This window comes from Ovis aries, chromosome 14, assembly GCF_016772045.2.
Source record: "Ovis aries strain OAR_USU_Benz2616 breed Rambouillet chromosome 14, ARS-UI_Ramb_v3.0, whole genome shotgun sequence".
NCBI classification, from domain to species: domain Eukaryota; kingdom Metazoa; phylum Chordata; class Mammalia; order Artiodactyla; family Bovidae; genus Ovis; species Ovis aries.
Genome location: NC_056067.1, coordinates 30,894,008 through 30,966,096, shown reverse-complemented (window position 1 = coordinate 30,966,096; position 72,089 = coordinate 30,894,008).

Here is a 72,089-nt window from a genome sequence, read left to right as displayed (position 1 = left end):
AGACCACTGAAGGAGCCACAATATAAGACATTAATTTATATTTTTTAAGTTCCTAGTGGAAGAAGCACTAATGCCTGTTTATCAGGAATATCTGCTCTGAGAATATTAAAAAGCTATAATAATTATAGTTATTTTGTTTTTCCAAAAAACAGTACATGACTGTTTAACTTGAAGTGCGTTGCTGATGCATATTAACTTGCACAGGAGACCCTTAATGCAGAGGTACTCAGCCACAACACAAGACTACCCATCAAATGTTTCTTTTTATTCTGTCCAGTTAAATAGAAACTCATTGGATACATTAGCCTCTGTCCTATGTAGTGCCTCACCTCCTCCAGTGTCACTGTCCCTTGACTTCTCAAAATTATCCCTGCCCAGTCAATTTCTTCTACAGACCCAACCAGGATAATGTTGGGAACACTTCACCCAGTCTCCAGTGAGGATTATAAATGATTTTGAGGTCTTATCTCAAATCCTGGTTGAAACCATAGGTACTTTTGAGCTTTGGTCACAGATGTCCTCTTAGTTATCTATAATTAGCCTTACTATAGCACTCCTATGACTAATAGGCATCTATTTTTGGATATACTAAAGATTCTGCCAATTCTATGTCCCCGACACTTGAACTCAAGATCCTTTCCCCAAAACAGCTTTATGTCCTGTAGCCCTCATCTCAGTGAACAGAAACCTCAGGCATAAAACCATCAAAGTTGTTATAACACAAATGCTTTGATATGTGAGCTTGAAGTACAGGATAAAAAATGTATTTGTTTATTTAATGAAATTACAGTGATTTTATGTTCTTACCAACATATATTTTCAAAGAGCCAAGTCTGATCTTAGGGATCTGCTCACCAAATATTTTTCAAAAGTCTGTGGAATAAGACAATTGTTATTATTATAATATTTTTTTAGGTTTAGGTTCAGGAAAAAAAAATAATAATCATCTGCTTCCAGTCACAGCAGTGTAACTGTTTCAAGCCTTTCCCTCACAACATATATGAAAGTGAAAGTGAGTCGCTCAGTCTGTCCAACTCTTTGGGACCCCATGGACTGTAGCCTATCAGGCTCCTCCGTCCATGGGATTTTCCAAGCAAGAGTGCTGGAGTGGATTGCCATTTCCTTCTCCAGGGGACCTTCCCGACCCAGGAATCAAACCCGGGTCTCCCGCATTGCAGGCAGACGCTTTACCGTCTGAGCCACCAGGGAAGCCCCAATATATATGTATGTATGTATACAGTGTATCCTACTCTTTACAGCCCTATGTACTGCAACCTGCCAGGCTCTTCTGTCTATGGGATTCTCCAGGCAAGAATGCTGGAGTGTATTTCCATGCCCTCCTCCAGGGGATCTTCCCAACCCAGGGATTGAACCTGTGTCTCCAACATCACCTGCATTGCAGGATTCTTTACCCACTGAGCCTCAATGCAGGAGATGAGGGTCAAAAAAGTTGGAAATGATTAAGTGACTAACACACCTCAAATCAGTTCAGTTCAGTTCAGTCGCTCAGTCGTGTCTGACTCTTTGCGACCCCATCAATCGCAGCTCACCAGGCCTCCTTGTCCATCACCAACTCCTAGAGTTCACTCAGATTCACATCCATCGAGTCAGTGATGACATCCAGCCATCTCATCCTCGGTCGTCCCCTTCTCCTCCTGTGTCCTGTCCCTCCTTGCATCGAAGTCTTTTCCAATGAGTCAACTCTTTGCATGAGGTGGCTAAAGTACTGGAGTTTCAGCTTTAGCATCATTCCTTCCAAAGAAATCCCAAGGCTGATCTTCAGAATGGCCTGGTTGGATCTCCTTGCAGTCCAAGGGACTCTCAAGAGTCTTCTCCAACACCACACTTCAAAAGCATCAGTTCTTCAGTGAACAGCCTTCTTCACAGTCCAACTCTCACATCCATACATGACCACAGGAAAAACCATAGCCTTGACTAGATGGACCTTAGTGGGCAAAGTAATGTCTCTGCTTTTGAATATGCTATCTAGGTTGGTCATAACTTTTCTTCCAAGGAGTAAGCGTCTTTTAATTTCATGGCTGCAGTCACCATCTGCAATGATCTTGGAGCCCCCAAAAATAAAGTCTGACACTTTTTCCACCGTCTCCCCATCTATTTACCACGAAATAATGGGACCAGATGCCATGATCTTTGTTTTCTGAATGTTGAGCTTTAAGCCAACTTTTTCACTCTCCTCTTTCACTTTCATCAAGAGGCTCTTTAGCTCTTCTTCACTTTCTGCCATAAGGGTGGTGTCATCTGCATATCTGAGGTTATTGATATTTCTCCCGGCAATCTTGATTCCAACTTGTGCTTCATCTAGCCCAGAGTTTCTCCTGATGTACTCTGCATATAAGTTAAATAAGCAGGGTGACAATTTACAGCCTTGATGTACTCTTTTTCCTATTTGCAACCAGTCTGTTGTTCCATGTCCAGTTCCAACTGTTGCTTCCTGACCTGCATACAGATTTCTCAAGAGGCAGGTCAGGTGGTCTGTATTCCCATCTCTTTCAGAATTTTCCACAGTTTATTGTGATCCACACAGTCAAAGGCTCTAACATAGTCAATAAAGCAGAAGTAGATGTTTTTCTGGAACTGTCTTGCTTTTTCCATGATCCAGCAGATGTTGGCAATTTGATCTCTGGTTCCTCTGCCTTTTCTAAAACCAACTTGAACATCAGGAAGTTCATGGTTCACGTATTGCTGAAGCCTGGCGTGGAGAATTTTGAGCATTACTTTACTAGCATGTGAGATGAGTGCAATTGTGTGGTAGTTTGAGCATTCTTTGGCATTGTCTTTCTTTGGGATTGGAATGAAAACTGACCTTTTCCAGTCCTGTGGCCCCTGCTGAGTTTTCCAAATTTGCTGGTATAATGAGTGCAGCACTTTCACAGCATCATCTTTCAGGATTTGAAATAGCTCAACTGGAATTCCATCACCTCCACTAGCTTTGTTCCTAGTGATGCTTTCTAAGGCCCACTTGACTTCACATTCCAGGATGTCTGGCTCTAGATGAGTGATCACACCATCGTTATTATCTGAGTCATGAAAATCTTTTTTGTACAGTTCTTCTGTATATTCTTGCCACCTCTTCTTAATATCTTCTGCTTCTGTTAGGTCCAGACCATTTCTGTCCTTGATTGAGCCCATCTCTGCATGAAATGTTCCCTTGGTATCTCTAATTTTCTTGAAGAGATCTCTAGTCTTTCCCATTCTGTTCTTTTCCTCTATTTCTTTGCATTGATCGCTGAAGAAGACTTTCTTATCTCTTCCCTGCTATTCTTTGGAACTCTGCATTCAGATGCTTATATCTTTCCTTTTCTCCTTTGCTTTTTGCTTCTCTTCTTTTCACAGCTATTTGTAAGGCCTCCCCAGATAGCCATTTTTCTTTTTTTGCATTTCTTTTCCATGGTGATGGTCTTGATCCCTGTCTCCTGTACAATATCACAAACCTCATTCCATAGTTAATCTTGATACATAGCTAATTGAAATATTTTAGTAGCAACAGCTTTATTTATATGGAATTCACACACCATGAAGTTAACTCAAAGTGTACAATTCAGTCATTTTTAATAACTTTGCAATATTGTTCAATAATCACAATAATTTTAGAATTAAAAAAAAATTATTTTTACTTTATTTTGCTTTACAATACTGTATTGGTTTTGCCATACATTGACATTAATCAACCACGGGTGTACATGATTTCCCAATCCTGAACCCCCCTCCCACCTCCCACCCCATATCATCTCTCTGGTCATCCCCATGCACCAGCCCCAAGCATCCTGTATCCTGTATTGGACATAGAGTGGCGATTCGTTTCTTACCTGAGAGTATACATGTTTCAATGCCTTTCTCCCAAATCATCCCACCCTCTTCCTCTCCCACAGAGTCTAAAAGTCCATTCTATACATCTGTGTCTCTTTTGCTGTCTCTCATAGAGGGTTATCATTACCATCTTTCTAAATTCCATATATATGTGTTAGTATACTGTATTGGTGTTTTTCTTTCTGGCTTACTTCACTCTATAATAGGCTCCAGTTTCATCCACCTCATTAGAACGGCTTCAAATGTATTCTTTTTAATGGCTGAGTAATACTCCATTGTGTATATATACCACAGCTTTCTTATCCATTCATCTGCTGATGGACATCTAGGTTGTTTCCATGTCCTGGCTATTATAAACAGTGCTGGGATGAACATTGGGGTACATGTGTCTCTTTCAATTCTGGTTTCCTCAGTGTGTATGCCCACCAGTGGGATTGCTGGATCATAAGGCAGTTCTATTTGCAAATTTTTAAGGAATCTCCACACTGTTCTCCATAGTGGCTGTACTAATTTGCATTACCACCAACAGTGTAAGATGGTTCCCTTTTCTCCACACCCTCTCTGATAACATACTTTTTGCCCATTAACTGTCACTTCCCATCCCTTCTCACCTTACCTCCCCATCCCGAAGTCCTAAGTAATCAATGATCTTTTTTCTTTATAAGTTTGCCTAATTTGAACATTTTACACAAAACAGAATGGAAAAAAAAAAGTACTGCATCATAATTTCAATTATGATCTATCTAATCTATCCTTATAGATAAGCATATACATATATATCTCCATTGTGAAAGAGGTAAACCTAAATATTAAAGTTGATTGTCTTCCATTTTTTAAATGTATCATTATTTTCCAATTTTCTACACTAATAATGTGTTAGTGCTTTATCAAAGTTTTTTTTTAATTTTTACAATATGTAGGTCATATGAATGACACTATGAAATGACTATAAAGGTTATATATGATCTATTTTTATGAAGCAGTGAAATACTAGAGTTTCATCTTAATGATGAACATTTCTTTTTCAAGTTTAGCAGCCTTGATTTTTAGTCTGTATTTTTCCAATCCTTAATTATAAATTTTATTTCAGCTTATATATGATACAGTTTCTAAGAGACTTAAAATACTTCCTGTAATGAGTCACAATACAAATATATAGGTAAATAATATAAAATATTGATGAATATAATATAGACATTTTAGCTGGAGATAGATGGAAGAAGAAAATAATTAGATATTGAAACCTATAGTTAAATACATCGGCTTGCCTTTTCATATTTTCTAACAAGGAGAAATGTTGACTGATTTGGATTCTCAGCTTTCTTTTCTTGTTCCCTTGAGGAGTTCCTTAGATGTAAGAAAATATGTTATATTTGGGAACTAGATAAACTATATCAGAATTATGCATGGTGTTTATTAAAAATGTGAGACTTACTGAATCAAAAGCTGTGGAGGCAGCATCATGGAATTTAACTACTCTTCCAGGTGCTTCTAGTGTAAATAGAAATTCAGAATCTCGGGATGAAAGCAGAGGTGAGAGACTGGGGCTGTTATAGACAGACAGGCACATGGCCCCTCACTGAGCAGCTCTCTCACAGGACCCTCCTTTTCTGGAAAAGGGATTAATATTCCAAAATATTTTTTAAAAGAACTAGAAATAAGTAGCAAGAAAACAAACTTAATTTAAAAATGAGCAAAAGACTCCAACAGACATTTCTCCAAAGAAGATAGACAAATAGCTAATAAGGACATAAAAAGGTGCTGAGTATCACTAAACATTAGGGAAATAAAGATCAAAATCAACATGAGACCACTTAATAATCATTACGATGGCTATTATAAAAAAAACCAAGCACAGAAAATAAATGGAGAGGTGAGGATGGCGAGAATTCAGTATCCTCCTACATAGCTGGTGGGTATGTAATGGTACAATTGCTTTAGAAAATAATCTGTTAGTTCCTCAAAAAGGTAAGCATGGAGTTATTTGACCCAGAACCTATACCAAACAGAAAAAAAGTGAATGTGCACACAAAGCCTGTACACAGGTGTTCATGTCAGCATTATTCATAATAGCAAAGGTGGATACAACCCAAATGTATACTAACAAATGAGTAAATCATATATGCCACAACTGTACAATGGAATATTAGTCAACCATACACTGTAGTGAGGTATTTATGTATTTTACAAAATAGATAAACTTTGAAAACATTATGCTAAGTGAATAACAGTCACAAAAGACCCCATGCTCAGAATATACATATGAAATAGATTAGGGGTTGCTCTGACTTGGCTAGGGAAGGGAGATTAGGGAGTGGCAGCTAAAAATGTCATCTTTAAGGGATGATGAAAATACACTAAAATCACATTTCAGTAAACCTGCCACCAAAAACAAAACATAATGTGAAGCAATTGCTATGATGAATCTATTTAAGGACAGGTTAAGAATAAACAGGCTTCCCTGGTGGCTCAGACAGTAAGGAATCTGCTATGATGCAGGAAACCTGGGTTTGATCCCTGAGTGGGGAAGATCCCCTGGACAAGGTAATGGCCACCCACTCCAGTATTCTTGCCTGGATAATTTCATGGACAGAGGAGCCTTGTGGGCCAGTTCATGGGGTTGCAAAGATTGGACAGGACTGAGTGACTAACACTTTCACTTTCACTTTCACTTTAGAATCAGCACCTCCATTATTTATCCCTGTTGTATCAGACTGAGTGATAGGTAGCTGAACCACTGAGGGAAACCTGATTTTGTGAGGCCCTTGTTTCATTGAGGGAAATCTTACTCCATTGCCCTTTATCTCCCTCTGTTAGTTAGCCAATTCTGATTTTGGATGATTAACAAAAAAACATGCATTTGGCCTCAATTGTCCTTTAAGAAGAAGGAACTGTAAGTCAAGTCAAAAAACAAACAGAAATCAATCTTATACCAAAGTCAAAAGGAGATCTCCTAAATGCTAGTTCTTTTGACTTTAATAATAGAAATTTTCTAGGTTTTTTTTTTTTTTCCCTAAATTTCAACCAGCCTCTGGCATACATTTCTCACTCTACAAGACAATATTACATTTCTGATTTCTGAGTTAGCAATGTTTACTGTTATGTTCAGCAGTTTCATTGGTGTGTTTTACAGTACAATAAATCAATAAGTCACTCCCTAGATTTAAGGTATCATGATCAGATATATTTTAAAATCATATGTCTGGGTAATCTTAACATAGATTCCTATATTAAAATTTCTGCAAATTTGTGAAATTCAAATTAACTTAGAGTCATGGTCTCCCGAATAGAAAATGACCAGGAAACCCACTATCTCTTTTTTTGGTTTGTTTTTACCAATTAACATTTGAAGGGATTCATATTCTACAAGACACAGATTAGGAAATGCTGTTTGAGTGCTTATGTCGTATAGTTTTTTATGTAGCCAGGTTGAAAATAAGCTTATTGACAGGCGATTTAACTGTAAATGGGCAAGACAGTATATGAGCTTATGAAGTCAAATATTCTGTTTCAGTGTTCAGATGGGCCTGCTGAATTAATTTGAAAAAGACTGTGGTTTTCCTATGGTGAGAATTCAGTCCAATGTGCTACAGTATTCTAGACGGTAGTCTGTGTGTTGGCATTTCTAACCTCCTGTTGGCTCTATGTGCAAAGGTGTGGTATTAGCTATGCAGGTAGTCTTTGCCTGCCTCAGGCTGTCTCATGCAGATTGAACAAATTCCCTACACTTTCTCAAAAAAAATGTTGATAGACCTTTTCAAGTGAGGCATTATTGACCTATGCATGTTTATTTTGTGGCTGACAAGAATATTTAGCTAAATCATTTATTCTGCATTAATAATCTCACTCCAGATAACAAAGGATATAAGTAAAATATTAAATAGGCCATATTCATGTGGTTTTAAGTCAAGTGAGAGGTGAACGTTTCTACACCACCTAAACATGGAGAGTTACATGGGAAAAAATTCCTGTAATGTGTTGCTTCGAGGCTGCCAATTAATATTTTGTTAAAATGTCTACAACCATCTGGCAATTACAGGATGCTTGAGATAAAGTTGCCATTAAATTTAACCATATGAGGGCCAAAGAGAATTTTTCTATTTTTTGATAATTCAGATGCATTATCATTCAGATATCCATTTATTTACTTAACCAATAATCATCAATATACTAGTTGCAAATCACTGATTTTAGCTATGAAAAGAAGAGTGCTCAGTAGAGATTATATGATTTCTGACATCAAGAAAAGATGCTCTTAAGAGAAAAAGATGTGTATGAGAAATAATTATAAAGTTAAGAATGTCATAAATGTCATAACTGGGGAAATGGAATAAATATTTATTGTCACCTATTTATGGGCATTAGGCTATGCTCTTTATATTTAAAGGAAGTATATTGATTTGCTAGGATTGACTGCCATAAAAAAATACCACAGACTGGGTAGCTTAAACAATAGAATTTTCTTTTGCCACAGTTCTCTAGGGTAGGAGTCCAAGATGAAGGGTTGGCAGGTGTAGCTCCATCTGAAGACTCTCTTTGGCTTAGCAGATGGTTGCCTTCTCACTATGTCCTCACATAATTGGCCCTTGATTTGTGTTTGTCTGTTTCCGAATTAACTCTTCTAGTAAGAATACCAGTCATATTGGAAATAGCCCTCCCTAAAGACCTTGCTTTAACTTAATTACCTCTTTAGAGATTTTTATTTCCAAATGTGGTTACGTTCTGAGGTAATGGGGATTTAGGATTTCAATGCATGAATTTAGGGGGGAAATGCGATTTGGCTAATAACACGTAGGTTTTTTTCCTTAATTAAAATATGAGAACTCTGAAACTCAAAGGGGATAACCAGATTACCATTGGAGACTCATCTGTCTTATGTTTCAAAACTCTTTGTATCAATAATAATAGAAGTGCTTTCAGTAAGTTGCTGTGTTTGTGTTGAGAATTTTGCATATACTAATTTATTTGGTACTCACAATAGTGCTACGAGGTAGGCAGTGACAATTGTACCATTTTAGAAACAAAAAAGATGAGATTTAGAAAGATTACACTTCCAACTCATTGTCATATATAACTTTTTTTTTTCTTAACTCTAAACTTATCCCTTCTTTTCTGGAACTTGCTAGTTTCAAATCTTCTGACTCATGAAAAACACAGCAGCATGTGTTATTATATTTGATTTTATACTTATGACCCAATGGTGGTAACATCAGTATGTTTGGGAATTTGGAAACAAAAGAATATTATCTTATTGAGTACACTGGCATCCAAGCAGAGACCCAGAATTAAACCAAGAGAAACAGAGGAAAAGACTGTAAGTATGTAAACAGACTGTCTGAACTTGAAAATCAGTAGACCTACATTTAAAATATGCCATGCTATTTTTCCATTGCAATTAAAAAAATCTTTATTTATTTATTTATGGGTCTTAATTGCACCATGCAGTATCTTTTATTGAGGCACACAGACCCTCTGATTGTGGCAGGCAGGTGTAGTTGCTCCAAGGCATGTGGGATCTTAGTTCTCTGACCCATGATGGAACCAAAGTCCCCTGCATTGGAGGGCAGATTTTTAACCACTATACCACCAGGGAAGTCTCGAAAATGTTTTTGAGTAATCAACATATTATAGTAATTCTGCTCTCATTTGATTAACTTTTCATTAATAAAGCAAATTCCTTATATCCTTCAACAAATCCAAAATATATCTCTGGATGCAAATTTAGTGCATTGTGATTTGGAGACAAAAGAAAACAGAAAGAGACTATCTGTCTAATGGACAAAGATGTAAATGATCAGTGTAAATAAAAGGAAAAACTAAGCACCTTATTTTGAACATTGTCAGGTTGAATAAAAACAAGACAGTCCATCTGACTGAGAGGGTAGAATTGTGCGACCTCTAGAAGAGGTGGAGAAGGATCCTTTAAAGATGAGAAATGAAAATGTCACCAAAATTTTGAGAAAATACTGCTTCCCAGGAGCAGATTAATGAAGCAGAAGCAAAGCTCCAACTGTCAGCAACTGAATTATTAAAGGAAGAGAAGTAGAATCTGTGGACAGGTGCAGGCTTGTCCAGAAATTGAAAAATCTTAAGCCAAATCTCTGAGTGAATCACAAGGAGCTTCATTTAACTTTTATCCGCACACTTTAATGGTTCATTTGTTTTATATTTTAACATTTTTAAGAGTTCATTTTTTTTTCATACATCTATACCCATTCTCTTCCAAAGAGGAATAATCGCATATCCGTGTCAAGAATCACAGATGGGAAAACACAAAAAGTAAGCAGACTGGCATCACACCAGTGCACTCATCATATGTGTTTTTCAGTTAGACATCCCACTGCAAGCATGCCTTGGGAGAACTTTTCTCTGGGGTGAGACAGAAGAGCAGTGGACTAAAATCTGCACTTCGGGTCAGTAGAACTAGGTTTAAGTCCTGTCTCTGAGGATATATTTCATGTGTGACCATGAATAAGTAAGTCTGTTTAAAATCATTAACTCAGATTTTTCATCTAGAAATACCTCTTGATTAGGATATATCGTGAAGATTAAAAGATATAAAATATATAGAACACAGCTGTTTTCCTTTTGTTTTCTGTATCATCTCTGCTCTTTGTCCTTACTCTGTTCTGGTTTTGCTTCCCAGAACTTATCTTAAAGGAGCAGCCTGACTTCTTTATGTCATTTCCTTTGGCTGCAGAAGAAACCATTAGAGATCCACAGTTAGTGAGGAATCAAATACAGTTACGACAGTTTGCAACCCTAAATATAACAATGAACAGAACTGCTCACAGAGGCGTTATTTACTTTTTCTTTAATACTAACAAGTAGGTAGAGCCTACAATATTATTAGTCATCCAAATGCAGGGATTCAGACAGTGTGCCTATAATTGATAGCAATCAAATGCCTTAGTTCAAAGATCTAAAACAAATTCAGGGTATAAACACATTGATTTCTGTCATTGAACAATTCATGAACTTTTCAGTGAACCTTTCCTGTCTAGGAACAACACAGATTTAGATAGAAATGTACATACATATTTTGTGTATGTAAGTATGTCTATTAAATAATTTAAAAGGTGTTACTACGGTGACTATCTAATCAGCTATTCTGTAATCTCATTTGTTATTTATAACAAAACACATGCATATAATAGAATATAAGTATATATGCATATGTGTGCATAATTTATACTACTTTGCTTATAAATTAAACAACAGATTCATAATTACTATGGTGGATGCTGTAATGCACTACACAGTCCCTCTTTGGGAATGTAAGACTTTTTCTTCCACCTGATGGGAATGATGACAAGATAATCCTTGACCCTTAGTTGTCAATCCTCCTTGTGGACTGTCTCAGTGGAAGGAAACAATAGTGTCCAGAATTGTTTCTGGACACTTCTTTTCTGTGGCACCCTTCATGTGGCTATAGATCCGCCACAAAGGAACAAAGGCCCAGCCCCCGAATTTGCATATACACCTATCTCTCCATCAGACTGACAGCTTCCTTTCTCAGATGTCATTCTAAAAATGCCCCCACTCCTCTGAAAAACATACATTATTCCATCTTAGAATCTCCATTCCAAGGAAAAAATACCTAAAACAAATGCTCAGAAGGATGAGTTGGTTGAAATGGGGAGAGATAGACCATTAACAACAATGAAAAGAAAAACAAAATATGATGGTTGCTTTTTGGAGGGTGATAAATGAAAGAGGCGATGATAAAAGAGTGATGATATCTTCCCTGATGGGAAGGATGGTGTTGACTCTACTTAGAGGACAGTCAATTGTGCTCACCCTAGAGGCCACTTAGGCTAAAATGTTGTCTCTACCTCTATTTAGCTTATATGTCTGTGGGTAAGAACCTTCAACTTTATAATACATAATAGAGTACATGCCTGGCAGACAGCATTGTGTCTGGTACATATTAAACACAAAATAAGTATGTGAACAAATAAATTGTAAAAGATTTCAATTGTTAACAGCTAAATTACCCCCAGAGCTGAGGTTCCAGAGGCATTTTTTCAAATAAGCTCTTTTTCCATTTTACCTTATAACAGTTCTGCCCATATTTAAAAAGTAAAGAATACATAGAGTGATTATTTGTTGACAAAACAATAATCACGTCTCCCAAAGAATTTATTGTAGAAGCCTTTTAAGGATGAAGCTGCTTTCATTTGACAACCATATGCCCTCTAGACTCTTTTCTCCCTAATCTGTCCTGGAAAACTGGTCTGTATGAGTATCCCGTTTGCTCTCTGCCTGCCATATGCTTTATGCTTGGTCAATGGGAGACACAGCAGTGAGGTCATAGGGTGGGAGGAGATTCAATCAGGCTACCAGGTCCCGCGGTCCACCCAGTTCTCGTCTCTGTGTTCCAGTAACCAGTAGCTTCTCACTTCTTCAGTCCCGATATTTGTCATATCATTTGGCTCTTGGTACATGTAGGGCATATCAGTATCCCTTGGTTTCTTCCTTATCCTCTCACCATATCTTGGTAAATAGTGACTTTACTGGATTTCTTACAAATTAACCAGATCGAAAGCCAATGCTCCATCTCCCTCCTCCTCCTGCTAGAAATCTAAGTAAGTCTACCTAAGGATTAAAATAATGTGTTTTTATTTGAAAAAACTGTATTTTCATTCATATTCTTTTCAAAATCATTTTTTCCATCATGTGGAACATTAAAGTAAGTGATGTGAGCTGCATTCAACATGAAATTTCTATGACTTTACTTATAAGTAATCTTGTATACTCAGTTCTATTGAAATGTGTCAAATGAGAAAATCAGTTAATAAATGTTGTTTAAAATTGAAAGATTTCAACCAAAAGGTTCATTTACAGTGACAAATGCTATTTCTTTAGATTTTTTTTTTATACTGATTACATCTAAGAGACAAAAATAGATTTCCTTGGTTTTGGCTAACTTTAAAAAAATTAATGTTAAGAAAAAGAAATTAAAGCCCCCAAAGAAAACAAACAAAAAGATCTGTATTCTAACATATGTTCACTACCATTAGCTCAATGCTGAAAATTGCCTACAAATCAAAATTATTTAAAATCATAATATGAAGCATGATATACCCAAGCCTTGGAAAATTATGTAGGCACTAAGAATATTTTTATGAAAAAAAGTATAGTTCAGTACATCAGAGGAAGATTTTGTCTTCATGTTAGTTGAGAAAAAAATCAGGATATTCATTTTTAATGTCAAATTTGTTAGAAGAAAACACATAACAACTATTGATATGATTTCATCCAAGTCATAGAGCACAGATAGTAATATCTGCTACTTAAAAGTTTTCTGAAATCCCGTATTGTCAATAATAAGAATAGAATTAATTGTCAGAAAAAGTACCAATGTTTTTTAAATTTAAACTAGTGAAAAATAGATTATTTCTTCATGTTTTTAATGTATTCAAGGGAATTCATTTGTATTAATAATATATCTAAACTAGTCTGGCTCTGGGATTTAAAAGAATGAAGTGAACAGAGCCAAAATTACTATATATGCATATATATATTTTAGTAAAGATCTTATTTTAGTCATAGAACCTTGGTTAACATGAATATAATAGGTATCATCCTAATTCCCTCTAAATTACACTTAATTAATGCATAGATCTTAGTATTATCTTTTAGAACTGAATCACTTTCATAAGAAACCACATCAGTTCAATATAAATTTTCAAAGACATAGATGTACTAATATAACAGTGCAGGAGATTTTGGAACAAAATCACCTTAATTCCCTGGGATTTAACTCATATGTAATCCCTTTAGTCTGTGACATATTTTTATTTCAATATTACCAGAGAATTCATAGGAATTGGTTTGATGTTAATGATAGTCTAGGAGTACAAAAAATAGCTCTTAAAATATTTTTTTGGAGGGAGCAGATATTATTCAGCTTGTACAAATCCCCAAATTTTATCACAAGTGATATCAACAAACAGTAAAACACATAAGAACTTCTGTGATAATAACACAGAAGGATGGTATATCCCAATTTAGAAATTTTGGTGTTTTTAGTATTCCTGGTCTGGTTCTTCCTACTTTCCTTTATTTTAGGAGGGCCTGTTACTCTTTGATGGAGAAGGAAATGGCACCCCACTCCAGTACTCTTGCCTGGAAAATCCCATGAATGGAGGAGCCTGGTAGGCTGCAGTCCATGGGGTCTCCGGGAGTTGGACACGACTGCGCAACTTCACTTCCTTCACTTCACTCACTTCATACTTTATCACTGGAGAAGGGAATGGCAACCCAGTCCAGCATTCTTGCCTGGAGAATCCCATGGACAGAGGAGCCTGGCGGGCCATGGTCATGGGATCTCAGAGAGTCGGACATGATTGAAGTGACTAAGCATGCACGTAAGCACAATACCCCCTGAAGCACTAGCTTTCATTACACACTTCTGTCATACATGTTCTTTGTCATGAATGCACAACCACCCTTGAAGTAGAGGTGATAAAGTTTACTTGATATTCTTCTCTTTGGTTAATTTAGGTAATTTCTATTGTCCATAATTATAAATAGCAGCATAATAAATAGTGACCCATGCTGACATTTTTATAATGTAAACCTGTATCAAGCCAGTTGTAAACAGGAAAATTAATTACAAAAGAATTTGATGTTTTCAATTCAGCAGTATCAAGTTATTTGTGGCTAGCATTCCTTTAGTTTCATTTTTCTTGAATTACTATACTAAAAATATTTTCAACATCTTGAAATACCAACTCCTCCTTCCAAATATCTTACAAATTCCTCCAGTTTCCCACCTACTCTTTCTTGGGCCTAAATTGCCCTTAACTTTATTGTCCAACCACTGAAAATTCTTCTCATTGTCTTGAAACAAAAACTCAGTATTGCTCCTTGTTTGAAGCTTTTCCTAAATATCTGATTTAGGATTAAACTCTTTTTCTTCCTTTTTCACACAGAATTTTACATGCTGACATATTAGCATTTACTATATCACACTGTTGTTTCATGCCAATGAGTAACAGTTAAAATCAGGCTTAGTCTCTGCAGGCTTGGCTGGGAGTGACCCGGACCTTGGTATTCCTCACCTCCCAGTAACATTTCCTTGAAAACTCTAGAGTTAAGATAAATGTAGACCATTGCTTTAGCCTCATTTGCTTTCTGGGAACACAACTGCTTTTGTTAAGCTGAATGGTCAGGCAGATGTGCGACCTATGTGAACTCAAATGGTATAAAAGATTGGTGGAAAACTGAGGAAACTACCTCTCTATATCAAAGTGATGCACAGACACCCCAGTCTTATTCATGGAAGCCATATAGTGCTCGTGTTAAGTGAGGAAGCAATAGACACTGTATGCTTACCCCAGAACCAATATGTTTCTCAACAAAATGAAGATACTATATCTGTTGTGCTTGTTGCTTGTATACTTTTGAAAGCTAAGAAGCTGTAGCATTAGATTAAAGCTTAATTTTGTTTCATGAGTCTAATTATTAACTAGAACCCATACCAGAGTTTTGGTGCTGGAATTATATCTATATATCTATATCTATATATGTGTATAATTTTCTTATATTAATTGCATACATAATTTGTTTCTATTTCTGGTTTGTTTTTTTTTTTTTTAAGTAAACTATGTGCTCTGATGCTTCTTTCAGACAATTCCCTTTTAATATCTAATTTCAGGAAGATTCCTTATATGGTTAGTTTGAAATGTAATTTATTTTTAAAGACTGTTTAAAAAATAAAACAAGAACAATAAAAAAGTGTGTTAAGAAGTTATGATCATGTTTTTTCCCTAACATTTTTGTTTTCTAAATACAGTTGTAGTATCTTTTATAAACTACGTACAACCTCTTCATCTACCTTGACTCAAGCTGACACTGTAGAAAACTTAATTACCCAGAATGACACTCTCCAGGTAATTTGCTATGACTTCTTATATGAACTTTGTTGCTCACATTATCTGGACCACTCAAGAGTCTTCCAGAATGCCAAGAGTCAATCTTGTCTCTTTCCCTAATGATATGTACACTGAAATATATGGCTAGATTTTGACATAGACTATTATGAAGTTTGAGGACATAATTAGACAACAAAATTTGAAGACATGTCTTGATTGTGTACTTTGCATTCAAATAGGACTCAGCCAGAAAAAAATATATTGTATATAAAGAAGTTTGTGTAAGTTTCTCTGGCTATGTTGTTCACATATTGAAAGATGAACAGGAAGATCATTTGGCCATGGGTATTACACTCCCTCTTATTTGAAGAGCTGGGCAATCCTGGCTGAATATTAAATGGTTGACCATGATGTGGGCTGTATTTTATAGACTTGAGGCTGAGGAATACAGGAAATCTTAGGCATTAGATAGGTCAAACATAAGTTATACACTAGAAAAGATACCAATAATCACCAATCACATAGAACATGAAGTTTGGGGACCATACAAACAACATAGTACTTATGAAGTCAAAATTAAGGCAGGTTAGGAACAAGTCTGGATAGAGAAGTTTCCTAATTTGTATGGAGAAAGGCACATATAGGTGTATTCTACTGTTGTAAAGTGTGTGCTAGTCACTCAGTCATGTCAGACTCTTTGCGACCCCATGGACTGTAGCCCGCAAGGCTCCTCTGTCCGTGGAATTCTCCAGGCAAGAATACTGGAGTGGGTTTCCATTCCCTTCTCCAGGGTATATTCCCAACCCAGGGATCGAACCTGGGTCTCCTACATTGCAGGCAGATTCTCTATAGTCTGAGCCACCAGGGAAGATACTGTTGTAAATGACCAATGATATACTAGAAACTGGAAAATGAGTATTAGTCATTAACTCAACCTGTAAGGGAGAAGGCGATAGCAACGCACTCTAGTACTCTTGCCTGGAAAATCCCATGGATGGAGGAGCCTGGTAGGCTGCAGTCCATGTGGTTGCTAGGAGTCGGACTCGACTGAGCGACTTCACTTTCACTTTTCACTTTTATGCACTGGAGTAGGAAATGGCAACCCACTCCAGTGTTCTTGCCTGGAGAATCCCAGGGATGGGAGAGCCTGGTGGGCTACCGTCTATGGGGTTGCACAGAGTTGGACACGACTGAAGTGACTTAGCAGCAGCAACCTGTAAGAGTAAAGAGTCCTGATTCTGACAGCAAAATTTTAATTTGTATTATTTTGGTTTGGTGGCTCAGTCAGTAAAGGCTCTGCTTGCAATGTGAAAGAGCCAGGTTCTATCCATGGGTTGGGAAGATCCCCTGGAGAAGGAAATGGCAACCCACTCCAGTATTCTTGCCTGTAGAATCCCATGGACAGAGGAACCTTGCTAACTACAGTTCATAGGGTCACAAAAAGTCAAACACAACTGAGCAACAAGTACACACACACACACACACACATTTTGGTTTTTATGCATTTTCCTGAGGGGAAGCCATGGTTTATATATCTTTTGCAGTAGAGATGGGTCCCAACATCAGTTGCTAGGATTCTCCTGGCTTTAAAAATCCAATGGGATAATGGAAAGATAGATAGTTTATTGTTTTCTGTGAAGGTTAGGGCATATTATTCTGGGAAAAAAAAAAAAACAAACAAAAACAAAAACACAACAGCCCAGTCCTAAAAGGAATAGAGTCATAGTACCAGAGATCATATACAAATGATATAATAAAACCAGATTCATTTCATGTCAAGATTTTTTTTAAAGTTCTTTATTGAAGATAAGTCAAATTTAGAGTGGAATCAGTAGGAGTACACAAGGAAAACTGTCATGATCCTTGGAACTCCCCTAAATTCAAAGAAGAAAAAAATGAGAAGATGAATTTGAAATAGATCAAAACTTTAGAAGCATTATGCAGTAGCTACTCTTTGATCATCAAGGCACAGAAATGGTTAATTGGGAAGACAGAAATCTCTATTAACAAAGATAATTATTGTTGGAGTGTCTGTATTTCTCGTTTCTTGCCTTTGAGTCATATTTATGTTGTGACTCTTTATAGCAGAAGACTGTGAATCATTCTTAGGATGATACCAAAGACCCTGGGACATTTTATTTCTCATTTATTGTAATAACTATATTTTGAGAAGAGTTTAATAATTCTTCCAATTGTCTGTCTGAGGCATCAACCTTTGTGTTTGTGTGTAGATGGTGACTGCAGCCATGAAATTAAGATGCTTACTCCTTGGAAGAAAAGTTATGACCAACCTAGATAGTATATTCAAAAGCAGAGACATTACTTTGCCAACAAAGGTCCGTCTAGTCAAGGCTATGGTTTTCCAGTGGTCATGTATGGATGTGAGAGTTGGACTGTGAAGAAGGCTGAGCACCAAAGAATTGATGCTTTTGAACTGTGGTGTTGGAGAAGACTCAAGAGTCCCTTGGACTACAAGGAGATCCAACTAGTCCATTCTGAAGGAGATCAGCCCTGGGATTTCTTTGGAAGGAATGATGCTAAAGCTGAAGCTCCAGTACTTTGGCCACCTCGTGTGAAGAGTTGACTCATTGGAAAAGACTCTGATGCTGGGAGGGATTGGGGGCAGCAGGAGAAGGGGACGACCGAGGATGAGATGGCTGGATGGCATCACTGACTTAATGGACGAGAGTCTGAGTGAACTCCGGGAGATGGTGATGGACAGGGAGGCCTGGCGTGCTGCGATCCATGGGGTCACAAAGAGTCAGACACGACTGAGCGACTGAACTGTGTTAGTCACTCAGTCATGTCCTATTCTTTGTGATCCCATAGACTATAGCCTGCCAGACTCCTCTGCCCATGGGAGTCTCCAGGCAAGATTACTGGAGTGAGTTGTCATTTTCTCCTGCAGGGATCAAACCTGGTTCTCAGCATTGTGGGCAGATTCTTCACCATCTGAGCCACCAGGGAAGCCCAGGTCGATCTGTGATGATTCTAATTGAATCCAGCATCCTTCTGGTTTATAATATCATAGGACATACATAACCAAATCTAACTCAAGCATGTCTACTCATCATTTCATCTTCAGAGAATTCATACAAAAAAGTGCAGCATATTAAAAGAACTATGTTTATCTTTCTTTTTATTACTGACTACCATCATTTCCATCAATGAGAAGAACGTTGATACCATAGCACATGTATTCATGTAGCAAATGTTTATCGTAAGTCTTCTGATTTGGTGGTCCCCACATTTCCACTCTTATGAGATTACCTTTGAAATTTTGATAAAATGTATATATATAACCTCTGATATTATGTCGGGTTTGTGTGAATTATGGTCCTACATTTTATTTAAAAACCCTGGTGACTCTGATATATGCAGCCCATAGACTGCACTTAGAGAAACATTGTTAAACGTTAGACATTATTTAGCCACTGTAAAAATGAGATTTTTATGCATATACTCTGTTCTCAAGGAACATACCAGGGAAGAAAGGAGAAAGCCAGGGGAAAAGAGAAGCACAGGAGGAACTATGAGATGAAAGTATGTGGCAGGAGAGGGAGAGGTAAAAAATGTTGAATACTTTTATCTTCCATGCTCTCTGTGGGGCATTTTATGTACATTATAAAATTTAAGGAGAAAATCTCCAATTTGCATATAAGGAAACAAGTTGAATTAACTTAATAAATCAGTCAAAGGACCCATAACGAGTAGCAGAATAAAAATCTTATTCCATGTCAGTCTTTAAAAAAAAAATTAATGGTTTTACATTGATAGTGTAGCAGATTGAAAAATGTGTGCATATGTAATTATAATGCAAAAAAAGCGAAAACACTTAATAATATAACCACAATATTCTTCACAGATTGGAAAATACCACAGTGACAAGCCTAGGGTAGGCATTTAGTCAGTCACTTCCTATTTTGTTTGGAGAGGATAATTAAGGGGCCATTCAAGGAGATCAGCCATATAGAGTATTTGAATTGCAGTTATTATTTTCATATTGACACATGAAAGTAACAACTAGATCCTTTTTTAAAAAGTTAAATTCCTAAAAGTCTTAGATGTTGCCAGCTTTTTTTTTTTAATGATCAAATGAGGCCCTGAAAGGCTGAAAGGGTTAAAAACTTGTTAAAATTCACAGTAGACTAGTTTTGCTAGCAAGACTTTTCATGATAAGGTATTTTTTAATATCCCCCCTTTGTGCTGTTACTTCCCAAAACATACCTTAACATCCTTCCGTGCCAAATATAACAGTGGACGTTGTGTTGTGCTGGCCTTTCAGATTTTCCCTTTTTTACCAATGCTCTTCCTCAGCGGCAGCTGGGACTGTAGGCAGCGAAGACTCTCACCTGGTCTCTCTAGGACTCTTTTGTTGTTTAGTTGCTACCTTGCGTCCAACTCGTCCAACTCGTTTGCGACCTCATAGGCTGTAGCCGGAGAGGCTTCTTTGTCCATGGGATTTCCCAGGCAAGAATACTGGAGTGGGCTGCCATTCCCTTCTCCTGGGGATTTTCCCGACCCAGGAATTGAACATGCGTCTCCTGCATTGGCAGACAGAGTCTTTACCAGCCAGCAGGGAAGCCCTCTTGAGGAATTGTTTTTAGCCAAAGAGAATGTCCACCTATGCAGCCTGCATCCTCTGACTAGTTAAGTGTCAAGGCCTCACTTCTTACTTTAAGACAGGACAATTCTGAAGGGCCGGCCAGAATTCCCAGAACTCCCCAAGTGACTCAAGAATTCCCAGAATTCCCCAAGAATTCTCAGAGCTCCCAAATCACCAGAGCTCTCCAAGTGACTGTCTAAGCCTTATTTGCAACTCAATCACAATTCAATTCCTCCCTCTAAGCCACACTTCTGCTATCATTCCCTTATAGGTATTATCCTGAGGACACTCCTAACATGTAAATCTGCATCCATTATCCTAGAAACCTGACTTAAGACATCAGCTTATTAGCTCTTCCCTTCAGGTGCTCTAATTTTCTGCATACTTATGACTGACATAATTTATGCTACCTTTTAGGGTATTATTCTTCTGTGGACAACCCAATGATATTTTCAGCTTGAATTGCACATTCATTAGGACACCAGTGGGAAATTGATGATATCTTTAAGTTATTATCATTTCAGGAGGGATTGTTAAAAAGAAGACTATAGAATATATAGAAAGAAGACTGAAAGAAGACTATAGAATATATAGAAAACACCAGGGATATTCCTGCCTGCACTGTGGGACTGACTGATATCCCTCTTCACTCCAATGAGATGAGGGAAATGAAAGAATGTAGGAGAGATGATATTATAGAGAGAAGGGCTGGGTCTAATAGCTAAAGGAAACAGTTGGTTCTAATGTACCTTTAGGGAAGGTTTTGGAAAATAAATACACCAAGTTTGAGAGTAAGGGGATAAGTAAATCTGGATGAGAAAATGAAGACCATAATGTCCCAGTACAATAGGTATCTTGCTTCAGGTCCCAAAGTAGTGCTGCCACAATAGAGCCACCCACAAGAATGCTTGTGCCATCATTTGACTTAGTAAATAAGTATATTCCATTTTATTATCATGTTATATTCGTGTGTTTATATCTGAGGAAGATTTTGAGCTTCCTAAGATGCAGGGTTAAATATTACTCTTTCCAGAATTTCAAACACCTAACACAATTGCTGAGTGTAAAGCAACTTCCTTATTCCTTGCTTATACTTTGCTTAAAGTCCTCTTCATTGTTTTTTATTCTCCTTTGTTAAAAATTGTTAAGCTGCCTCACTCTAAAAATTATTCATTATATTTTCCTGGAGATGTATATGGAGGTGTTAAAGAGAATGGGACATCAGTTCAGAATGTTACGACAGCTGACAAACCTTGGAGATGAATGGGGTGATGGCTGTCGTAGCCATAATACCATAAAAGTCAATGAAATGTATTAAGTGACTGAGTGAGTGAAGGAAGTTAATGACACGACTAGGATAAAGTATGAGTTTCTTCATTTTTAGCTCCACTATTTCTTGCCAACACATGATAAGGCCTCTTTAAAGGGATGATGAATGTATCAATGGACAACTGATATCCTCAAGAGCAGACAGATATATTACAGGATCACATATTAGAATCCTGTTAAAAGAAGAAACACAGATATTCTGTATCTCTTTGGAAATAGGGAGATTACCAAAATATATCATTAGAGAGAATTCAGCTTTAATGAAAGACATTGGAAAGAATAAGTCACTGATCTTAATTAACCACTATTGATTCTATGGCATGGGGCTGAAAAGAATGGAGCAAAAGAGAAATGGCAGTCATGAAGGTCTTCTCCTTTTAAGCTACAAAGAGAAAGGGAAATTTAGGCCTATGAGGGAAGAGGCTCTGCCAGGTTTCAGAGGCCAAAGAAACAGGCCCCAGATGGAGTCCTATGGATTTCTGCCATCTCCTTGGCTGGGCTGAATTCCTGCCATTTGCCAGCATCTGTCAGTGCAAAAGGCAAAATTTCTCCCTTCCCACCCACCTACTTCTACCTCCACCACCCACCCAGCCTTTTCAAAATACATTTTATTTTATCACCTCATTATTTATTGGAGACAATCTCTGGAACTCCTCTCCACCAAAAGCAGCCTACTTCCTGCTGTACGGGAACTGACTTTTCTGCCTGGAGCAGGTGTTATTGTTTAAAAATACCAAACAAAACTCCTTTAGCTACTATAAAAAGCAGAGCTCTAGAAGCTTTATATAATTTTCAGAGCAAATGGCATTAAGAAATTTGCTCTTGCACCTGCCTACTCTTCAGATTTGCATAAATGTTCATTGCTGTACAAATGTAGCACGGCATTTGGTTCTATTTAATGCAAAAAACAGAGGCTCTGTCCATCTGTAAAGCATCTTCCAAAAGAGTCACAGATATTCACTTTGCTTCAGCATACGAAAGAATGAGGGAAAGTTTCAAAATTTTCCTACCAAAAGAAATTTTTTAAAACACAAAATATTAGAAAATGACAGGCCAAGACTATGCATGTATTTTTGTCTGTAAGATTTAAATGTCTGCTTAAATATATTACATTCTGAACATTAGGCAGTGGTTTGTGGGAGACTTTCCCTAATAACATGAGCATAATAAGCCTACTTTGGAGTCAGTAATGTGAACAAATGGTCTCAAATTCTTGTAGCATTGGTGGTGATATGGTCCAACAAATTGGCAAGGATCTAGATTTTTCAAAATATAAAATATTTTTTAAGAGTAAGGGGAAAATAACCTATAGGGGAATTCAAACTGAATTAAACTACCGCTCTAAATGCATAATTTTCTTTACATCTTGATTCAAATGTAAATCTTTTTATACATATTTCATTGATCAAAGTAGCAATTCTCTCAAAACTGCTTTATCCACTAAATGCTGTTGTGTATACTTTTAATGATCTGATATACTCTATCTTGTTCCATCTCTATAGTCTTACTTCATATTCCCATAATTACTTGCCCAAATTACTACAATAACTACTGCAATACTCTAATTATTGGTATCACAGCATTTAATTTCAGTGCCAACAGATTTATCTTCCATAGTTCAGTTTGTAGAGTTATCTTGGATAATAAATAAAAAATGTAATTATCCTTTTAAAACTATATCACTTCCTCCCATTACCCATAATAAGATATCCAAGCTGTATATGTGATATTTTACTTCACTTCCAACCTCTTTTTCTATTGGTCCTTTATCTGTTTTTTAAAAACCACTGTTAACATCTGAAAGCTTCCTTTGTAGGCCGGTCAGTAAAGAATCCACCTGCAGCTGCAATGCAGGAGACCTAAGTTCAGGTCCTGAGTCGGGAAGATTCCCCTGGAGAAAGAAATGACAAGCTGCTCCATTACTCTTGCCTGGGAATCTCAGGGACAGAGGAGCCTGGCAGACGACAGTCCATGGGGTCACAGGAGTCAGACATGACTGAATGACTAAACCGCCACTATTGATGGTTGGACCAAGTAATCTTTTCTAATTTTAGGTTTGTTTTTTTTTTTAAGGTAACATGTGTTTCAGGTATACTACCTTCTACTTCTGCTTCTGTATAGCCACAGCATGTCCACCACCAAAAGTTTAGTTTCCGTCCCTTACCATACATTTGATCCCTTTTATCCATTTTGGCACTCTTCTGCTACCCCCACTCTGCCCCTTCCCCTTTGCTAACCATTACTCTGCTCTCTGTATCAGCATGTTTAGTTTGATTTGTTCATTTATTTTTGTTGTTGTTGTTGTTTTTTGTTTGCTTTTTTCATTTTTTATTCCACATATGTGTGAAATCATATGGTATTTGTCTTATTTCACTTAGCGTAATACTCTCAAGTTCATCAATATTGTTGCAGATTGGGCTGAGTATTTTTTTTGATATTTGATGTGGACCTTTGCTTTCACATTGTAAAGGGTTTAGCAGCATACCTAGCTTCTGCCCACTAGATTCTCATAGCATCCCCTTACAAGTCATGGCAATTAAAAATGGCTCCAGGCACTGCCAAATGTTCCATGGTCACAAAATTTTCCCTCATTAAAAACCACTGATCTTAACACTGGTTTCATGAAACCCATGTATATCCTCACATCCAAATCCGTTTACACATGAATTTTAGCATCCACTTAACATATTCCTACTCATCCATCGTGATCTGACTCAAGTGCCATTGCCCATCTGAAATTTTCCGTGATGCTTCTGAAAATTAATTCTTTGTGCCATCTTAGATATAACCCTATTTTATCACATATTACCCTGTATTTAAACACATTTTATGCCTTCTCCATAAAACTCTGAATTTATCAAATGTAGAACCTGCTTTTTTTATACAGATCTTTGACTATGCTATTGCCTAGTAAAAAGACTGCCACATGAAAGAGAGGAACTCATTTAATGTTTGAAAGAGTGATTTAGTGATCAAACAAGTTGTTTCAAGATCAAACAAGATGTTGAATAGATGTTTGTCTATGTGCCACACACTTGCATATAGTAGATACTCAATATATGTTTAAAGAAAGGATGAGTGAAGTAGTCAATGTAATGGTACTCAAAATGGTGGGAGCCTATATAAAGCCATGACCCTTCAACAACAAATCTCAAAACCTTCGTGGATATTCATTTCAAATTATGAAAACTCTCAGAATATTATCCTTTAAGAGCAAGCCAAGTTGTTCATGTAAAAAAATTATCCTTATTTCATTTCGGATGTGCTAAATTAAACAGACTCCTGTTCCATCTTATCTATGCTGTAACCTTTACTAGATTGGAAGATGAATCTTAAATGATCCTGGAGAGTCTGTGATCCATGCAAAATAACTGCAATCCATTTACTTTTCTCTCTCATTTTTACCCTTTCCTCATAGGGCCACTCTCTTATCCTCCAATTCTTTGTGTGGTTTAGCATGAACTACTGACTGCACATTTAAGGCCGATAAGAGTTTATAATCTGAGTTATAGCAGGAATGGATTTTGACATGAATTTGCATTGTGCACATTGTTATAAAAAATAAGAGAAAGGGAACAAGGTAAAGGGCTGTATGGGAACTCTTTTCACTTCTCTGACATCATTTGTATCAGAAGAAGACAGGTCAAAATACAAGGTAGAATAGATCAGAAGATAATGGATCAGGAAGTGAGGATGAATGAAAGTACACCTCAGGTTAAAATCTGTGTATAAATGTGTGTGTGTGTATGTGTGTGTAAATATAGCTACAGCCCTATATATATCTATATCTGTCTATCTGGAGACAGATTTATTATAAGAAATAACTCACGTGACATGGAGGCTAAATCCTACAGTCTGCTATCTTCAAGCAAGAGAAACAGGAAGGCCCAGTTGGTGGTATAATTCAGAACAAGCCCAGAAACATGAGACTTGGGAAATCAGTGGTTATATCTTGATCTGAGTCCTAGAGTCCAGGAACCAAGAGCACTGATGTCTGAGGGCAGGAGAAGATGGATGTCTTAGGTCAAACAGTGGGAGCGAATTTGTCCTAACTCTGCCTTTCTGTTCTACTCAGGCTTTTGGTGGATGGACATTGCCCACATGTACTAGTGAATGCCATCCTCTTTACCAACCTGCTGAATCAATGCTAGTTTCTTCCAGACACTCTCAGACACACCTTGAAAAAATGTTTTACCAGCTCTCTGGGCACCTCTTAACACAGCCAAGATGACACATAAAATTAATGATCACACATGTGTTCAAAAATTAGAGAATTTAAAAATTGCAGTGCAATGGAGAAAAAAAATTTAGACTCTCATTTCCACCTCGGTGTGTATGTTTACCAATAAATGGAATACAAAAATGTAAAAGTTGCTCATTATGTCTGACTCTTTGCGACCCCACGGACTGTAGTCTGCCAGGCTCCTCTGTCCAAGGGATTCTCCAGGCAAGAATACTGAAGTGGGTTGTCATTTCCTCCTCCAGGGAATCTTGCCACTCATAAATAAGAATTGGTTATTGTCTTAAAGATCTTATTAGAAAGCATTAACACATAATTAGCAAATATGCTGTGGTGTAGTTAGGGTTTAGAATCTCGCGTGTTTTGAAATCACCACCCTTTCAACAATGTCATTTTTTTTTCTTGAGTTCTGGTTTCCCAGTTTTGTACAGTATCTGCAATACTGTACGTTACTCATAGTTTAAACCTACTAATGTAATATTGATTTAAGTTTGCCTCATTTTGACAATCTAATATAGCTTTCATTTTATTTAGAATTCTAAAAGTGGTGTTGCAAGTATTTTAAGATTGTATAATTTTAAGATTGTATGTTTTAAGGTTATATATTTTACAATAATAAGGTTTTATATGTTTGAGGTCATTTTATATATATACATATATACATATATATATATTTCCTTCTGGAAAGGAGCTGAATATCTGAAAAAATATTGTTCTCTCCCACAGTCATTTTCCATGACTTTATGGTCTTTTTTTCCATGAGCAATCAGCTTTTTTCCTCTTCATGCTATCACATAAATATTGTTGTTTGTGAGGGTAAAAATCAATGGCTTGATTCATATATCCATGTATCAAATATGTTACACAGAACCATTTTCTAATATTGAAAAGCAAGAAGAAAAGTTATTTCTCTCAGAAATTGCAATTTATTTTCTGGTGACTTATCAGCAAAGTCTGCCGAGTTTCAGAAAATCCCATAACTGGATTTGTTTTTCCAAAAGAAGTGTTGGGAAGGTGATGTGTTCAGCTTTTCACATCATAAAAATTAATTACTCTGATAGGGCTCTGGAAGACAGACTAGAAAATGATGAAATGAAAGCTGACTGGAAAGCTGTGGTCCTAGACGAGCAGATCTAGGATACAGTAGTGCAGATATGGCAAATACAGTATGGAATTTCTTATAATACATGGAATTAATTTTTTGTGAACTTTGGAGCACTATCCGATTGCTGCTATATGTTAGGCAGACAATAATGATGTTCAGTTTTTGAAAGAGGGCTTATTTGTGCTCCTTGAAACTTAGAGTCACACACAATTTGGCATACTTTCTGGAAGCAGGATTCATAACTTTGACTCTGCCTCTTAGCTATGCTTATCCTTACAGTCATATGTGTGAAATGTGTAAATATGTAAACTTTACAGGTGCACACATGCACACATGCACACATGTTATTTCCCTTTTTTGAAGTGAAGTGAAGTGAAGTCACTCAGTTGTGTCTGACTCTTTGCGACCCCATGGACTGTAGCCCACCAGGCTCCTCTGTCCATGGGATTCTCCAGGCAATAGTCCTGGAGTGGATTGCCATTTCCTTCTCCAGGGGATCTTCCCAACCCAGGGATCGAACCCGGGTCTCCTGTATTGTAGACAGATGTTTTACCGTCTGAGCCACCAGGGAAGCCAGTTTTTTTCAGGTTTTTAACTACCAGTAATTCTGTGGTGATTTTCTTTCCATAATTCAGTAAAATTCTTTCTAAAATTGCTTTTACTTCATAATGAATCCTCTGTTGTGAGGAGGAAGTACCAGTTGTGGAATCTGAAATGGATGTAATGTGACCCAATGAATTAAAAAAAAATCTAATTTCTCTCCTTTCTTTGTATAAGCACCTTAAAATTTCTAATCCCATTTTTGTTCTGAATATTCATAGTCCTTTGATTATTAGACTATTTTTTCTGAAAAAGAAAGAAAAGTAGTAAAGGCTTCATTTGTAGTAAAGATGTTAGAGCGGGTCTACTTGTTCAGAATCACTTGAGGTAATTTAATAATTTACATTTCTTTCATGTGTGTGTTTGAAAAGTATGCTGTGTTATAGGTAATAAGTGCTGAAGTCACTCACATCAAACCTTGTCTTCTGATTCCCTCTCCTGTGAAATGAAATATCTGAATCAAGAATTACCATATCTTAGAGGCTCAGACTGTGTAATTATGCCAATTTTCAAGGCAGCTCAAATGGTTAGATAAAATGTATTTGAAAATCAGTATTTTGCACTGATCACTTGATTCAGTCTCATTAGATAGCATCACCTTACTCCCAGACATCAATTAATGCAATGGCTAGAGGATGAATATCTCTATATTCCTGGCTTTATTTTGCCATCAAATTAGGTACAGAGAAGAATGAAGGACACAGAACATTAGGCAAGAAAATAAAAAAAAATTTTTTTAATGATTATTAAATGTGATTATATGAAAGAATAGGAATATTTTGAAGGCATAGCTGAAGTCCTGTCATCTCAAAGCAAAAATAATTCCAGTGGAGATTTAAGTCTTTTTTTCTTAAAGCCCTGGGCTTTTTTTTGCCAAGAATGAGGCCTAGGGTAGACTGAGCCTTTGATCTCAGAAATCACCAAATGAGCCCTTTGCTTTTACTAGTAAGGAAACCAGGTCACAGTAGCGATGGCAGTGAGTAATATTTTGGAAAGGCAAAATGAAATAAGTGGGACCGAGATTTTTTTATAAAAGAAGATTCTAAATGTTAGATGCTTCCCAACACGTTGTCGCCACAATCAAAAGCAAAGTCCTGCCACCAGCAGCCTTTCTCTCTCCCTGAACTAGATAAGGTAGAGCCATGCTGTGTTCAGATTCTCCCAGGACCAGAGTTCTTCTTTGTTTGCATCATCTATTTAAGGTTACCTGATTGCTAAAGTGGGCTTCTCTGGTGGCTGAGTGATAAAGAATCTGCCTGCCAAAGTAGGAGATGTGGGTTCAGTCCCTGGGTCGAGACGATCCACTGGAGAAGGAAATGGCAACCCACTCCAGTATTTTTGCCTGGAGAATTCCATGGACAAAGGAGCCTGGCAGGCTATAGTCCATGGGTTCGCAAAGAGTGAAGCACAACTTGGCGACTAAATAGCAACAAATCTGCTAAAGTAAGGATATTTACATACCAAATATAAGAATGTACACAGACGTTACTTCATGCAACATTTTATTTTTCTTTCCAAATTGTCTTTATGAAGAAGGCAAACTATTTCTTTTGAGACTCACATACTCCCCCCCATGTGTTGCCACTCTCTCAATTAGGCTTAATGATGCTAAGTACATTATAGGCTATGAAACAAAAATATTAACTCACCTTCATGCCGGCAAACCAGGCATCTACACATCAGAGGAACTATTAAGTACATCTGGTCATAGTAGTGAAGAATGAGGCTCTAAACCCTGCCACTCTTGACCCTAAAACAGACCCTGACAGGCATTGAACATCCCTGAACTCAGTTCACCACCCAGCTCTCTGATTTTTCATGTTCCTTCTGGCCCTGTGTTCATCATACATTCCAATTTCCAGTAATCAGCCTTGACATCTCACTCATTTCTTTTTACTGATTACAACTCATGATCTCTCTAGTTCCTGCTTCAAAGGGTTTGTCCTTAGAAACCTTGTCTGAGATGCTTCCTGAGAAGTAGTAATAGGGTATTCTGTTTGGGCTGGAGCTCTGTTATCCTTTCTGTCAGTCTGAATATCCCCTTGATTACTTGATTGTCTCAGCCTTGGCCAGTGCCTCTTTGTGGTTGGAGGAAGGGAGTGGGGTAGGTGGGAGCAGATTAGAACTGCTGGTTTGAAGACCCAGAGCTGCTAGCTCATCCTGGCCCTCTCCAGTGTCCAGGGACCTAAATAGATCTGCATCCACTCAAAAAGAAAAAAAAAAAAAAAGCCAGAAGTGGGGGTAATAAACAGTATGAAAAACTTAGACAGCATATTAAAAAGCAGAGATGGTACTTTGCCGACAAAGGTCCCTATAGTCAAAGCTATGGTTTTCCACTAGTCATGTATGGATGTGAGAGATGGACCATAAAGAAAGCTGAGTGCCAAAGAACTGATGCTTTTGAACTGTGGTGTTAGGGAAGACTTTTGAGAGTCCCTTGGACTAAAAGGAGATCCAACCAGCCCATCCTAAAGGAAATCAGTCCTGAATATTCACTGGAAAAACTGATGCTGAAGCTGAAGCTCCAGTACTTTGACCACCTGATATGAAGAGCCAACTCATTGGAAAATACCCTGATCCTGGGAAAGATTGAAGGCAGGAGGAGAAGGGAATGACAGAGGATGAGATGGTTGGATAGCATCACCAACTCAACAGACATGAGTTTGAGCAAGCTCTGGGAGATGGTGAGGGACAGGGAACCCTGGTGTGCTGCAGTCCATGGGGTCGCAAGGAGTCTGATATGACTGAGCAACTGAACAACAAAACAAAAGACAGAAGCAGTGGGGTGGGGGGAAGAGAAGGATCAAGGAGTGGGCTCCTGTCGGCCCTGTGTCCATTCAAAGGTGCTGGTAGGTTGGTGTGTGTGATGATCTTCTATCTCATAACAAAAGGTCTGTTGGTGATCTAAACTGTATACCTCCTGAGGCTTTGCAAAATTTTAAATACACTGAAACCAGAGCAAGTTTCGGTAGGGGGGAGGGGCAAAAGCTAGTCTACTCTGTTAAGAATTATACCACAGAATATTATCTTCTGAACTGAGGGATATGTGGTGATAACTTAGAAAATCAGTGAGATAAAGCTCTGTACCCTGATATGTCAGCAAATTTGGAAAACTCAGCAGTGGCCACAGGACTGGGAAAGGTCAGTTTTCATTCCAATCCCCAAAAAAGGCAACACCAAAGAATGCTCAAACTACCTCACAATTGCACTCATCTCACATGCTAGTAAAGTAAAGCTCAAAGTTCTCCAAGCCAGGCTTCAGCAATACGTGAACCGTGAACTCCCTGATGTTCAAGCTGGTTTTAGAAAAGGCAGAGGAACCAGAGATCAAATTGCCAACATCCACTGGATCATGGAAAAAGCAAGAGAGTTCCAGAAAAAAAATTTCTGCTTTATTGACTATGCCAAAGCCTTTGACTGTGTGGATCACAATAAACTGTGGAAAATTCTGAAAGAGATGGGAATACCAGACCACCTAACCTGCCTCTTGAGAAATCTGTATGCAGGTCAGGAAGCAACAGTTAGAATTGGACATGGAACAACAGACTGGTTCCAAATAGGAAAAGGTGTACGTCAAGGCTGTATATTGTCACCCTGCTCATTTAACTTCTATGCAGAGTACATCATGACAAATGCTGCACTGGAAGAAACACAAGCTGGAATCAAGATTGCCTGGAGAAATATCAATAACCTCAGATATGCAGATGACACCACCCTTATGGCAGAAAGTGAAGAGGAGATAAAAAGCCTCTTGATGAAAGTGAAAGAGGAGAGTGAAAAAGTTGGCTTAAAGCTCAACATTCAGAAAACGAAGACCATGGCATCTGGTCCCATCACTTTATGGGAAATAGATGGGGAAACAGTGGAAACAGTGTCAGACTTGATTTTTTGGGGCTCCAAAATTGCTGCAGATGGTGACTGCAGCCATGAAATTAAAAGATGCTTACTCCTTGGAAGAAAAGTTATGACCAACCTAGATAGCATATTCAAAAGCAGGGACATTACTTTGCTGACTAAGGTCCGTCTAGTCAAGGCTATGGTTTTTCCTGTGGTCATGTATGGATGTGAGAGTTGGACTGTGAAGAAAGCTGAGTGCCGAAGAATTGATGCTTTTGAACTGTGGTGTTGGAGAAGACTCTTGAGAGTCCCTTGGACTGCAAGGAGATCCAACCAGTCCATTCTGAAGGAGATCAACCCTCGGATTTCTTTGGAGGGAATGATGCTGAAGCTGAAACTCCAGTACTTTGGCCACCTCATGCGAAGAGTTGACTCATTGGAAAAGACTCTGATGCTGGGAGGGATGTGGGGCAGTAGGAGAAGGGGACGACCGAGGATGGGATGGCTGGATGGCATCACGGACTCGATGGACATGAGTCCGAGTGAACTCCAGGAGATGGTGATGGACAGGGAGGCCTGGCGTGCTACGATTCATGGGGTTGCAATGAGTCGGACACGACTGAGCGACTGAACTGAACTGAACTGAACTGAACTGAACCCTGATATGTATGCTAATTTCCCAAAGAACACAATCTTCCCCAATGATTCAGCAAGTTTTTAAGAGCACAAGCACTCTGTCTTCTACCTATGTTTCCTATAGTTTTTTGAGCATATCACTTAAGTTTCAGTTTCCCAGGATGAGTGTAAAGCTGACAATTTGCTTTGCTTATCTGGAAAGCACAAGAGAATATGATGGGAGAAAACAATTATATATATATTTTTCTCATTTAATGTACAATATATTTACCTTACAAATTTACAAAAAACAGGGCCCCACCCCTCCCCCCAAAAATCTGAGTCTTTTAAAATATCAAGAAGATATGCCTCTAAATTAGGCATGGGCAGTGGGCAGGCAGGCATAGACAATATATAGTGATCATATTCCATTATCACATTTTTTAATAAGGTGAGACAATAAAGAAGAAATTCTAGATCAGATTCACCACCTGGAGACAATTTAACATTTTGTGAACTTGGGATTCTGTCAAGTCCCTGGGATCTGAGCCATTTAGGACCCTGTTTTCTCTTCTGGACTAAACACAAGTTGTGACTGCAATATCGGCCTGAGGCATAATCCTGTGTTTACATAGAGTCTGCCTCCTGGCCTGTGCTCTTAAATAAAAGTGCTAACCTAGCATCCACCTTTCACAGAACTCTTGCACACTGATCATTTAAAACAGTCTTTGTTTTCTTGCTGTTACAACTTTCTATACAACTTGATTCACTTTAGAAGGAAGTACAGTACCTGGTGTGTATTGAGCACTCGCACAACAAGTTGTGCCATTGGACAGGGTGTTCTAGGACATGTTATCTCAGTGAGTCCTCTAAACAGCTCTACTTAATGAAGACTATTATGTTTAATAGTCTTTTTACTTTTTAAAGGAAGAAAGTAAATTAAAGTGTTATGTTCCAAGTCATATAGCTTATAGAAAAGCTAGGATTGGAACACAAGTCTTTTTTACTTCTAATGTCATCCTTTTTTCATAATCTTTTCATGATGTCATACTGCTAAGAGAGTGAAGAAGAGAAAATTCCATGGACAGAGGAACCTGGCGGGCTACAGTCCACAAAGAGTAGGACACAACTGAATGACCAACTTCTTTTACACTCGGTATGATATTTTCTCCAAGGTCGAAAAATAGAGATTCACACGTGACATTCAGGAAAGAGAATGTAAAGAGGCTTATTCTCTTAATAAACATCACCATTCATAGCCTAAGAGTCCCTCAGAGAGATGCAGGTCTAGCTCCTTTGAGATTGCCTGGAAATTGTTTTGTTGTTATTATTGCTGTTCAATTGCTCAGTTATGTCTGACTCTTTGTGACTCCATAGACTGCAGCATGCCAGGCTTCCCTGTCCATCACCATATCCTGGAGCTTGCCCAAACTCATGTCCATTGAGTCGGTGATGTCATTCAACCATCTCATCCTCTGTTATCCCTTTATCCTCCTGTCTTCAAACTTTCCCAGCATCCGGGTCTTTTCTAATGAGTCAGCTCTGCCCATCAGGTGGCCAAAGTAATGGAGTTTCAGCTTCAGCATCAGTCCTTCCAATGAATATTCAGGACTGATTTCCTTTAGGATTGACTGGTTTGATCTCCTTGCAGTCCAAGGTACTCTCAAGAGTCTTCTCCAACACCACAGTTCAAAAGCATATTCCAAATAAATATCCATATTTCTCTACCTCTGGAGTGTTTGCTTTAGAATGTCTAGGATGGACACTTATTTCTCTCTCCCCACTACCACCACTGGGTAATTCTTACATGTGTCTGAGATTGGAACTGACCATTTTACACTGTATTCTTAATCTCAGGTAAGGTCAGAATTCCACTCAGAGAGAGAGACTATTAAACATACTTCCAAAGCCCTTAAAACATCTTATGCTGTCTTCCTGGGAAGCCAAATTTTGGACATTTTGAGAGGCTGTCTGTTATGGGCATTAAGAACCTGGGTGGGTTTATCACATATTATTTTTGTATTTGAGCATGTTATTTAAATTCTCTGTGTCTGAGGATAATGAGACATTCTACAATTATGAGAAAATCAAATGAGACAAAATATAGTAAGCACTTGGCAATCTGCTACTGTTGTTATCGATGCTGCTGGGTACCTGTGGTATACCTGTTAGCTACTGCACAGTTGACATAGCAAATGATCCCAGAACTCTGTGGCTTAACAACAGTAAGCATTTCTTCTCAGGGAGGTTCCAGTCAACTGTGATTTGGCTAAGCCTGTCTCGATCTCAGCTGAATGGATTTACTCCAGGTGGCAAATACAGCTGAGCATGGCTCTAGGCTCTGGATTGGGTTTAGATGTGCCCCATGAGTGCTTGTTCTGGGACCCAGAATCCAGGGCCAGCAAATGCTTGGGACATAATTTTTCCATGTCTGGACCCACTCCAGTACTCTTGCCTGGAAAATCCCATGGACGGAGGAGCCTGGTGGGCTGCAGTCCATGGGGTTGCTAAGAATCAGGCACGACTGAGTGACTTCACTTTCACTTTTCACTTTCATGCATTGGAGAAGGAAATGGCAACCCACTCCAATGCTCTTGCCTGGAGACTCCCAGGGACGGAGGAGCCTAGTAGGCTCCCACAGAGTCGGACGTGACTGAAGCGACTTAGCCTCAGCAGCAGCACTAATGTGCAAAGCCAAATCAAGCTGTATTAGTATGTATATGGCCTCTGCTTGCATCACTTTGCTAACATCATATTAGTCAAAGCTAGTCAAATAGTCAAGGCTGCATCATTTAAGAGGGAAATCAGATTCCGTTAATCTGAGATTAGGAGCAGCAAGAGTGAAAATATATGGGAAAATAATTCAAACTGTCAAAAACTATAGAATGATTCTCAATAAGTATAATCTCTTTAACATTTGTTGTTGTAGGACTATAGTTTGCCACATACTGTGCTAAACACTTCATACTGATTTTTCTTTAAAGGTATGAGAAAGAAAAACCACTACCACTGTAACCAGCATATAATGAGAACTATCTTTAACTTTCCTTCCTCTGGGAAACACATTTATGCTATGACCCTTCTTTTACAGGTGACTCAGAAGGCAATGGCACCCCACTCCAGCACTCTTGCCTGGAAAATCCCATGGACGGAGGAGCCTGGTGGGCCGCAGTCCATGGGGTCGCTAAGAGTCAGGCAAGACTGAATGACTTCACTTTCACTTTTCACTTTCATGCATTGGAGAAGGAAATGGCAACCCACTCCAGTGTTCTTGCCTGGAGAATCCCAGGGACGGCAGAACCTGGTGGGCTGCCGTCTATGGGGTCGCACAGAGTCAGACACGACTGAAGCGACTTAGCAGCAGTAGCAGAATAATTCAAATTAGAACAGCTGATTTCTTCAAGGTTCTGTCCTAAAATACCTAGAGACATCAGAAATAAGGAAATGTGGAAGAGGTGTGCATACTCTGGGACTTCCAAGGTGACTCAGTGGTAAAGAATCTTCTTGCCAATGCAGGAGTCACAAGATACATGGGTTCATTTCCTGGGTCTGGAAGATCCCTTGGAGGAGGAAATGGCAACCCGCTTCAGCGTTCTTGCCTGGAAAATTCCATGGACTGAGGAGCCTGATGGGCTACAGTCCATGGGGTCACAAAGAGTCAGACACGACTGAGAGACTGAGCACACACACGCAGGCATGTGCACACTCAGAGACCTGGGTATTATCTGTGGGACAATGTTATCTGGGACTTGAGAAGAGGGTAACCAGTTTGGGTTGCTTAATTCAGAAGATATTTATTCCAAACAGATGCTATCTTAGTTTCATGCCAGGTAGAACTTTAAAATGAGTCTAGACATTTCTCCAAAGAAGACATACGGATGGCTAACAAACACATGAAAAGATGCTCAACATCACTCATTATTAGAGAAATGCAAATCAAAACCACAATGAGGTACCACTTCACACCAGTCAGAATGGCTGCCATCCAAAAATCTGCAAGCAATAAATGCTGGCGAGGGTGTGGAGAAAAGGGAACCCTCCTACACTGTTGGTGGGAATGCAAACTAGTACAGCCACTATGGAGAACAGTGGGGAGATTCCTTAAAAAATTGCAAATAGAACTACCTTATGACCCAGCAATCCCACTTCTGGGAATACACACCGAGGAAACCAGAATTGAAAGAGACACATGTACCCCAATGTTCATCGCAGCACTGTTTATAATAGCCAGGACATGGAAACAACCTAGATGTCCATCAGCAGATGAATGGATAAGAAAGCTGTGGTACATATACACAATGGAGTATTACTCAGCGGTTAAAAAGAATTCATTTGAATCAGTTCTGATGAGATGGATGAAACTGGAGCCGATTATACAGAGTGAAGTAAGCCAGAAAGAAAAACACCAATACAGTATACTAACACATATATATGGAATTTAGGAAGATGGCAATGACGACCCTGTATGCAAGACAGTGAAAGAGACACAGATGTATAACGGACTTTTGGACTCAGAGGAGAGGAGAGGGTGGGATGATTTGAGAGAATGACATTCTAACATGTATACTATCATTTGAATTGAATCGCCAGTCTATGCCTGATGCAGGATGCAGCATGCTTGGGGCTGGTTCATGGGGATGACCCAGAAAGATGTTATGGGGAGGAGGTGGAGGGGGTTCATGTTTGGGAATGCATGTAAGAATTAAAGATTTTAAAATTAAAAAATAAAAACTAAAAAAAATAAAAAATAAATAAAAAAAAAAAAAAAAATATCTAAAAAAAAAAAAATAAAATCAATGAAAGATTTACCTAAAAAAAAAAAAAAAATAAAATAAAATGAGTCTAGAAACATCACAAGATTTAGTAAGGAAATTAACAAAAGAGAAAGGTATAGCTAAAATGATGATGATGATGATGGTAATAATGATAATAATAATAAATAAAGTCAGATCATAGAAGGGCTTAAATGGAAGATTAAAATGATTATACTTTATTATATTGGAAGCAGGGAGGGATTGACACTGGCAAGCAAATGTTAGTATATAAGAGATTAGTCCTTCTAGGACTATTTTAAGTATATATAACATTCAGTTCAGTTCAGTTCAATTCAGTCTCTCAGTTGTGTCTGACTCTTTGTGACCCCATGAATCGCAGCACACCAGGCCTCCCTGTCCATCAGCAACTCCTGGAGTAAACCCAAACTCATGTGCATCGAGTCGGTGATGCCATCCGGCCATCTCATCCTCTGTCGTCCCCTTCTCCTCCTGCCCCCAATCCCTCCCAGCATCAGAGTCTTTTCCAATGAGTCAACTCTTCACATGAGGTGGCCAAGTATTGCAGTTTCAGCCTCAGCATCAGTCCTTCCAATGAACACCCAGGACTGATCTCCTTTAGGATGGACTGGTTAGATCTCCTTGCAGTCCAAGGGACTCTCAAGAGTCTTCTCCAACACCACAGTTCAAAAGCATCAATTCTTTGGTGCTCATCTTTCTTCACAGTCCAACTCTCACATCCCTACATGACGACTGGAAAAACCATAGCCTTGACTAGATGGACCTTTGTTGGCAAAGTAATGTCTCTGCTTTTGAATATGCTATCTAGGTTGGTCATAAGTTTCCTTCCAAGGAGTAAGCGTCTTTTAATTTCATGGCTACAATCACCATCTGCAGTGATTTTGGAGCCCCCAAAAATAAAGTCTGACACTGTTTCCACTGTTTCCTCATCTACTTTTCATGAAGTGATGGGACCAGATGCCATGATCTTAGTTTTCTGAATGTTGAGCTTTAAGCCAACTTTTTCACTCTCCTCATTCACTTTCATCAAGAAGCTTTTTAGTTCCTCTTCACTTTCTGCCATAGGGTGGCATCGTCTGCATATCTGAGGTTATTGATATTTCTCCCAGCAATCTCGATTCCAGCTTGTGATTCTTCCAGCCCAGCAGCTTACTAACATAATTTTAAAGGAAAAATTGAAAAGTCAGAAGGAAACCAGAGAATCAGAGCTGGACATTTTTTTGTGCCTCCAAATCAGTCCCCTTCCCTTTATTCCATACCTTCTTGTGTTTGTAAAGATCTGGATCAGATGCGTGCATGTGTGCTAAGTTGCCTCAGTCATGTCTGACACTTTGCGACCCTATGGACTTTAGCCCTCCAGGTTCTTCTGCCCATGGGAATCTCCAGGCAAGAATACTGGAGTGGGTTGCCATGCCCTCCTCCAGGGCATCTTCCCAATCTAGGGATCAAACATATGTTTTTTAAAGTTTCCTGCATTGGCAGGTAGGTTCTTTACCACTAGCACCATCTGGGAAGCCCCTTGGATCGGATGACATCATGCTTATAAAAGTCATTTGTCCACTACACACACTTAAATGGAAATAGTGATTATAGAACAAAGAAAAATACGTTTCTTTAAAGTTAGCAAAAACAGACCCATTTAAATAACTTGCATAAGCAAATTCCTTTCCAACAGAATCATTAAATTTTAAAATGGTAGTTTCATATATTTTAACAGACTTTTTCCACTGCATGTTCTTTAGAATTCACTTCTCAATTTAGGTGTCTTAAAACATGTTAAGAGTAAGATATGGCTCATTCTCTCGAGGGTGTGATATTCTGAGAGGACAAAATTAGGTATAATAATTTCTTTAAGGATAATCATGATAATAATATAACCACACAAAATTGAAAGTAATATGAATCATTAAAGGCAGAGACTAAATCCCATGGGGTGAGGCACGTAAAGAGTTTTAGGAAAACATTCCCTTGAGAAAGAAGCTATTGCCTAACTCTTGAAGAAATGTTTTAACCTGATCTCAAGACATTGTGCTTTGTCCCTGAGATTTAATGAACGATGCTTGTTTCTTTTTTTTTTTCTTTTTTCTGTTCCATGAATTGTCCAAAGCTCTAGATATGCAAAAACACATGAGCACACTGTTCCCCAAGAGAAAAGACAGATATTTCAAGGTGACTGGAACTCGGTAAGTTCTGAAGTAAGAATGTGAGCACCATGAAGAAGCACTATATAATAAGTTAAAGAACCTTTTAAGATGAGCCTTGAAGGATGGACTGTAGTTTATCTGGAGGAGAAGGGTGGCGATATACTTCTATGAAGAAGAAACACTGAGCAAAGACATGAGGGCACAAGATTACACACAGTTTGAGAAAGCATACATATCACTGCTAAGGACAATATCCACCAGGAGCTCTTCTATCCAGCATTAAATAAACATTAATATTTACAAGACTGTCAGATGACATACCTGGTTGCAGCTACTCAGATTTAGGTAACAAAGCACCACACACCAGCCATTCAGCATGCCCTTACAGAAGTGGACCTGTTCACATAGTTAACCAGAAAGTATTTTTGGCCAGCTCCCCTGACTTCCAGCAGGGGAAAGCTCAGGTAATGGAAGAATACATACCTGTATGCATGTGATCCAGCCTAGTTTCAAATTGTCATTTCTAACATGAGCCAGTATCTATTAACCACTTCAGTGTCTATGAAGTTAGCTTTCAGGATCTCTACATGGGAAATACCAGTTAAAAGAGTCTCTTTTGTGTAGAATTTCAAAGTTATGGTTCCAAAGCAAAATATTTTCAGTCATACAAAGACATCACAAGCCAGACACAATTTAATAATCAGAGGTTTTTTTTTTTTTTTTTTTTTACCATAAGCAATGTTGCTAATAACACACCTGAAAATCTACCTTTATTAAATCTCTAGAGGAGCAGGGGTTTGGCTGAAGGGAAGGAGACCAGCTATAACTACGCATCATCACTGGATCTTTGCTCCAATTCTTTCCAGTTTGAGGCAAATGTTGAGGAAGTAACAATACGGATGGAGAGAAGCAGGAAGGTTTCAGAGACTCATCATAGGCATGTTATACAGATTGTGATAACAGGGCCCTGGGGATAAGGGAAAGAAGTGGTCAAGTGTCCCTGTGAAAGATACCTAAGGCTAAGGAGGAAAATGGTTCCCAGAGAGTTTGATATGTTCCATGTCTCCCACTTCATGTCCTACCATAATCCTTTTAACAGTTTGCTTTCTGACCATGTTCATCCATCTTGCACTTGAATATGCTTTATTACCTCTAGTTATAGAACTTTTGCACAACTGTAACCTTCTGTCTGGGGTGACATCATCATCACCGTCACATACATATATACATTATACATCACTCATCCTTTATCAAGGAAATCACCCTGAATACCACTGGAGGAATTCTCCCAACCAAATACCCTCTTGGTATCTTATTACTTTATATCACGGATTTGAACACAGTTTTCCTTCTATGGTCATTTCAGTTATTCATTTATGCTTTCCCTCTAGATTGTAAGCTTGATGAATGTAGGAGACATACCTGGTTTTGTGCCTTGCCCATTTCTCAGCACAGAGTGAGTACTTATAAAATTATTTTGAGTTCATTAATCAAAGGATAAATATACAAGCAAAACAAATAAAGACTATCATGGGAGGATTTTTGATAATGGTTAGAAGAAAAATGTAATTTCAGTTGGTGTATGAATTACCAGTAAGATATCTAAATTTGAAAATGTTCAATTAATAGTGAGAATATGATAGGACCAGAGATAAGGATCTGATGGTATGTATACAGAAAGTTGTAAAAGTCTTAAATAATCATGATCATTGAGGTTTTACATATCTAAATATAAGAAATTACGAGTCACATGAGGCTTATAAGTGTTTGTGGATAATGTCTATGTGCATGCTAAGTCGCTTCACTAGTGTCCATCTCTTTGTGATCCTATGGACTGTAGCCCACAGGCTCCTCTGTCCATGGGGATTCTCCAGGCAAGAATACTGGAGTGGTTGCTAGATCCTCCTTCAGGGGATCCTCCTGACCAGGGATCAAATCCACGGCCCTTATGTCTCCTGCATTAGCAGGTGAGTTCTTTACCACTAGCGCTACTTGGGAAGCCCTTATGAATAATGGGAAATTATCAGTTGACCTTTACGACTTGGTAAAATGTTGACACTATAAACTCTATCTCATTTCCAGTTAAAAGACAGCAAGTAAGGGTAGGACCTAACAGTCACTTAGTACTGTTTTCTGGAAAGCACCACTTTTATAAACTCTTTTAATCATCACTAAGGATAGTTGTGATCTCATTGTCAGGGCCTCCAAGATAGCTCAGTGGTAAAGAAACCACCTGGCAATACAGGAGAGGCAGGAATCACAGGTTTGACCCCTGGGTCAGGGACATCCTCCTGGATTAGGAAATGTCATCCCATTCCAGTATTCTTACCCAGAAAATCCCATGGACAGAGGAGCCTGGTAGGCTACAGTCTATGGGTCGGAAAGAGTCGGACACAGCTGAGCACGCGTGCACAAATTCATCAGTGTCTTTTTCAGCGTACGTAAGAAAATGGGTTCCAGAAACTTAACTAATTTGCTCAGTGTAGCACAGTAAGTAAATAAAAATGACAGGTCCCCAAACAATATTTGCATGTATATTATTCCAATACATTAATTCATCTTTCATATTTCTTGACCTTTTCCAATGCCCTTCACCAGTCAACTCCATTGACCCAGTATTTTCTGTTTAATGCTTCCCCAGGATCAGGATGGCTAAGTCCTTTCAAGTTTTATCTTTTTTATAAATGGAAACATCCCCTAGGCTATATAGTCTTTGCTTGGTGTTTTCTAGAAACAAATCCACACCTGTCAAAGATCCTGGCTGCAGCTTCACTCAGATGAATCAGTGTCATTTTTTGTGGGAAGGTGGAGTAATTTCTGTACCTTTTTTTCATCACCTGCTCTCTGCTCCAATTACTTCTAATTTGGAAGCCTCTTCCCATTTATCCCTCTCAGTTCAATTTTTTCTTCCTTGTGCAGGGTGAGGGATCCTGCACTCCTGTCCAAATGCCAAATTACCAGTTAGCAATCAAGGAAGCTCATTTACAAACAGACATAATCATTAAATTATGTGAAAGTCAGAAGAATGGTCTCTTTCCATGATGCTGGCATCCTAAGCCACATCAAAGAGGCTGGTATTTATTTCAGATCATTATACCTTGATGACTGATCAATTTGACCATCTTCCTATTCTGTGAGACAAACAAAAGGAATCTTTGTCTGCATTTCATGGCCATTTATCATTCCTCTGGCTTTCAAATTGCAAGTCTGAGATCAAAGGAAAGGGGAGGAATGATATTCTGCTGTCTAATGCTGAGAGCAAAGCATGATCACACCTCAGTATTTTCTAATTGTTAAACATCAGCTCTGCCTACTTTGTATTGTGAAAACAAACAAACAAACCCTGGAAACAGTAAGACAGCGAACCCTCTTAATATATTGCACATCAAATTCTATTTGTTCTCTTTGATTTTAGAATCAAAATAAGCTCCCGAGTAATCAGTCTGAATATGGATTCCAATTCATATATATCCCTAGGCTCTGCTGGTAATTTGCTGTGTGATTTGGTCAGGCAGCATTCCTGATCTGGACCGAATTTTTCATACATATAAAGTGAAAGAATGGGAACTTGATCATTTTTGGCATTTTCATTAACAAATTAAAGATTCAGCTTTGATGGCCAAGTTATACACCAAATTAATTTACTTGTTATCATAATTGTATTTATTCCACAGGCATATTTCATAAATAAAAAGAGTGCATTATGAATATGAACACAGGAATTTTTCTGTACAGAATATATACCTATAATGTGATTTTTTTTTTGCTCATATGCCATTTCATTCCTATAAAATGTGAAATCCTGAAATGTAACACTTTTATTTGTTTGTTTAATCATAAAATGCATAAATAGGTAGCACATGATATGAAAGCCTCAAATAATACCTTAAAATCTCCTACTTCTCTCCAGGGGAACCACCTGTAACAGCTTGTGAGCATCCCATCACAATCCATTTTGTGTGCCTGTATGTGGATTTGGCCTTTAGCATTTGTTTTCTGTTAATAAGGGTGTATTTTGCACAATGTTTTGTGTGTCTTTTCCTTACTCTAGCAATACACTTTGCAGTGCTATACCTGTGAGCATATAGAGCTATCTTAGTCACTGTCCTTGTGAATACATGGTAATCAGTGTCATACATGTATCACAATTTGATGTGTCCATCTGTTGATATACATTTAGATTTTAAATTTCATTTTGACAATGACAAAAATGCTGGAAAAAAAACTTTTTTTTTTTCCAATTGCAACTGTGCCTTTTCCTTTTCATCTGTTTATTTGTAAGAGTTCTTGGCATATGAATAGGGACTCAGCATAAATCTGATGTTTAGTTCCTGGAAAGATATTGTTATATATTACTTAACAATGGCTTTTCCTGGTGGCTCAGCAGTAAAGAATCTGCCTTCAGTTCAGTAGACTCAAGAGATGCGGGTTTGATCTCTGGGTAGGGAAGATCCCCTGGAGAAAGGCTTGGCAAACCACTTCACTATTCTTGCCTGGAGAATCCCATGGACAGAGGAACTTGGCAGGCTACAGTGCAAAGGACTGCAAAGAGTTGGACATGACTAAAGCGACTGAGCATGCACAATGGTGGTGTTATGTTTGCTGTGGTGAAAGTAAGATTCTCTACCAGTTTTTGACTTGTACTCTGATTGGATCTAGGAAACCAGAATCAATTACAAGCATGAGAAAGGGCAAATAACTGAAAGATTCAAAAGTATTATAATTCTTAACCCAGGGAGTAGAGGATGTCCATAAGACAGAAAAGATTAAAAATCTAGAAGAACTAAGGGGGAGAAAAAATGATTAAGATATTTCAATCTGTTTATCCACCTATTCCTTTTATCCCCGTTTGCTCAATTATTTGTTTAAATAGCAAATGTTTCTTAGTGTTAGTTGCACAGTCGTGTCAAACTCTTTGTAACCCCATGGACTGTAGCCCACCAGGTTCCTCTGTCCATTGAATTCTTCAGGCAAGAATACTGGAGCAACTTGCTATTCTCTTCTCCAGGGGATCTTCCTGACCGAGGGATCAAACTGGGGTCTTCTGCCTTGCAGGCAATTCCTTACTGGCTGAGCCAGCATCTGGTAAACACTGGTCACCTTTACTTTTTACCAGGCAGTCTAGTAAAAATTTGAACAAGAATGCTATTTATGGAGGTTTACTGTGTTTTATTTACTCTACCACATAAATATAATGTATTTCTTACAACAGTATCACAAGGTAGGGTTTTTATTTCAAGTATGTACAAATAGAGAATCAGAGAATGACTTCTCCCAGGGTATAGAGTGTGACATTTACAGTCAGACAAAATAGATTCTGAATCAAAGGTAACTAAGCCAATAAATGATGCTTCCTAAGGCCCACTTCACCAGGAATGGGAAGTCAAGTGGGCCTTGGGGAGCATCACTATGAACAAAGCTAGTGGAGGTGATGGAATTCCAGTTGAGCTATTTCAAATCAAGAAAGATGATGCTGTGAAAGTGCTGCACTCAATATGCCAGCAAATTTGGAAAAGTCAGCAGTGGCCACAGGACTGGAAAAGGTCAGTTTTCATTCCAATCCCAAAGAAAGTCAATGCAAAAGAATGAGCAAACTACCACACAATTGCACTCATCTCACATGCTAGTAAAGTAAAGCTCAAAATTCTCCAAGCCAGGCTTCAGCAATACGTGAACCGTGAACTTCCAGATGTTCAAGCTCGTTTCAGAAAAGGCAGAGGAACCAGAGATCAAATCACCAACAACCGCTGGATCGTGGGAAAAGCAAGAGAGTTCCAGAAAAACATCTATTTCTGCTTTATTGACTATGCCAAAGCCTTTGACTCTGTGGATCACAATAAACTGTGGAAAATTCTGGAAGAGATGGGAATATCAGACCACCTGACCTGCCTCTTGAGAAACCTATATTCAGGTCAGGAAGCAACAGTTAGACCTGGACATGGAACAACAGACTGGTTGCAAATAGGAAAAGGAGTACGTCAAGGCTGTATATTGTCACCCTGCTTATTTAACTTATATGCAGAGTACATCATGAGAAACACTGGGCTGGAAGAAGCACAAGTTGGAATCAAGTTTGCCAGGAGAAATATCAATAACCTCAGATATGCAGATGAAACCACCCTTATGGCAGAAAGTGAAGAAGAGCTAAAGAGCCTCTTGATAAAAGAGGAGAGTGAAAAAGTTGGCTTAAAGCTCAACATTCAGAAAACGAAGATAGATCATGGCATCTGGTCCCATCACTTCATGGGAAATAGATGGGGAAACAGTGTCAGATTTTATTTTGGGGGGCTCCAAAGTCACTGCAGAATGTGACTGCAGCCATGAAATTAAAAGATGCTTACTCCTTGGAAGGAAAGTTATGACCAACCTAGATAATATATTCAAAAGCAGAGACATTACTTTGCCGACTAAGGTCCGTCTAGTCAAGGCTATGGTTTTTCCTGTGGTCATGTATGGATGTGAGAGTTGGACTGTGAAGAAAGCTGAGTGCCAAAGAATTGATGTTTTTGAACTGTGGTGTTGGAGAAGACTCTTGAGAGTCCCTTGGACTGCAAGGAGATCCAACCAGTCCATTCTGAAGATCAGCCCTGGGATTTCTTTGGAAGGAATGATGCTAAAGCTGAAACTCCAGTACTTTGGCCACGTCATGTGAAGAGTTGACTCATTGGAAAAGACTCTGATGCTGGAAGGGATTGGGGGCAGGAGTAGAAGGGGACGACCGAGGATGAGATGGCTGGATGGCATCACTGACTTGATGGACATGAGTTTGAGTGAACTTCAGGAGTTGCTGATGGACAGGGAGGCCTGGCGTGCTGCAATTCATAGGGTCAGGAAGAGTTGGACATGACGGAGAGACTGAACTGAACTGAACAGAACTGAGACAGCGTATTAAAAAGCAGAGACATCACTCTGCCAAAAAATATCCATCTAGTCAAGGCTATGGATTTTCCAGTAATCATGTATGGATGTGAGAGTTGGACTATAAAGAAAGCTGAGCACTAAGGAATTGATCCTTTTGCACTGTGGTGTTGGAGAAGACTCTTGAGAGTCCCTTGGACTGCAAGGAGATCAAACCAGTGCATCCTAAAGGAATGCACTGAATATTCATTTGAAGGATTGATGCTGAAGCTGAAACTCCAATACTTTGGCCACCTGATGTGAAGAACTGACTCATTTGAAAAGACCCTGATGCTGGGAAAGATTGAAGGCAGGAGGAGAAGGGGATGGAAGAGATGGTTGGATGGCAACACCGACTCAATCGACATGGGCTTGAGTACACTCCAGGAGTTAGCGATGGACAGGGAGGCCTGGCATGCTGCAGTTCATGGGGTCACAATGAGTCAGACATGATTGAGTGACTGAACTGAACCGAACTGAAGCCAATACGTGTTAGTCACTCAGTCGTGTCTGACTCATTGTGACCCCGTGAACTGTAGTCTGCCAGGCTCCTCTGTCCATGGAATTCTTCAGGCAAGAATACCACAATGGGTAGCCATTCCATTCCCCAGGAGATCTTCCTGATCCAGGAATCAAACTGGAGTCTCACACATTGCAGGCTGTTCTTTACTCTCTGAGCCACCAGGAAAGCCCAAACTAAGCCAATAACCAATTGTATATCTTTAGTTTAGACGGTTAGTTTTCTAGCCTAGGAGATGAAAATAACACTAACAATACTCATATGTTTAAGCTGAGCCTAGTAGAAGACCTGGGACACCAGAAAAGAAGTAATTGAGAATACTGTTATTTTTATGATTGTTTCTTAGTCTACTTTCAATGGTCAAGATGGACCAAGATGAAGGGAAGCAGAAGTTGACTGATTAACTTTGTTCTGGGGTCTGAAAAAGGAGATGCCGATATAATTCAGCTTAGCTCCTGAGAGTAAGAGAGAGTTCAGAAAGTAAGAACAAAAGTCTTACTTACAAAGTAGTGAGAATGACTGTCCTGTAAAAATTGAGAGCTATATGATGGGAGGGCTTCCCTGATGGCTCGGTGGTAAAAGAATCCACCTGCAATGCAGAAGCTGCAAGAGACAAAGGTCTGAGACTTGGGTCAGGAAGATCCTGGAGAAGGAAATGGCAGCCCACTCCAGTATTCTTGCCTGGAGAATCCCAGGGTCAGAGGAGCCTGGCAGGCTACAGTCCATGGGGTCGCAAAAGAGTTGAACAGGACTGAAGCGACTTAGCACACACAGGCATATATGATAGGAAAAGGGTCAAACTAGCTACATAAGGAAGGGAGGGGCCAGACATTACCACGCCCCACCCCAAGCCCACTCCATAGAGTTTGCATCACTACCTTTACCTCCTTTGACACGCTCACTTGCCAGTGATTTAATCACTTTCCCCCTTTGTCTGCTGATCACCATTTACCAAAGCAAGACAAGTTCTTGGTGGACAAGGGAGTTTCTGCCCTGCATTTCTTCAACTCAGAGACTTGTGACCTATTTGTTTGTCCTTGGAGTTGCTCAAGACCAGTAAAATTCAGATCTGTTCATTCGTATGCCTTGCTTTCTTTTTTCTTTTTCTTTTCTCGCTACCGTTTTTAGACAGATGACAGGAAGAAAAACTTGTTATTTGAGACCAGGCAGCATGGCTTTTCATCTGGCTTGTCCTGGTACTAAGCAGTTGATCCAGCATATTGGATCATCTGAGCCAGTCTTCATCTTTAAACTACAATGAGAATGTTTAATTTCCAAGGTTGTTATACCATAACTACAATAAACAAAGTGAGGCACTGGGCCAAAAAAAAAATTAATATTCTGCTATTTTTCTCTTTATAGTAGATAACTGACACTGAATAAGCTAAAAAACCCTACACAAATTTCAGAATTTGCTTTTCACATTGTTTATATAACTCCTAATTTGAAGTTTATATGGTATTTTTCTAGCTGTATTATGATTAAGGTTTCAAAGGATAGTACTACTTGAGCTTGACTCTCCTCCTGCTGTTCTTATTAAAAAATCAAAGCTGAAGAATCACACTTCTAGGAAAGCATTTGCATATAGAGGAACTCAGTAGTTACCCTGGACCTTTTGACCCATTTCAACCTCTACGGCAACAGTTCTTAGTTCTTTTAAATAGCTTTGTTACTCAATGCTAACATGACTCATATTTTGAAACCTTTAATAATCCTTTTTAAAACACTCTATTTCCATTCATAAGAGCGGGGCATAAAATGTCATGTCACAGATTACTTGGGACTTGGATTTAAATACCAAGGAATGGAGCTTTTGTAGTCACTGAATGGTATGATCCTACCAATTTTCATACCAAACATCCAACTGTGTCTTTTGAATAAAAGTTAGTGAGCCCAAAGATCATACTTTAAACAGTTTTCAAGAGTAACTCATAGATTTTGTTACAGGTCTCATATAAAATCCATTTGATTTTATAACCAGTTTTACTGTGATATAGTTTCTTTATTACTTAAGCTATCTAACTACAAGGAGGATTTTACAAATGAAGACACATAAGCTAAATGAAGGTAGAGAGAAGTGAGGGGATGATAAGAAAATCATTTAAAACACTGCAGGGTGCTCAGTATGCCTGGAGTGGTGTTGAAAGAAAAGAGAAATAGGAGCAACGCTGAGTATTGCTTTCTCTCTCTCTCCATCTGGCTATATATATATCAGTCTTCCTTCATGAGTCATGCGCTTCAGAGTCTACACTCCTCCTCTTAGTCTTTTGTAGGTTCTCTTTCTCTCTTCCTCCGGCATTGAGAATTTCCCCTTTATTTATTTTTTTAATATAAATTTATTTATTTTAATTGGAGGTTAATTACTTCACAATACTGTATTGGTTCTGCCAAACATCAACATGAATCCGCCACAGGTATAGACGTGTTCCCCATCCTGAACCCCCTTCCGTCCCCCCTCCCCGTACCACCCCTCTGGGTCATCCCAGTGCACCAGCCGCAAGCATCCAGTATCATGCATCGAACCTGGACTGGTGATTCATTTCATATATGATATTATACATGTTTCAAGAGACACAGATGTATAGAACAGTCTTTTGGACTCTGGGAGAGGGAGAGGGTGGGATGATTTGGGAGAACAGAATTTCCCCTTTAAAATAACCATGGGAATGGACTATATTGTAGTATTCTATTTACTCCTCTGTCTCCAGCACTATCTTGTGAGCATCTCCAGAATGTCTTGTTCAGACATTCCGTTGTCTAGCATACAGCTAGGTACTCATCACGCCTTTACTGAAATGGAGTTAATGCAGGTCTTTATAGTAAGATGAGATCTTAATGAGATCCCCAGAGCTTGGTGCTTAACTTCACTATTACTAAGGTCGAATCTCGTCATATGTTTAGGGATCATGTACTGAATATAACACAAATCCTAATGAAAGGGTTAAAAGGGTATAGGGAGATACATCTCTAACCTTAAGGGGATCATATGCAATCTGTCTAGTTTTATAGCTGGCCAATATGTGAATTTCTTATGAAGGGCTCCCTTAATTGTACTCCTATGAGAATCCTGGGCCCAGGTATGACTGCTATAAGCATTTACTTTTAAGCTAAGAAGCCATTAGGTTAAGGCTAAAATTTAAACCATAGTTAAGACAAGGAACTAGATCAAAATGGGGAAGTGGTACCCAGTAAATCAGGTAAAGAGATACTTAAGGAAATTAACTGAGTCAGAAATCCACTCTAAATGCTATTCACCAGAGCAGGTGGTTGGGAGATGATGTTAGAGTTTTGACTTTGATGGATCTCTCTGGATGTCAACACTGAAAATGGTTTGGCATGCGTTACTATTCTGGTGGCATTGTTAGGAAATGGATGGCTCTGGCTGGCTTAAATGACCCATGCAGGTCAGGGAAGTAGCAGAAGAGCCTAACTTAAAAAAGAAACCCATTGCCCAGCCAAGGCAAGTACTATCACAGGGACATGAGATAAGAATTATGAAACATGGGACAGAAAGAAGCTTAACCTGTCTTGAAGGATTGTGGAAGTTTCACCAAAGCGGCATCAAATGAGGTCATGAAGAATGAAAATCAGCTCAGTTATAATCCTTCATTCATATACAGAATTCTTCACGTGAAAAAAATAAATTATGCAAGATCCATTATCATTTTTCACACACACACACACACACACACACACACACACACACACACACACACACACACACAGCTTTTTTGGAAACCAAAGACAATTATCTATAACCTAAAGATGAGGAAACCAAGGATCAAAGAGTACAGATCTTATCTAATATTATCCTTTAAGCAACATATTCTATGAAAGAAAAAATTTCGCCTTGAAACCCTCTGTTCTTGTACAACATTCTGCCTTTCCAGGGATGTCTGATGCATTTAAATACAAAGAGTAATCTAAATGATAAAATAATGTCCTTTAGGAAAATTTAGCTATTTAACCTCTCCAAAGAATGCTAATAATTTGATAAGGAAGTAAATAAAATTTTAAAAATCAAATGGACCATACTTAAGATTGCCATTTTACATATATTGCACCTTTTAATACAAAAATCATGTAAGGTAGTAATTATGGACATTTGTCAACATGGAAGAATTGCACTCTTGCCCTTTAAAAATTCATTTTCTTTCAAAAGCTAGAAAGGTATCTAAACCAGATATTCTGTGTGAGGGTCTCAAATGAGATATAGCAAGAAAGAAGTGCTGCTCTCCAGGACTACAATTACTGTAATGCAGAAAGAGCTCCTTAGAGCAGGAGGCTTTGATGGATTAATCAGGAGGAGATTCTAGTTGGAAGATAGGAGATGCTCCATCTGAGCTGAAAATATTGGGCTAGGAGTCAACAAATCTTGTTCCTACTCCCAGAAGTTGCTATGTAGGGACCCTAGCCAAAATATTTCCCTTAAACTTTAAATAAAATGAAGTGTTTGATAAGTTCTGAGTTAATTAGCTCTCACAAACTCTATTGGTTTCCTGTGGCTGCTACAGCAAATTGCCACAAACTTGGTGGCTTAAAACAATTGAAACTTACTTCCTCCCCATTCTGGAGGCTAAAAGTTCAACATCAGTTTCATTGGGTTTAAGTCAGGGTGTGTCAGATGTTGGCAGGGTCACATGCCATCCAGAGGCTCTAGAGAAAGAATCCATCTCTTGCTTCCAATTTCTGGTGTCTGATGGCATTTCTTTGTTTGTGGCCCAGTCACTACAGTCTCTGCCTCCATCTGCTCCTTGTCTTCTCTTTTATGTGTATAATCCTATTCCTCTCTGAAAAGGTCACTTGTGATTGGATCTAGGATCTTTCAGAGAATCAAGGATAATCTCCTCATCTTAAAACATTTACAGGTTCCAGGGATTAGGACCACTGTTTAAGAAAGTGAAAGAAAGTATTAGTCTCTCAGTCATGGCTGATTCTTTTGTGACCATGTGGACTGTAGCCCACCAGGCTCCTCTGTCCGTGGAATTCTCCAGGCAAGAACAGTGGAGTGGGTTGCCATTCCTTTCTCCAGGGGATCTTCCCCACCCAGGGATCGAACCTGGTTCTCCAGCATTGTAGTCAGATTCTTTACCGTCTGAGCCACCAGGGAAGCCCCTTTATTCAGTACTGAAGATATGATCATACTGTTCATGAGGTTTTCAAGGCAAGAATACTGAAGTGGTTTGCCATTCCCTTCTCCAGTGAACCACAGTTTGTCAAAACTCTCCACCATGACCCATCTGTCTTGGGTGGCCCCACGTGGCATGGTTCATAGTTTCATTGACTTAGACAAGGCTGTGGTCCATGGGATCACTTTGATTAGTTTTCTGTGATTGTGGTTTTCATTCTTTCCAGCCCTCTGATGGACAGGGATAAGAAAACTCCAATACCTTGGCCACCTGATGAAAAGAAGTGATTCTTCAGAAAAGACCCTGATGCTGGGAAAGATTGAAGGCAGGAGGAAAAGGGGATGACAGAGGATGAGATGGTTGGATGGCATCACCGAGTTGATGGACACGAGTTTGAGCAAGCTCCGGGAGTTGGTGATGGACAGGGAAGGCTGGTGTGTGGCGGTCTATGGGGTCACGAAGAGTTGGACACGACTGAGCAACTGAAATGACTGACTGACTGAAGATATTAACACTATTGTTATTATTATTATATTTTAAAATCTAGTGGATAAGAGGACAGGATCTTGAGCCTCATTCTGCAAATTATTGGGCAAAGTACTAAAACTTTTCTTATCTGTAAAATGGAAATAAAAACTACCTATTTTATAGATTTATTATGAAGATTTATAAGTTAATACTTAATGAAGTACTTAGAACAGTGCCTATGACAGGATAGGTGACCAGTAAAACTTTTATTATTAACTGTTACTATTTCCCAGCCATGAAAAGCCTGCATATATTGAAAGATCTTGTCTACCAAAGACAAGCCATGTATTCAGTAATATTTAATTTGATTCCTAATGTTTTATTAATCAAACACATTTATCACTGCCTGTCAGAGCTGATTCAGCAGGAGATAACCAGAGTATCCGCAGTGAGTTGACACAACACCAGCCAAAAGAACAGACTTTTAACATTTTAACCTGTGTACTCATAGTCTGAGCCAAAATTCCAATACTGATAACACTTGTTGTAATAGTGAAAATATCTATTTTACCTCTAATTTAGTAATTAAAACATTAGCTTTTTCTATATATACAACCTTTAAAATCTTATTTATTTATTCATTCTTTCATTACATATTTTCCACCACTACCCAGGGAGCCTGGGCCTCTTTGAGAACTCTACCCTTAGGCAATGTAGTACCTTTAAGGAGACCTTCAAAGCTTCATCATCACCTTGGAGGCTCTTCATTGGGAGAGCTTGTCTGGGAGGAGTTCATCAGGTGAAAGTTGTTAACATACACCTTTAAATAGCCCTACCAGGATGCCAACTCAAGCAAGCTTAGCCATTAATCCCGCTGAAATTTATTGCCACTTGGACAGAGGTGAGACAGAGGCACCTTTAGCGTCCTAAGAAGTTTTTAAGACAGACTGAAATATTCTCCTTTTACACATTATATGCTAGGATGAGCTAATTGCCAAACACATCAACGTCCATCTGCGACTGACCCCACAGCCTGGTTTAGAGCTCTGTGACAGCTTTCAGTTTCAAAGTCCTTGCCAAAAACCATGTCTCTCCTGTCCTTGGGAGGTGCACATGCCCAACATCAGGAAAGCAGCATTATGAAAAGGAAGAAAGCAAGGCAAGTGATCCCATTTTGCAGGTGACTGCCTAATTTATTTCCATGCATGTTTGTTGGGGTTAAAGTGAGAAATTCATGTACAATATGCTATATGTGTGCCCCTTCCTCATTCTCCAGGTCTCCTGACACCTACAGGACACCGAAGCCAGGCCCTTCAACAGACGGCGGCGAGGCAGGTAGGACTCAAACCTAATAGAGACAAGAGAGAAGATACATTTGCCGCTTTATTCCATGAAATATAGGTAATAAGCTTTGAATGCTTATCTAATGCTAGACACTGTGATTCATAGATGATTGCTCACACACATATACACAAAATAAAGTGGTACACACAGTAAAGATGATGAAACTGAAGCTGTAACGTAAATATCTAAAATATACCTTGTAGGGAGCAAATGGAGATAGATGAGATGAACTGGAATAGTATGAACTCAAGAGTCCAATTGTCCGCTGTATCACTTTCTAATGTGCTGAATTGCCAGCCTGCTTTCTTATTCTCATTTCCCTTTCTCGTCATTTACTAGGATAGTGACCTTCCACGTTTGTCTGACTGATTCTTGGCAACTTCATCCTCTGCCTCCCCAATAATCTCTTGTTTGACTCCAGCCACCTGCTTCCCACTTTCCCAGAGTACACAGCTGTAGCCAACTAGAGACAGATGAAAGTGTGACCTGTGACCTGTATTGAAATCTTGCCTGAAGATACCAACCCCTGACAATCCTATTACGAAGAGCATGGTACAAAATAGAATTCATAATTCCACATTCGGATGTGATATTTTATACATCTCTTTGTCTTGTGTGGCATTTTACTGTGTTTTACTATAATCTTCTGTTCAATATTTCATTATAGTTCACTGAGCTGTAGAACAGATAAAAAAGTTATTGAGAGGAGTCAGAAAGATGCATTTTAGCACATGAAACTCTTGTTTAGCCACGTTGCCTTGAGTTTCAATATTTCATTAGTAAAATAGTGAGAATAAAACTCACCTTGTTAAATGGATCAGATAAGAAAACATTTTTAAAGCAGAACACAGTAACAGGAACATAGTAAGTCCATGATAGCTCCTAGATATTTGAAAAATAATTGTGTTCTTGTTTACAAAGGTGTTTTTTTTTTTTTTTTAAATAAGTCCTTCATGTCTCTCAACACTACAGCCTCGTCTGTTTCATCTTCAAATCTTACTCTGTTATTTGGCCCATAGCAGATGCTCCAAGTGTGGTAGTGAAATTGAATTTCTGAGAGTTGTTTCAACTTTAAATGAGTCCCTGGAAATTCTTTTTATTCTAAAAATTCTTGCCCTAATCTAAGATTAATTCTTTGGAAATTGAAGAGGGAAAAGATGGGGGATGCAAGCAGGAAAGAGAGAGAGAAAAGACATGATCTGTGAGATATTTATCTAAATAGCCTGGCAGTGAGCGTGGCAGGCTCTCGATGGTCTCCCAGTGTGGGAGGGAAGATGAACGGTTTCAGGGCACCCCGGTGCTACTCCTTAAAGGAGCCTGCTGTGGCCAGAGCTGGCCCCTTTGACCCTGTCTCAATGTAGGAGGAAGGATGTGTAGAATCATAAAAGGAACGCACACTCTCATACTCCCACTGCAGTTCCCTTGGAAATACTGGATCTGTTGAGGCAGTTGGCATGAGAGGATGCTTGGGGTGGCAAAAAGCACTTGAAATGTGACTTTGCTGCTGCAGCTCTGTGACCTGAGGCATATTATTTGGCCCTTTGTGCTCTTTACTCACTTGTGAAACTAGGAAAATAATGTCTACTTTGCAGGGATATTCTAGTGGCTAAGTAATACAAAGCATATTAAAGCTAATCACATTTTGTATATCTATTATCCCAGTAGCTAAATCTGCTTTCTATTATAGATATTTTAGGCTAAATGTGAAGAATAACTTTTTTCAGATGTTTGGTCATCTTTACTGAAAATTAACCGTTAAGGGTTGGTATCAACGTGTTTGTTATATGATCCTGTCCTGTTGACCAGATTTCATGAAACCAGAGGTGGATATAAGATCTTAAATGAGGCAGACTTCTCTTTCCTAAAAATATAGTTTGGAGACAAAGCTTTGTGTGTGTGTGTGTGTGTGTCTGTGTGTGGGGAGGAGAGTGAGGGAGGGGGAGAGAGGGAGAGAATGAATTTGGAATATCCCATTCATACCTTTTCCTAGGAGTATAATCTTAGTAAATACTTTCACTAGAATCCCAGTCTCAGGCTTTGCTTCTAGAAAAATCAGTTCTAAATCACTTGGCATGGAAGTTGTTTGCAAGAAATAACAAGCCCTAAGGTCTATGCTGTGGTCTATAAAAGCACACTGCAAAGGCCATTTTATATAGATATATATAAAATGATCTGTAGAGGCTGATAAATTTGGGTAGATGTGCTATATTGACTACTAACTGTTTAAGCTTGGGAAAATTACTTAACCTCTAGTGACTCAGTTTCCTTGTCTGCCATATTTATCTCACAGGGCTACTTGGAGAGGAAACAGGTAGAGGGATCTTCCCAGATGTCCTGCTGTATCATATAAATTGCATAAGTCATAGCGTCTGTTGTGACTATTACTACTACTACCATTGTTTCTCTGTGGAAGATTCTTGTTCAGGTGCTCTGCTTGAAGCTCTTTGGCTGTATTTTTTTTTTTTTTTTTTTTACTATTTACAATAGTGTCCTCCTAACTTACACTTAAACCAGAGTTAGAAAGTACTCTCAAAGTCAGTAGTTTAAATGGAAGCTTTACTATAAACACAATTGGAAGAGACTGGTTGTCATGGTGATGCTTTTGCCAAAGTAATGGAGAGGCAAGTTAAATGCCAAGGGAGGCTGTAAAAGTTGCCTGTGTTCTTTAACTGCATTGAGTATGATGGATAGAAGACTTGTATTTATCAGACATTTTTCTCTCTTTAAAATCTTTATTTACAATGAATGCATCTTTACTCCAGTGCTGCTGTTATCCACAATATTTTTTATCTATCACTAGCAAGTGTTTCTGTAGAAAGGATATAGTATCATACGGTGGCTTTGGAATCAGACTTCCTGGATTTGAACCTGAGTTTGGCAATTTTGTTCCCAAATTTTGTCCACATTGACCAGTCTAGGACTCACTTTTCTCATATGTAAAGTATGAAGAAGGCTATATCTGATCCATATGCTCGTCTAAGTATTGTAGGAGGTAATTCATGTGAAGTAATTAGGAAGGAGCCTAGCATTTAGTGAACAATGTGTTTGTTTTACCATCAAACTGGCATACCTGTTCTTACCACTGTTCTCTTCATTATTCTAGAAGAGTAGAGCTTGGCCAGTCCTAAGGGATCATTTAGTTAAATTCTATCATCTTATAAAGATAATTTGCCACTTGTCAACAGTGAGATTGAGTCTAATTTACACTTATGTGTTCATTGGCCTTAGGGGACTCAGGTGCTAAATGTTCCTTTAGATCTGCAAGCTTCATTTAGGTTAAAGGGTATACATGTTTTCACCACTGAGTCTAAGCAGGGTGACTTGTGTGGTGTGGCACCAGGCATGCAATACAATACAGGGGCCTAACCTGACCTAGGGTTACATTTGAGAAAATTTCCCTAAACATAGAGGATTTATTCTCCATCCTATGGGAGAGTGTGGGTCTGTGTGTGTTGAGGTATAGGGATCAGAGGACCTTAAATGATAACCATGTATCCCTTTTATCATGAAGTAAAAATGAAACACAAGCATTGGTGATTAGATTTTTGTAGATGTCGCTGCTGTGATCCCTTCCTCCAAGCATTATTCTAGAAGATTAGTATTGAGATTTTAGGAATCTTCTATTTTCTGCATGCCCTTGATCAGCACCCATGTGACCCATGCTATACTTTATAGCTTCAGGTTCCAGGAAGAGAAGGCTTTCGTCAAGAACTGATTTGAATGCTGGGTTACTTGCATTACATAAATATGTCCATAGCTTTCCTTTCCTTCTAAACTGAGTTTCTTTTACCTCTAGGCCAAAAATCGGGGCCTTTTCATGCCTCCATTCTGTCTACATGCCTGGTGATTATCTGTATATTAATTGCCAGGGGACATATAACATTAATCCCTGAGAAACGATTGGTTATTAGATCCCCAGCTATGCATGGATAGATTTTAGATTATCTTCTTGTCTGTTGTTTCTAGAAAGTGGTAAGTAAACTGTTTCATTGGTAAGAGCTATATGCCAGGCACCATGTTAAGTACTGATACTTTCATAGCCATGACTTGAATGTGTCATCACAGTAGCAAGACATTTTGTACAGCTGCAAAATGCATTTTACAAATGAGAAAATTTTATAAGAATTAAGTAATTTGTGTAATATAAACAGGAGTGCTATCACTGGACAGTGTATGAAACATGCACAATATAGATATGAGAGGTTTTAGCTCTTTGGTACTAGAAGAACCGTAAGGCATATTCTAATAACAGATTTGAGTTGATGGTATCAAGAAACCAAGTTCATGAAATTGAAAAATGATAAAATCAGTTTACAAACCCATTTTTTTTCTCACTTCACTTCTAAAGTACTCTTCATTGTGTCTTGGCATCACAAAGAAGAAAGTGAGAAAAATAGCTACCCAATAAGGAGTATGTCCTCTGGAGTGGATTGAGGAGGTTCAGATTCCAGCATTGCCTCATGTTAGCATTGTAAACCTTGGCAAGTCAATAAGATTAGAATACTAATAGTTACATAACAGTTTATTTATTATTAGTCAGGGCTTCCTCGGTGGTTCAGTGGTAAAGAACCTGCCTGCAATGCAGGGGACATGGGTTCAGTCCCTGTGTGGGGAAGATCCCCTGGAGCAGGGCCTGGCAAGCCACTCCAGTATTCTTGCCTGGAGAATGTCATGAACAGAGGAGTCTGGTGGGCTATACAGTTCATGGGGTTGGGAAGAGTCGGACATGACTGAAGTGACTGATCACACACACATGATTAAACATGCAAGGTGCTTAGCATTGTATCTAAAATATAATTTGTGCTCAATAAGTGACATTTATTGTTATAATAATATACTTTAGTTTTGATTAAGTTGCAAATAAAGTGCTAATGTAGAAGGGTTTGATGGCTGCAATAAAAATACTTCTCATTTAAAATGGTGGACAGCACCCACTGGTTGCTTTGCAGGACTTTCCTGCTTCCCTAATGGAAGATTAATCCCTGTCAAGGGTTTGGAAGCTGATTAAATGAGCTCATCGTTTTACCTAAGAAAGTCATTTCCTCTGCCCAGGCTTCCTGCTGAACTAGCACCTTTGAATGATACTCATGTAATATTTAACTGGTGTGGGCATTGGAGTACATTTAGTTCAAAATGATATTTTCCTTGGAGTGTACATAATCCAGCTAGAAATGTTTATTTTCATATTCTGAGCCAATCGAGTTGCAGGTTTTTTTCTCCACTCTCTGAAAGTAGTAATCTTGGCAAACCTTTCATAATCCAAAATGGTATAAAGTGAAGAACCAATGACCTTAGGAAACATCTTGTTAACAGATACACAAAATAAACCAAGATAAAGCACAGATGCTCACAGACACAGTTCAAAGCTATGATGGCTTGATGCTGAGAGTGGTTCCCAGGAAGGAGCTGGTAGGGAGCACTCTGTGCAGGGTGTGCATTGCCTGTATAAGAGCTCTCTGCAAAACAAATGCTGAATGCTAATTTCAATTTTTGCCTTTTTATTTTTTGTAAAAGTGAAAATCCTCTTTAGATTTCTCTTGCTTAGTGAAAACTGGTGTGATGCAAATCTTTCATAAGAATGAAGTAGCATAAAGTGAATTTCTAAAAGTGGAGTGGTTACCACTTCCTCAGTTAATCACAAGTAGTGACTGACCTCTGTCAATAGGTTTATCCCATCTGAGTAACTCTAAATATTTACTCTATAGTTTTAAATATTCTCAACAATATTCAATCCTAAGTACTTCTATAGAATATTGATTGGTATAGGTAGATAGTTATATGATACGTCAATCTTATCAACTTAAAGGCTCTGTACACTGAAAACTCACTGTAGATTCAAAGGATTAGATCTGATAGAGTACCTGAAGAACTGTGGATGGGGGTTTGTGATATTGTACAGAAGGCACTAATCAAGACCATCCCCAAGAAAAAGAAATGCAAAAAGGCAAAATGATTGTCTGAGGAGGCCTTACAAGTAGCTGAGAAAAGAAGAGAAGCTAAAGGCAAAGGAGAAAAGGAAAGATATACCCATTTGAATACAGGGTTCGAAAGAATAGCAAGGAGAAAGAAGAAAGGCTTCCTCAGTGATCAGTGCAAAGAAATAGAGGAAAACAATAGAATGGGAAAGACTAGAGATCTCTTCAAGAAAATTAGAGATACCAAGGGAACATTTCATGCAGACAGGCACGATAAAGGACACAAATGGCATGGACCTAACAGAAGCAAAAGATATTAAGAAGAGATGGTAAGAATACACAGAAGAACTATATAAAAAAGATCATGACCCGGATAATCACGATGGTGTGATCACTCACCTAGAGCCAGACATCCTGGAACGTGAAGTCAAGTGGACCTTAGGAAGCATCACTATGATCAAAGCTAGTGGAGGAGATAGAATTCCAGTTGAGCTATTTCAAATCCTAACAGATGATGCTGTCAAAGTGGTACACTCAATATGCCAGCAAATTTGGAAAACTCAGCAGTGTCCACAAGACTGGACAAGGTCAGTTTTCATTCTAATCCCAAAGAAAGGCAATGCCGTAGAATGCTCAAACTACCACACAATTGCACTTATTTCACACGTGAGTAAAGTAATGCTCAAAATTCTCCAAGCCAGGCTTCAACAGTACATGAATCATGAGCTTCCAGATGTTCCAGCTGGATTTAGGAAAGGCAAAGGAACCAGAGATCAAATTGCCAACATCATTGAATCATTAAAAAAGAAAGAGAGTTCCAGAAAAACATCTATTCTGCTTTATTGACTATGCCAAAGCATTGACTGTGTGGATCACAACAAACTGTAGAAAATTCTGAAAGAGATGAGAATACCAGACCACCTGACCTTCCCCATGAGAAGTCTGTATGCAGGTCAAGAAGCAACAGTTAGAACTGGACATGGAACAATAGACTGGTTCCAAATCAGGAAAGGAGTATGTCAAGGCTGTATATTGTCACCCTGCTTATTTAACTTAAATGCAGAGTACATCATCAGAAATGCTGGGCTGGATGAAGCACAAGCTGGAATCAAGATTTCCAGGAGATATATCAATAACCTCAGATATGAAGATGACACCATCCTTATGGCAGAAAATGAAGAACTAAAGAACCTCTTGATGAAAGTGAAAGAAGAGAGTGAAAAAGTTGGCTTAAAGCTCAACATTCAGAAAACGAAGATCATGGCATCCGGTCCCATCACTTCATGGGAAATAGATGGGGCAACAGTGGAAACAGTGACAGACTATTTTGGGGGGCTCCAACGTCACTGCAGATGCTGACTTTAGCCATGAAATTAAAAGATGCTTGCTCCTTAGAAGAAAAGTTATGACCAACCTAAACAGCATATTAAAAAGCAGAGACATTACTTTGCCAACAAAGGTCTGTATAGTCAATGCTATTGTTTTTCCAGTAATCATGTATGAATGTGAGAGTTGGACTATTAAAAAAGCTGAGCACCAAAGAATTGATGTTTTACTGCAAGGAGATGAAACCAGTGCATCCTAAAAGAGATCAGTCCTGGGTGTTCATTGGAAAGACTGATGTTGAAGCTGAAACTCCAATTCTTTGGCCACCTGATGTGAAGAAATATCTCATTTGAAAAGACCCTGATCCTGGAAAAGATTGATGCTGGGAGGAGAAGGGGATGACAGCGGATGAGACACTTGGATGGCATCACCGGCTCAACGGACCTGAGTTTGAGTAGGCTCTGGGACTTGGTGATGGACAATGAGGCCTGGTGTGCTGCAGTCCATGGGGTTGCAAAGATTGGACACGACTGAGTGACTGAACTGTACTGACACTGTAAACTCACATTTGCATGTGCACACACACACTCATTCGTACATTAACACAAATACCCTATCACATATATGTGCATAAAAGTACCTTTTTAATTAGAGAATGTATTGTGCTTGAATGTAACCCAGGTATACATTCAATTTGTAAGTAATTTTGTTTTTATCTTCAATAACTTTTCATAATTAATACAGGTCTCAATACTTCTAGAATCCCCTCCCTCATACTAGAACTAACTCTGAAATGCCTATGGAATTCTGGACTTGTTAAAAGTGTCTTCAGTGCACCCTAACCCAGGGTTCAGACATTTATATTTAGGAAGGTAAAAGAGGAGAAATAATTCAATAATGGCAATGATGTCTGTGCTTGTATAGTATTTTTTCTCCATATCCCAAAGGTCTCCAAAACAATGCCAAGAAAGACAGGCTATGTGTTATTACTCTCAGCTTACAAATGAAGAAATCAGGGATTAGAAAATTTAAGTAAATTGACTACTTAAAATAGCATATAAACCTTCCCCCCTTTTGTTTTACCAAAAATGCAATGCTTCTCAAACTACTTGATTCCCCCACCCAAAATTATAAGAGTAAATAGTATGCTAGAGAAAAAGGAGATCGCTTACAGAATTAGATACCAATAATTAAATGCTAAGCAACCTTCTTTTTTGGATCACGAAACACTTGATGATTAAATCCCTAATATCTGACATGCCCCTTATCCATGATGTCAATTTAGATGACAGTACCATATAGCTCTGAATAACCTTTGTACTCAAAACTAGTACATGAAACATAAATTCAGTCTGTTGTCTCAGTGTTAGACTATGATGGATCACATACTCAGGAACTGATCTTAGTTTTTATCATGAAATTTATCCTCAGCTTCTTGACATACTTTCCATGTTACTATTTCCTCTGTGTAAAGCTACATGTCTCTGCCTTACTTGGGTCCATAGCCGATTGTAACAAAGTGCTTATATGGGTGAATTTAAAGAAATTGGTATGGCCAGTTTTCATTCCATCTTGTCTATCATGGAGGCAAAGAAATTGGACTGTGGAACTAACCATTACTGAGAAGTTTTGAAAGTGCTTATTAATTAGGAATGGTAGTGGTGTCGTCCTGTCACGGTTCTGCTTTGCAGACAAACATAATACTCAGAAATGAAATAAAATTCATTTACCTTTGAGCTACTCTGTAATTCCTTGTGTTGTCTGCTCTTGCTGTTACTGGTGGAGGATATGGGACCATACTACTCACTCGTTCAAACATGGTAATACATGCACACACACACAACTCAGCACCAGATGGATTCTGGTTCCTTGAAAATTGGAAACAATCTAAGCAAGTGAAAATGGAGGCTACATTAGAAATTCATGTTCTATTCAGATTTTATTCTCCCTCTCTTAAAAGTTTTCAGTTCTTGCAAATTTGTATCAGATTCTTATTTGTGTATCCTAAAGAATTGATACCAGTAAGCTGGGTGACACATTCTAAATTCAAACCACAATCAAGTGTGTCCGAATCTACAAAACCATGACTTCAATGAAGTTACATTGCAGTTTAAAGAAGAAGGCTCATGAAAGATGTAATGACATTGTCTCCTGACCTAGGCAACTCATTCTCACCTTACTTTCATTCGTATGTGATCAAGTGAAACATTTTTCTTCCATAGTCTAAGAATTTAAGATTTTCAAATCATTGTTCATTAAGCATCAAAATACTTTATTCTACAACTAAATCCTTCCTCAAAGTTTCATAAAATAAATAAACAGCGTGGTTCCATGGGTCTGTGAATACTATCATCTGTTCTTTGAAGGAGAAAGACAACACAAAAGCTTATTCTTTCTATTTCACAGCTCCAAACAATATAATTTCTACTAAATAAGTGTTTGCAATTCTGCTTCTCTTCTGAACCTTTTTCTCACTACCTTATTTTATTAAGCCTTCATTATCTCACCTTTAGACAGATCTAATGTTCCTTTAATCTGTTATTATTATCAATTTTATTCTTTATCCCCGCCTCTAGGCCCGTTAATCCACTTTTTTATCCCACTGTGAGAGTAGGATGATTGAGGAAAAAACAAATGACCAGGTCACCCTTTTGTTTTACAGGAAAATAAAAAGTCTGAGTTCTAAATAGATAATGCAAAGTCTCTTAGTATGGTCAAAGTCCAGCTCTCCCTCCTTATTCCCTACTGCCCTTGAGGCACAGAATAAATGAGAGTGAGAGGAAACACAGCAATTGGTAGTATGCTAAATTTTTTGTACAAAATTTACAAAAGGCAGAGATACTCTATAATTCGCTACTGGCTCAATGATAAAGAATCCACCTGCAATGCAGGAGACACAGGCTCGACCCCTAAATTGGGAAGATCCCCTGGAGGAGGGAGGGGCAACCTACTCCAGTATTCTTGTTGGGAAAATCCCATGGACAGAGGAGCCTGATGGGCTAGAGTCCATAAGGTCACAGAGCTGTTGCTGCTGCTAAGTTGCTTCAGTTCTGTCCGACTCTGTGCGACCCCATAGATGGCAGCCCACCAGGTTCTGCCATCCCTGGGATTCTCCAGGCAAGAATGCTGGAGTGGGTTGCTATTTCCTTCTCCAGTGCGTGAAAGTGAAATGTGAGCGTGAAGTCACTTAGTCATGTCCAACTCTTAGCGACCCCATGAACTGCAGCCCACCAGGCTCCTCTGTTCATGGGATTCTCCAGGCAAGAGTACTAGAGTGGGGTGCCATTGCTGAGAGTCAGACACAAATGAAGTGACTGAACACATGCACACACACACGTGCACAGATATATTCTATTTATGAAATAATTTTTGACTGGTTTTTAAGTTGTTAAAAATGGGAGAGGGATATATCCAATGTTCAGCTCTTTCCATCCCTTTTGAAGAGCCTACAAACTGAACAATGTTGGTTTATGGATGACAGATTTCACTTCTTTACAGTGAAAATCCACCATCATGTATTGGAAGAAACAAATTTAGACAATAAGAACTCCTATAATCATTATTAAAACATTAGTATATTTTCATATTCTCTTTTGAGGGGCTTTTCTCAGTGAAAACAACAGTAAATTGTCTTGGAAGTATTAACATAGCACCTGAAATATATCTCTGTAAAAGAATGACCTTCAGGTAGAAATCTTGTTGAGGGAATTTTTTTTGCATCATTCAAACTCAAGCCTTTGTTAGTTAAAACAAAATGAGAGAAAAATAAATCTTGATGTGGAACACAGATTACAAAGTTGCTGGAGGGATTTAATTTGGGAGTAATTGTCTTACCTAGTCCAAGAAAAGGTAATTTATATTCACAGGGAGCAAAGGAATTATATATGACCAAGAGTGACATACGGAGAAGGCAATGGCACCCTACTCCAGTACTCTTGCCTGGAAAATCCCATGGATGGAGGAGCCAGGAAGGCTGCAGTCCATGGGGTCACTGAGGGTCAGACATGACTGAGTGACTTCACTTTCACTTTTCACTTTCATGCGTTGGAGAAGGAAATGGCAACCCACTCCAGTGTTCTTGCCTGGAGAATCCCAGGGATGGGGGAGCCTGGTGGGCTGCCGTCTATGGGGTCGCACAGAGTTGGACACGACTGTAGCGACTGAGCAACAGCAGGAGTGACACAAGGGTACAGTTACACATCAGTTAGAATCTGCTCACACTAACCCACCTTTTCAAGATCCTGAAACTATTAACAGAAAAGCCAGAAACCTAGGATCAAGATCCCATTACTTTCTAGACATTAGGGTTCTAATATCAGGTCCAAGAGTTATTGATAAAAACAAGGTCAATAAAATCATCACTTCAAAAAAAATAAGGTTATCTTATTTATCATCTTTGGCTTTTATGTTACATAACTGTATAATCTCAGTCTATTAGAGGCTTCCCTGGTCTTTCAGATGGTAAAGAATCTTATTAACCTAATATGTTTAATGAAATATTCAATCTGGAAAGACCTCATTGTAAGTAAGGCTTCTACTATGACTGTAACTTTCTAATATTCTAAACTTTATGCATGAACCCTAATAAACTAATGTTATATCCTAATGCATTATGCTCTGTATGTTTGTTCCTTTGTTCATGTCTAGAATGCCTTCTCCTTGCCCCATCCTTTTTGTTGACCAAAAGAACCCCAGCTGCTGCTGCTGCTGCTAAGTTGCTTCAGTCGTGTCCTACTCTGTGCGACCCCATAGACGGCAGCCCACCATCCCTGGGATTTTCCAGGCAAGAACACTGGAGTGGGTTGCCATTTCCTTCTCCAATGCATGAAAGTAAAAAGTGAAAATTAAGTCACTCAGTCGTATCTGACTCTTAGCGACCCCATGAACTGCAGCCCACCAGGCTCCTCCATCCATGGGATTTTCCAGGCAAGAGCACTGGAGTGGGGTGCCATCGCCTTCTCATCTTCTTTAAAACCACGAGTCATTTTACCTCCTTCAGGAAGCCTTGCCTGCATTTTAATTCATTCATGGTTATATTTATAAAATGTTTGCTAGATGAATTGAAAGTGCTTATACACTTAATATTTTTATCTCAATATCTTTGGGCTAATTATTTCTCTCTTGGGGGAAGAAATTTCAGTTCTTTGCTTATGAGTAAGTTGTCAAATATTGTAAAATGAAAATAGGATTCAAACCCAACCATAAACCCTGCAGTGACTGTCCAGTTCCTTATTGTACTACACAGTATTGGGTTTGACCAACTCTGACTTTTCACGCATGATGTTAATTTTGCCCCAATTACTTACAAAAATTTCAACTTAATTTCTTTCTTTACAATGGCTAGTCACACATATACACAACAAATACACAAAATGAATACTTAACTAAAATACCAAAATATACTTTATAAATTTTGTTTTCTTTTTAAATCATTGTGAGTCTGACTTGGGTAATGCACACCTATGTGGAGCTAAAATCTACACTGCTATTATATCCACATGCATAGCCATTACTTGAAAAGAAATCTATCAGGAGCAGAGTGGCAAAGTTAAATTGGAAGGAGGATCAAGGTCTAACATCTTATATAAAATGAATGACTTTGGAATAACTATACATTGCATTGATATTTAATATTTCACAGATGCATGTATTCTATTTGTATGTGCTATTACTCAGATAGAAGCATTTGATGAAATTCCTCCCTCAAGGTCTGTAGGGTTTTTTAAATTTTCATGTTACAATGAATTTCTCAGGTCAAGTCAGTGGTAGCAAGGAAAAAAATGGCTATGATAAAATTTTCTTTTCTAATCTTCTGCTAGAGTCAAAGTTGTCTCAATTTATCAGTCACTCTGTCCTCATTAAAATCATTCTGCCTGCAGAGCATTTTATTAGTTTCCACATATGGAAAAGGAGGACATAGGGGAGACAATGAGAATAAGTCATTTTTTTGAATGCACTGATGATAAAAGCTGCCATATTGTTAATTAACATATAAGTTTAATAAGCAATATGAATAGAGAAATGCATAGGTAAATGTACTAATGGTTGAATGTTATTATTCCATTTTCAAACATATATGTGTGTCTATTTGTTTTTATATTTTATATTTTTCAAAAGAAATACCTAAAAATGTTAAGGTATATTTATGTCTCTAGATTATGTGTCTATCCCTTTCTTAATAGTTATGTGGGAAGGCAGATTTATGGATATTGAGTTTTTTCTTATGCTTATTCTAGTTATTTCTAAGGTTTTTAAAGTTTAATTTTATTTTTGGCTGCACTGAGTCTTTGTTGCTTCTTGCGGGCTTTCTCTAATTGTGGCGAGCAGGGGCTACTCTACAGTTGCGATGCACAGGCTTATCACTGGCTTCTCTTGTGGGCTCTAGGCGCCCTGCCTTCTTTCAGTACGTGCAGTGTGCGGCTCTAAGGAAGGTAACTCAGAAGCTGTGGCATGCGGAATCTTCATAGACAGGGATCAAACCTGTGTCCCCTTCGTTGGCAGGAGGATTTTTATCTACTTCTCCAAGATGTCCTATTCTAGTTATTTTAAATTTATATCAATTGCATAATTACCTATTTTAAAAAATATATATATAAAGCATGGTAAGAAATTAAGCATTTAGCCTTTATATAACTTCTTCCAATGTCTACTAAACGTTTTAGTTCCCTAGAAGTTCTTAGAAACTATCGATTTTAATCCTGAATATTGCTTTGTGAGATCAACGTCGGTCTCTTTCCTACTAAATGATTTGCAATTTGGTTAAACTCACATATCTGCTAAGTAAACTTTATATCTGTATCTTTTACAAATGGAACCCAACCCATAAGCAGCTTGTTTCTTTTAAGTTTAGAAAAAAGCATTCAAAACATGAATGATTCCCCTCATACCTTCCCACTATCTGAATTGAAGTCCCCATCAACTCTCCTCTTAATTGCTGCAATTAACTACTAACAGATCTTCTTGACACTTTTCGGGTCCCCTATAATCTATCACATGCTAGCTTAAAGGTTTAGCAATTCTTGACGAGACCAACGTGGCTTCTGTTTCAAGATTGTTGCTTTAACACTTCGCTTCACCTGGTGTATTCAGCACTCGACTGCTGCGTGACTTGATCCTTCATTTTATTCAAGTTTTTCAGAAGACAATCATGACCAGCTTATCTGAAATACCCCTTTCCTTTAAACACGGGGATTTTTCTAGTATGAACTAGTTATCCTTAACTGTTGCGTGTTTGTCTTGTCAATTTAACAGTTTTTCATTGGCCTTTAGCCTTTAATGTATCATTATCATTACACATTTTTTCACAAAATGTCTCCCTACATTAAAAAAATATTATCGAGGTATAGTTGGTTTATAATGTTATGTTAATTCCTGCTGTACAGAAAAGTGATTCAGTTATACATATATACATTCTTTTTTCTAAATTATTCATCCGCTTCTTTATTTTTGGCAGTGCTAGTTCTCCGTTGCTGCACGCAGACTTTCTCTAGTTGTGGTGTGCAGGCTTCTTATTGCAGCGGCTTCTTTTGTTGCCGAGCAGGGGCTCTAGGGCACGCCAGCTTCCCTAGTTGTGGTGCGTGGGCTGCAGTAGTTCTGGCGTGTGGGCTTAGCTGCCCCGTGGCGTGTAGAATCCCCTCAGACCGAGGATCCAAGCTGTGTCCCCTGCACTGGCAGATTCCTAACCACTGCACCACCAGAGAAGTCCCATTCTTTTTCATAGTCTTTTCTATTACAGTTTATTACAGGATACTGAATATAGTTCCCTGTGCTATACAGTAGGATTCTCTATATTTGTTTTTTTCTTTTTAATAGAGCTTATGTATTCGCATTCTTGTTTGATAAGTTTCCCCCGACCCTCAGCTTTTATGTGTAGCCTCCAAGATTTACTTCTAACATTGCTATTCCATAATGGATCTGAAAATTACTTTGCATTATGATGTGAAGTGGAAGCTTAGCTTCCTCCATTCACTTTTACAAATCTTTACTTTATATTTATATTTCTCCATTGTATTTGTGTTGATTTAAGTGCTGATTATTGTCTGTTTTTCCTACTTCAATGTATTATACTCATGAATAAGGCATTTTGTATCTTGATCATCATCATAGCATTTGAACTGCACACAGTATGGACCCTGTAAATGTTTGTTAAATAAGTTAACAAATACAGACACTAACATCATTTATTGTTTTAACACCTAAAGTAATATTTAGACTCAGAATATACTTAATCTTTTTCCATGGGAAGTATACTTTATATTTTCATTTCATAAGTGATGGAATTGAGGGATAAGAACATGGAACCACTTGTACTTGTTAGGTGAGTGGGAAAGCTGGATATGGAATGCACAGCCTGTGGATCCTAATGTCTTCTGTTGTCTTCCGTGAAGAAGCAACTTCCTCTAGGCCTTTATTACTTCAACTGAAGATAAGGAACATGATCCTGACTTTCTAAGCAAATAGTAAACCATTCCAAGGACCTCAGAATCACTGATTTTCATTACTTTTAGAATCAGTTTCGAGTTTTCATCAGGTAGCCAGAGAGTAAAGGTTTCCATCTTCACATGAAAATTGAGGATCATGGAAAATGCTCTTTAATATTGATTAGTTTAGCCTAGTGACTTTGCAGAGATTCCAGAAACTTGAATGGATCGCTCCACTTTCCCTAGTCATTCAGTTTGCCAATCTGAGTTTATTTTTATTTTACTCTAGAGAAAACGCTCATCTTAGTATCCACCTGAATTTTAATGGTTTGTTTGTTTGTACATAAATTAGTAGGAAAAAAAAATAGCCTCCAATTATGCTGGTATTTCCAGAAGTCCAAGTCTTAGATGGATTTGTCTTAATTATATTTCAGGTTCTTCTGACACTCACAAACACATAAAAGCAAATTTTATTCTGTTCATCTATATCTTTAATTTGAGTAATCAATTGATATCTCTTCTATCTTTAAATTAACTGATATTTTCTTCTCAAATGTCTTTTTGCTGATAATCCCATCCAGTGAATAATTAAATTACTGATATTATATTTTCATTTTTTAGATATATCATTTGGTTCTTTCGTATTTTCCATTTCTCTCCTTTTTTGGTACATATTTTACTTTAATCCGTTGGCATAGTAAAATCAGATGTGTGAATGTGCTAAGTCGTGCCCAGTGCTTTTTGATCCCATTGTCTGTAAGCTCTCCAGGCTCCTCTGTCTCTGGGATTTCCCGTGTAAGAATACTGGAGTGGGTTTCCATTTCTTTTCCAAGGGATCATCCCCACCCAGGGATCAAACCCATATCACCTGTATTGACTCATTCCACTGAGCCACCAGGGAAGCTCCAAATAAAGTGTGTCTGCAAATTTTATCATCTCTGTCACTTTTTGGTTGACATTTTTTACATATCATCATGCTTCACAAATTTTAAGTGGATCTTGTGAATGTTATATTCATGAGTATCTGAATTTTGCTGTTTTCCTGTAAAGAATTACTGTCTGAACCACCAGGGAAGGAATTATGAGCTTTATTATGGCAGTATTAATTCACTCATCTATCAGCTTTAATTTGTTGAGATTTGTCTAGGCATTTTTTAAGAGTACCTATTACTTTAGAAACTATTTAGCCCTACTACTCAAGTTGTGGGCATTTTACAATTTCTACTGAATGCCCAAGTGAGAAATGAAAAATCGATGATGAATCAGAGCTAAAAAGTCTGCCTATGTAGTGTGATTTCTGAGAAGTATTCTGTTTACAGCACACTCATCATTCTTTGCAAGGCCTCCTGGAATTTTGCTCCATATGTACATACCTGGCTTAGTGTTTGGCAAAGACAGAACAGATTCCTGTTCAGGTTTCTGGTACTCTTTCTCTGTGTAGATCTGTCCTCTCCAAAATTCTGCTCAGTGACATTCTTTAACCTCACTAACTTCTAATCTCTGTCTCCTCAACTCCGTGAAACCACTATGCTCTGCTTTGAAAATTTCCATCCAGTTTGGAAACTGGAATGGGTTTCTAGGAAGAAAACTAGGGCCATAGCAGAATCTACCTTCATTGCTCTTCTCTCAGAGGCAACATTTCTGTGCTGCCTGCTATCCAACATCTGAAAATAACTCTTACGTATATGGTGTCTGGTCTTATACTTGTTAAGAGTAGGAAGGTGTAATGGACTGAATTGTGCTTGCCCAAAATGCATACATTAAAATTGTGATCCCCAGTGCCTTAGAATGTGACCGTATTGGAGATAAGACCTTTAAAGATGTGGCTGAGATAAAATGAGACCATACAAGTGGACCTTAATCTATTACAACTGGTGGTCTTATACAAAGAGATAATTAAGACACAGATGCACATAGACCAAGGGACAAGCATGTGAGGAATCAGTAAGAAGATGGCTGGCTCCAGATCAAGGAGAGAGACCCCAGAAGAAAGCAAACCTGGCTATACCTGGATCTTGGACTTTGATACTGCACTTCTGCACTTTGATCTTGGAGTTCTAGTCTCTGTAACTGTGAGAAATACATTTCTATTATTTAAGCCACACAGTCTGTGGTATTTTGTTATGGTAGTCCCAGTAAACTCATGCAGGTTAAGTCAGATTTTCATTACTCCATCCTTTTCAACAGAAGAGTGCCTTAATAACATTATAAATTGCCCAATATCATTTAAATTATATCTTAAAAATCAAGTATTCCACATATCACCTAGATGCCATTTAGAAGATTTATTTGAGGAAACACAAGTGTTGTAACTGTTAAATTGGATTTTGTGCAATCTTTTTTATTTGAATGATTCACAGTATCTTATTATACAACATAGCCTTGTTTCAGTAAATCAGTGAGAAAAAAGCAAATGGCCTTTCCTTCCTCTAGCATTGAGCACTACAGCAACTGTTGTGCATTTTACAAATGAACAGTTTTTCCATGAAAGGAAAACTGCAGCAATTTCCTGTATGTCCTAAGGATGATGTAAGTTATGGTTATATATTATTAACTTTTAAATACACATGACACGGTATTTTTCACAGTGCCCACCTTACTAGATGACAGAAATGATCAAATGAGCTTCTTAAATGGACTAGTAAATGACATAACTAAGATTCTTACCAGTTAACCTTCCTGTGTCTGTGAGCTCTTGGTCTTTTTCCACATTAAAGGGGATATTTTCATCATTTTGGGTGAGGCCACTGTTCTTTCCCTGTATGAGCATGGCCAGTGGGATATTTAGAAATTTGTGTTTGTTTGTTTATGCTAAGAATGATCAAAACTTATTTTAACAAATGCTTTTGTAAGCCTTTGCAAATTAACCAATGAATACAAGATTTTGTTAAGAAAACTCTTTGTGTACTTTGAAATATTTTTTGTTTTGCTTTATAATATATGTGGGAAACCTTAGCAGATGGGTATTACAGACACGAACTACACATACATGCCCACTGTTTCTCTTAATATTCCTGAATAGTTTATTGGTTGGTTTTTGGTTTAGTCATTAAGTCGTGTCCGACTCTTTCAACCCCGTGGACTGTAGCCT